General features: G+C 31.8%; 4 protein-coding genes and 1 pseudogene across 7 annotated transcripts; 3 read left to right on the top strand and 2 right to left on the bottom strand.

Annotated features, from left to right (window-relative positions):
- Positions 1-14,949: 14,949 nt before the first annotated feature.
- LOC114739577 (protein NRT1/ PTR FAMILY 7.3-like) lies at positions 14,950-20,245 on the top strand. The gene is made up of 4 exons (XM_028927662.1): positions 14,950-15,067; positions 17,959-18,176; positions 18,317-18,870; positions 19,384-20,245. The coding sequence occupies exons 1-4, from the start codon at positions 14,950-14,952 to the stop codon at positions 20,243-20,245; spliced, it is 1,752 nt and encodes a 583-aa protein (XP_028783495.1).
- A 2,638-nt stretch (positions 20,246-22,883) lies between these two features.
- Positions 22,884-29,488, top strand: LOC114739474 (ribose-phosphate pyrophosphokinase 1). 4 transcript variants are annotated; one of them, XM_028927540.1, is made up of 10 exons: positions 22,884-22,974; positions 23,071-23,302; positions 23,419-23,598; positions 24,063-24,311; positions 24,803-24,946; positions 25,597-25,764; positions 26,582-26,651; positions 26,744-26,825; positions 28,253-28,412; positions 28,856-29,202. In XM_028927540.1, the coding sequence occupies exons 2-10, from the start codon at positions 23,162-23,164 to the stop codon at positions 28,892-28,894; spliced, it is 1,233 nt and encodes a 410-aa protein (XP_028783373.1). In that variant the 5' UTR covers positions 22,884-22,974; positions 23,071-23,161; the 3' UTR covers positions 28,895-29,202. The 4 variants fall into 4 exon arrangements, with proteins under 4 accessions (XP_028783373.1, XP_028783380.1, XP_028783388.1 ...); XM_028927547.1 differs by lacking the exon at positions 28,856-29,202 and adding an exon at positions 29,412-29,488 and having other exon boundaries at positions 22,890-23,003; XM_028927555.1 differs by having other exon boundaries at positions 22,891-23,003; positions 28,907-29,202.
- Positions 29,489-35,202: 5,714 nt separating this feature from the next.
- LOC114739526 (very-long-chain aldehyde decarbonylase CER1-like) lies at positions 35,203-46,709 on the bottom strand (annotated as a pseudogene).
- A 2,898-nt stretch (positions 46,710-49,607) lies between these two features.
- LOC114739566 (very-long-chain aldehyde decarbonylase CER1-like) lies at positions 49,608-64,462 on the top strand. The gene is made up of 11 exons (XM_028927651.1): positions 49,608-49,626; positions 59,466-59,533; positions 60,090-60,304; positions 60,482-60,717; positions 61,380-61,599; positions 62,054-62,429; positions 62,522-62,629; positions 62,719-62,919; positions 63,669-63,767; positions 63,985-64,158; positions 64,289-64,462. The coding sequence occupies exons 1-11, from the start codon at positions 49,608-49,610 to the stop codon at positions 64,460-64,462; spliced, it is 1,890 nt and encodes a 629-aa protein (XP_028783484.1).
- Positions 64,463-65,429: 967 nt separating this feature from the next.
- LOC114739534 (2-alkenal reductase (NADP(+)-dependent)-like) lies at positions 65,430-68,914 on the bottom strand. The gene is made up of 5 exons (XM_028927610.1): positions 68,597-68,914; positions 67,246-67,432; positions 66,806-66,972; positions 66,578-66,660; positions 65,430-65,883 (listed from the first exon to the last, which is right to left on the bottom strand). Exons 1-5 carry the CDS (start codon positions 68,825-68,827, stop codon positions 65,508-65,510), a joined length of 1,044 nt encoding a protein of 347 aa, XP_028783443.1. The 5' UTR covers positions 68,828-68,914; the 3' UTR covers positions 65,430-65,507.
- Positions 68,915-72,089: the final 3,175 nt, after the last annotated feature.

Below are 72,089 nucleotides of genomic sequence, written 5' to 3'. Positions count from 1 at the left end.
ATTTAAAAGAGTTTTGAATAGAAATTAATTGTGAGCATTATTTGAGGAATTTTCTTGTAAATAGCTTGGTTTAAAATAATTAAAAGTAGCTATAGATAATTTTACAATTATTCTTATCTTAAGTAAGTTCTAATTTTATTTTATTTCCTTTTTCTTTTTATTATATTTTCTTTTAGTTTTTCTTCTCCATTTATTTTATCTTTATTTTCCCTTCCATTTCACTACCAGAAACAGCACTGTTTGGGGAATGAAGTTTTAGGGATTCCACAGATCAGATACACAGCGTTTTGGAGAGTTGAGGGCTTTGTGATGGATCACTATTCATCATCATCTTGACAACTGCAAAAATAGTTCTGGGGGGAGTTGGTTCTGGCTAGCGAAAGGAAAACAAGGGAGGTGTTGAACCAATGTGAGGAAGGAGAGGAGTATATCATTCTTTTGCTGGAGCTCAACGGAGACAAGCAAGGAAGAGTTGGTAGATCATCTTCTTCATCTAAAAGGCGACGTGCTAGTTCGTACAAAAGGAGGAGATAAAGAAGACTGTTCATCCTCTTCTTCCTTGGTTTTGTACGAGCTTAGCTAGGGACCGATACTGTTCAGAGGATCTTCTTCTTTGCTAGATCTGAGGAGAAATGTCGACTGGTTCTGCGGAGAGGACAACAAGCTGTAAGAGGAACTTCAAATAGTGTTTTATTTCTAATCTTTCTTCTGTTCTGTCATGAATTTTGAATATGGAATTATTGGTGCTGAGATTACTATATTTAAGATCATGAGTGGCTAATTTTCTTTTTACAGCCCAGAGGAACTATGAACTTGTTAGTGGATTGAGCTTTGTTTTTATTGAATTGAGGATGCTTAATGTTAAATTTTGGTTGCTTAATTTTGTTCTTTATTGTCCATTTGATGACTGGCCACCATTAAATGTGAATTTAAGAATTAAAGTTTTTCTTGGTAAAGGAGATTTTAATTAAAACTCTTAGATTAAGTAATATGGGATTGGATGATAATCTAATTTGTAATTAGGATAGAAATATACCTAATTACCCCACATAATTGTTGATGAGTGAGACTGAATTGTTTAGCCTCTTAGATAATTGTGTGAGACATTACATAATTAATTTAAGAGAGGATTATAAGTAGACCGACAAGCACTTATAGCTAATTGAACTCTAGATTAACAAAATTGACGTTAAGTTAATCAATTCAGTGAAACAAGGTTTAAAAAGCTAGTAAGGGATTAGTGACTCTAGGTTGTTCTTTTTAATATTTTTCTAGTTAATTTGAGAAAGCTTTGTTTTGTTTATTTTAAATTTCTTTCTACCCAATTTCATGAATTTTGATTTACTCAACTTAAATGAAAAGAAGATTTGTATTGCCTACTCACTAATTAATTGAGTTCTCTGTGGGATCGACCTTGATTACACTTGCGATGCATCTTAATATTTGGTAGCATCAATATTTTGGCACTGTTGCCGAGGAACTTAAGGCAATTAGTGATCAGAATTAGAAATCCTTTGGTAGTTCTTGCTTGAGTGTTTTCTTTAATCATTTCTTTCTTAATTTCTTTTTGTTTGTGGTTATTTGGATAGATAATTTTTCAGGTACCAATTATATGCCTGACAAATCCAAAGGTTCGAAGACACCATTGAAGACAAGGAGTCTTAAGGAAATCTTAGCTGAAACATCCCCTGAAAATCAAGAGAAGGAGGGTGTTAAAAGTGCAAAAGAAGATATGGCTGAGGATGAGAATAATCGTTTAGGTGTCAATGATTTTCTGGGAAGGCAATCTAGAGGTTATCAATCTGAGATCAAAGTACCTGAATTTCATGTAAACAACTTTGAGATTAAGCAAGCAATGCTCAAGATGATTGAATTGAATGGGCAATTTGGGGGAAACAGTAATGAAGATCCTAACTAGCACTTGATTCAATTTTTGGATGTTTGTGACTCTTTCAAGCAGAACGGTGTTCCTAAAGATGTCATTCGTCTAAGGCTTTTCCCTTATTCTCTACAAGGGAAAGCTAAAGCATAGCTTAACAATTTGGAGGAAGGGAGTGTGAAATATTGGGATGATTTGAAAGAGAAGTTCAGAGCAAGGTTCTTTCCGCATAATAAGATGGTGGATGCAAGGGCCAACCTCACAAACTTCCGCTAACAATTTGGTGAGCACTTGTACGAAACATGGGAGAGATTTAAGCTATTGGTTAAGCAGTGCCCGGGACATAATCAAGAGAAATGGGTTCTGCTTCAAATCTTTAGTAGCCGGTTAACTCCCCAGTCAAAATCTAAGATGAATGCCGTTAATAATGGTGGAATTACAAAACAACCAGTAAATCATGATTGGGGTTGTTTAGATGAGTTAGCGTCTGATTATAGTCAAAGCAATAGTGACAAAAGATTAGTGAAGTTTGCAGAGAAAGTCACTGAAGAGACTTCTTCACAGTTGGTGGCAGTGTTAGGTGCTATCAACAAGAGGTCTGATCACTTAGAAGCTCAAGTTAGGCACCTTAATAGTAGACCTGTGGGGTTCAACGCTTTATATAATTCTAGTGATTATTGAGAGGGTAGTCATACCACTGGTCAGTGCCTCATTTCTCCACAAGTACAGATGGTAAATTATGCTGGAAAATTCCATGGGAATAACCAGAACAATACATTTTCAAACACCTATAATCTGGGGTGGCATAACAATTCAAACCTCTCTTGGAAACATGGGGCAACACTTAATCAAGCCTTAACTTCTGGTGCAAAGCAAGTGATTCCTCTTGGTTTTTATCATTAGAAAAGAAATCTATTCCTATTCAAGAGTCTAAGCTTGATCTAGAGGCAATGATGAGTAAGCTTATGAGTTTGCAACTAAAGAACACTCAAGATCAAGCTAATATTAATTCCTCTATCAAGAATCTCGAAGTGCAAGTAGGACAAATTGCAAATGCAGTGAATGCATTGCAACAGAGAGTGTTGCCAAGTGATATTGTTCCTAACCCTCGTGAAGAAGAAATAAGGGAGTGTAAAGGTATGACTCTTCAAAGCAGTAAGGAATTACATGAGATTCCACAACCATTAAAGAAATCTTCTGATTCTAGTGTTCAAGTAACTCCTGAAGTCATGGTAGAGGAGGATGAAGAGGCTATGAAAGAAGACATTGTCAAACTCAATGAGGAGAAGGTTGGAAATTAATCTACAAGAAAGAGTGAAGCAAAGAAAAAGGCAACTAATAGGCCTCAAAATTGGGTGCTGCCTTTACCATTTCCTCAAAGATCTCAGAAGAAGGCATTTGGTGATCAATATAAGAAATTCTTGGAGATTTCCAAGCAGTTGCATATTAATATTCCATTCATTGAGGCTTTGGAACAGATGCCTAAATATGTTAAGTTTCTGAAGGAGATGTTAACTAAGAAGAATCACTTCATTGAGTTTGCAACTATAGCACTGACCAAAGAGATCACTAGTGTCATTAAGCCTAATGTTCCTTTCAAGTGTAAGGATCCTGGTTCCTTCACTATTCCATATTTGATGGGTGACAAGTTTTAATGTCGTGCTTTGTGTGATTTGGGGTCTGCTGTAAATCTAATGCCTCTATCTGTTTTCAAGAAGCTTCAGTTGGGGGAAGTCAATCCTACCACTGTTATCCTTCAACTAGCTGATAGAAGTCTCTCTTATCCCTATGGCATTATCAAAGATGTCTTAGTGAAAGTTGATTCTTTTATCTATCCTGTTGATTTTATTGTGCTAGACATTGAAGAGGATAAAAGACTCCATTGATTGTAGGGCGACCATTTTTGGCTAAAGTCAGAGCTTTAGTGGATGTTGAGAAAGGAGAAGTGATTCTACACTTGGTGATGAGCAAATTAAAGTCAACATGGACAAAGAAATAAAGGATTCTAAAGAAAAGAAACAGTGTGCAAAGCTTGCTGTGATAGATAAGCTCAATCAAGTTGAATTAGATTCATTCACTAGTAAAGAGCCCTTTCAAGAAACTTAGAGTTGAGAAGAAGACTGTGGAGGATGCTTACTTTGCTCAAACTGAGAGCTTTCAAACTACTTCTATATCATCTCCAAAGAGACATTGGCATTGTTTATCTCAACCTCCTTGATTTGCTGACATAGTCTAGCTAAAGACTATAAACTTAGCGCTTTCAGGAGGCAACCCTAGGGTTTAGTAGTTACTTTTCTATTTTGTTTCTTTGCTTGAGTTGTTTTGATGTTTGTTTTCATTTTGTAAGACTTTAGTATCCCCATGATGATGTGATTTATTTGAGCCACAAAGATCAAGAGCAATTCAGAGAGTGCACATTCACAAACAAAAGAGGCAATCCTTCCACTTTTACTTGATTAGCTTGATATATGATTAATTGTTTGCTGCTGGGAACTGAGTGCCGGTTATAATGTGGATTTTCATGTGATTGATGTTTGATGTTGATTATAGTTTTTACTGGTTGCACTTATCTGTTTTGCTTATTTTTAGAACTCTTGGAATTTATGATTTTCCTTGCACTTGGATATGGTTGAAACTGTCATGATTTTCAGTGGATTGCTATCTTTCTTCCACTGCTTTGATTTTGTTCCCATCTTTTAAGGGAGTGGCAGTTTCATTTTTCTCCTCACTTCTTTATTTGATTGATGTGCTTATACACATTGAGGACAATGTGTCATTTAAGTGTGGGGGTGAGGGAAACCCTTGATTTTGCACAAATTTGTCCTTAAGTTTTTAGTTTTGGGGTAAATATTTGAAAATTTCTTTGTTTTTGTGAATAGTTTGGGTTTTGATTGTGAATATTACTTAAGTTGGTTTTGATTTAAACTTGAAAGGATTGGTTTGATGAGAATTTGGTTCCATCTCTCAAGAATATTAGTAAATTGGCAAACAATTTAGTTTTGGTAAATGACTTTAGGAAATCAAAAGTTTGTGAGGATTTGAGCCTAAATTTTAATTTCTTTTAAGAGGGAGTACATTGTGATCTTATCTCTAGAACTTGTCTTGAATCTCTTTTGAGGCTTAAAATTCTTTTTGCACGCATAAAGATGATTTAGACATTCATTTTCATTCCCACTTTAGCCAAATGTCCATCCTATTTAAACTAATCCTTTGATTTACCCTTTTGAGCCTTAACCTTTTCTTGAAAGAAAATTGCATGGTTTAGATAGCCTTTGTTTAAGAAGATGTAATTTTTCTTTCAATCTCATTATTTTAGTAAGTGCTCTATAATACTTTTTGGGAAGAGTGAAGGAATTGAAAGAAAAAAGAAATTGGTCAATGCTTTGTGATTTTGTGTAACTAGGAAAAGAAAAGAGAAATAGGAAGGAAAAAAAGAGATGATTGAAAAGAAGAGTAGAAAAAAGAAATAAATAAATAAATAAAGAAAAGAGAAAAAAAAGGTACAGATAGAAAAAGAAAAAGAAAATGAAAAGAAGAAGAAAGAAAAAAAATGATAGTTAAAAAAAACAAAGGAAAAAAAATAGCAAAGAAACTAATCAGATGGGAAAAAAGAAAAAGAAGGAGAAAGAAAGACTACATATGAGTTTGGCTTCTTGAAATTCCTTCATTTTTCTTGTTTTTATTAAAAAGCTTAGCATGTACTAAAGTTTTTCTCCATTTTCCATTTTTCACTTCATTATCCTACCTTATTCATTACAACCTTTGAGAAGTCCTTTTGATTTGTGTGTGCAATTGGATGATATAGTGGAGATTGAGATGATAAACAAGCCTATAGTAGAAGGGTTGCAATAAATGGAAATGAGTGAAACACAAGCCTTTATTGTCATAAGAGATTAGTGTAAACACTTGACTAGTGAGGTAGTTCTTATTGTGATTTATCTTTACCCATTTAATTGTTTTGCTACTTATATTTTTGGAAGATGGAAAAGAGTTCTTTAAAGATTCAATTCTTGATAGTTTGAATTGTTTCTAACTTGGTGATGTTTGCTTTAAAATTATGTCTCTTTGGTTTTTCTTAGTTGTTTTATAAATAAAAATTTTGAGGACAAGATTTGAGGCAAGTGCGGGGGAATTTGATAACTCATTATTTTGAATATCATGAAAGAATATTTTGAGTGATTTTTGGGGAGTTATCAACAGGATTTTGGATGATTTAAAAGAGTTTTGAATAGAAATTAATTGTGAACATTATTTGAGGGATTTTCTTGTAAATAGCTTGGTTTTAAATAAATAAAAGTAGTTATAGATAATTTTACAATTATCCTTATCTCAAGTTAGTTTTAATTTTATTTTTTTCCTTTTTCTTTTTGTTATATTTTCTTTTAGTTTTTCTTCTCCATTTATTTTATCTTTATTTTCCCTTCCATTTCACTGCTAGAAATGGCACCATTTGGGGAATACAGTTTTGGGGATTCCACAGATCAAATATGTAGCGTTTTGGAGAGTTGAGGGCTTTGCGATGGATCACTTTTCATCATCATCTTGAAGGCCATAGAAACGGTTCTTGGGGGAGCTGGTTCTGGTTGGCAAAAGGAAAACGGGGGAGGCACCGAACTGGTGTAAGGAAGGAGAGGAGTATACCGTTCTTTTGCAGCAGCTCGACAGAGACAATCAAGAAAGAGCTGATGGATCATCTTCTTTATCTGAAAGGCGTCTTGCTGGTTCAAACAAAGAGAGGAGATAGATAAGATTGTTCATCCTTTTCTTCCTTGGCTTTGTACGAGCTTAGCTGGGGACCGACACTATTCGGAGGATCTTCTTCTTCATTGGATCTGAGGAGAAACGCTAGCTGGTTCTGCGAAGAGGATGATGAGCTGTGATAGGAACTTCGAATAGTGTTTTGTTTCTAATCTTTCTTTCGTTCTGTCATGAATTTTGAATATAGAATTATTGGTGCCGAGATGATTATATTTAAGATCATGAGTAGCTAATTTTCTTTTTACAGCCCAGAGGAACTATGAACTTATTAGTGGACTGAGCTTTGTTTTTATTGAATTGAGGGTGCTTAATGTTAAATTTTGGTTGCTTAATCTTGTTCTTTATTGTCCATTTGATGACTGGCCACCATTAAATGTGAATTTGAGAATTAAAGTTTGTCTTGATAAAAGAGATTTTAATTAAGCTCTTAGATTAAGTAATATGGGATTGGATGATAATCTAATTTGTGATTAGGATAAAAATATACCTAATTACCCCATATAATTATTGATGAGTGAGACTAAATTGTTTAGCCTCTTAGGTAATTGTATGAGACATTACATAATTAATTTAAGAGAGGGTTATAAGTAGACCGACAGGCACTTGTAGCTAATTGAACTCTAGATTAACAAAATTGATGTTAAGTTAATCAATTCAATGAAACAAGGTTTAAAAAGCTAGTAAGGGATTAGTGACTCTAGGTTGTTCTTTTTAATATTTGTCTAGTTAATTTGAGAAAGCTTTGTTTTGTTTATTTTTAATTTCTTTCTACCCAATTTCATGAATTTTGATTTACTCAACTTAAACAAAAAGAAGATTTTTATTACCTAATCACTAATTAATTGAGTTCTCTGTGGGATCGATCTTGATTTGCCACTTTCTTTTTTTTATAACCCACACACTTATGGTGCATCTTAATATTTGGTAGCATCAAAATCCTTGCTAGAACCTTTCAACCAAGTCAACAAGTTTTATTATACAATTCAAAGCTCAAACTTTTTCCTGGGAAGCTAAAGTCTAGGTGGTCTGGTCCATTCACTATGGTGAGAATTCATGGCCGCAGGGTTGTAGAGCTAGAAGGAAAAGATGAAAAGAAATTTCAAGTCAATGGTTCAAAGGTTAAAGCATTATTGGGGTAGCTCGGTTGATCGTCAAACTGTCACCTTGCCCTTATCAGAAGACTCTTAAGCAAATGAAGAATTAGGTTGAAGATTATAAACCAAGCGTTACTTGGGAGGCAACCCAAGCTTTGAACTTTTCTTTTACATTTTTTCTTGTTTTTTATTCTATTTTAGTAGTTTTATGTTTGATCTCGATTTTTGTAGGCATGAAGGATTCTTCCTAAAAGTTTAGATCCTTGAAAGAAGAATGGCTGTGTTTAAACATTACATCTAGGGAAGTACACCTAAACCTAATCTCAATAAAGTTAAACTCTACTCCTTAAGCCTTAACTGTGCCAGTATCATTGTTTCTAGATAAGCAAGTGCCTCCAATATGAATTTGAATGATATTGAGGCCTGATTGTTGTGTTGTTTTTTTATTGTTTACTTATGTTTTGTTTGTTATTATGATTATGTTTTTATGTGGTCTTATTTTCTTCTGTTTAGCGATTGTGGTCTAGTAGGTTATAAGTGTTTCTAGTTGTTTCAAGGGTTTTTATGCTGGTTTTGTAATAAGCACTATGGCGTGTTCCTTCAGGAGCCATAGTGGATTGTTTTGTTGAGGGCACCATCTCTGTAATAGGCACCACAGCTGTTACACACATACGCCGCAGCAACTTTTCTTCTTGTTGTGGATCCCGTTTCTGTAATAAGTACCGCGATGTGTATCTTCATAAGCTGCAACGGTCACTTTTGTTAACCCTATTTTAGCCTCTGTCTTAAGTGCCACAACGTACAAAATCTTTAGCTCTTTGTAATAACCACCGCAGTGTATTGCAATATGAGTTGCGGCTTTGGCCTTTTCACTAGCATCATCCTAGTTCAGTCCGAGGCACTGTGGTGTGAGATCTTAGGCGCCGTGGTGTGCTCTTGATTTCTTAAGCTTAATTTTTTTCTGTTTTCAGCTGCTGCCCATAAATATTTTCATATTTCCCTCCTTAACCCTATATATCTAGTCGATTTTTGGGTCTAATTCCTTCCTCCTAATTTAAAACCCTAACCTTTTTGTCTTTTTACTCCTTCAATTTACATATTTTCCCCTTTCCTTTATCCAACACACCCCCAGATTTATGGTTTTACTCTCTCCTTCTCCCCTTTCGATTTTACTCTCTCCTTCTCCCACTCTTTTTCATTCTCCCACTCTCTCACTGTTGACCCTATCTCCCCCTCCTTCTCTCATAGTCGTCGCCATCCTCTCCACCTCTAGTGGCACCAGCGTCCATCCTCTGGTTGATTGTCCTTCTACCTCTATCGTCTACCCATCTTTCTTTCAAAGGTATTTTCTTTCTTTCTTTCTTTTAATTTGGTTAGTTTATTTCTTTTTAAGTAGGGAAGTGTGATCTGGGGAGATGTATTGTAGTTTAGAGTGAAGTTGGACCAGTAGATAGCGGGAGTTTGATTTTTTGAGGTTGATTGTGGTTAGGTTTGGGGGTTAATGTTGAGAATGCTTTTAAAGTCAAATTTCTATAAAATACCTTCTGTATTATTTGAAAGAGAAATTGTACTACTTTCAATTGTGAAAAAGCCTATGACTTGGAACATAGATAATAGTTGTGAAGATTCTCAAATGAAACTTCGAGATTGCCCAAGTTGTGTTCTAAAATTGACACTCAATTTGAAGTGTTGTTCTTTTTGAAAATGAGTTGACTGAAATGCCAAATTGTTATCTTTCAATATGAGTACTTAGGCAGGATCTTTTGAAATTAGTTTGAATAGGAATCTACTAATGGATGCCTATCTTTGAAACCCTTTCTCAAAACTTTTATGCAACTCTGTTTGGATTAAAATTAGAGAAGTAGATTTGAGTTTCAGGGTAAGCATGAACTGATGGTGGAGTAGAGTTGAGTAATGGTGAGAGTGTGCTTTTAGGATTTCTTAAGGATTACATAGCTTCAACTTTTGATCTCAATCTTTAATCTAAGTTCAGGGGAGAGCTTTTTTTTCTTAGGATAGCTTAGTTGTCTTTCTCTTTTGTTTTGTGGTTGTGGTGTTTTGTTTACTTAGTTTTTATGTGGTGTGCTCTCTTCATTTGTGCAGGAAAACAAACAAATGGCCCCAAAAAAGAAAACCCGAGCCAACATTAGTTTCGACCCTACCACTTAGAGTTTGGACCTCCTCTATGAGAAATTAGACAGAGAGATACACCACATGAGGGCATAGATAGAGGTGTATGGAGGAGCTATTGGTTCAAATTGCTCAGAAGCTGGAAATTGAAGTACCAGATGTTGAAAACACAAGTACCAAGGCTCAGGGTGAAGAAGAGTTGAATGAGGAGGAGGATGAAGTTAAGGCTTCTAGCGGCGGTGTTAATGAAGATAAAGACATGGCCGTAGATCTACTTGATAAGGATGATACAGACTAAGGGGGTAAGTAGACAGGGGATGAGGATGACTAGCTGGGGCCATTTGTTGTTGTTGCTGCTACATGTTTATTTTGCTTCATTTTGTTGTGACTGTTGTTGCCTAGCTTTGTGTTACTTGTTTAATTGTATTGTTGAAAGGCTACTGATGGCCTGGATTGCTAGTTACTTTGGTACAGGATAATTAATTATGAACTGCAAATGTGAATGCCTATATATAAGCTAATGATAGCTTATTCTTGACAAATGATATATGTTGGTTCTATTTTGTGCATATTCTGCTAAACTGACTTGTCTAACCTGTGTGAATAGCTCATATCTGTACAAGTGCAGGTACACTAATTTTTGATCTCTCATACACTAAATCTTTTGATTTTTGTGTTTTAGCACATGAAGAAGACCTCCGTATAATTTGTTGACAGTGAGGACACTGTCCCTTTACAGTTTAGGGGATGTGGAGGTGATTTTTGAATGACATAGATCACTATAACACTTTTTGATGAGCTTGAAGCAATTTTTTTTTTGGCAAATTATGGTTGATTTGTTAGAATTTTGATGTAAAACTCGAGTTGAGCATGTTTAATGTTTTTAAATATAGATTGGACTAATGAATGATTTGTTCGAGTGCTTGTGGTCCAATGATATGAATGAGTTGTTTAGTTAGTATTCCTTGTTGAAAGTTTGGTCAATAGCAATTATGGATGATTCATTTCTCTAAAGCATGTTTCTTAGTAGTTTGAGTCAAAAATGATGCACTTGTAGAGTCATAAGTGTTTTGAATGCATTCAACTAGAGAATTAAGTGCAAATCTATTTATATGTTTGTTTTCAACTCCATGATTTTAGAAACTTGATCCAGATCTGCTCAAAGTTTATAAATCACTTTACATGATTTTAAAAAATGATCAGGGTATTCTTTCAATGCGATTGTACCTTTCAAGCTGACTCTAATGGAATATTATGTGCTTTGCACCCATTTTGGAGCTTGGAAAAACCATGAAAATTTTCATTTGAACACATAACCATTTCCTAAGCCACTTAGCTTGAAAAACCATGAACTATCTTGCTTTGAGATTAAATGAACTCATTTAATGGAGACAGTTAGTTTTGATTATGAGAAGAGGAAGTATTGATTGTGGAGTTTGACAATTGTCAGGTCAAAGAAACAAAACTAAAAAAAAAAAAAGAATTTCAACAGGGCTCGGCAATGAGAAGAGATTAAACTTGGTTTTGACTTGAGAAAGCTTCATCAATATTTGTGAACTTTGGGCTAACTTAACTTATTATTAAACACTAAATGAGAAGTTACTAATCAAGTTTTATGAAGTACAATAGTGAAAAATAACCCTAGATCCTTATTTGTTTCAAAGTCAAATTTATTTTCTTTCAAGTTTAATCTTTGTTTTCAAAGTACATTAAACAACTTTATTTAGAATAATTATTTCACTTAACCTAATCAAGGGCACAATTATAATTTTTAACTCGTTTGGTCTTAGTCTCTGTGGGAGCTATACTTTTTATACTACTTGCGACTCGTTTGCTTGCAATTAAGCTAATCGGCGAACAAAAGATTACAGTTTGCACCTTCGATATGCTCTTGTAAACATTCAGTTTGCCAATTCCAAAAAAAAAACATACAAAAGGGAAAAAAATGGCATTGATGCGTTAAAATTGAGTCAGTGAAAAAAGAAGAAGCTCATTTTTAAAAATTTTTTTAACTTTTTTAAAAAAAAAAGAGAGATATGTGTTAATATCAAAATTTGTAAGTAACATTAGTTTACTATTTGGAAACCTTGTAAAGCACTTTAAAAAATTACTTTTAAATGAATTAAGACAAAACTCATCTTACGTAATTTTTTCTAATAACATAAAATTATTTCTGAAAAGCTAATCCAAGTGCTTTCATTTAATTGACGTTGGCTATCTTTTATAGTCTGTCTAGTGTATATGCGGAAATTAAAATGGAGAGGAGAAGAAATTTTAATAAGCTTGATTTTTAAAAAAAATTGAGAAGTGGGGTTAAAAAATTTTAACTAGTTTTATTACTTTTTTATCTCACAATTTTTATTAAAATTTTATAACCCAACTTCTTCAAATTTTGTTAAAATCAAACTCATTAAAATTTATTCTCCGCTCTAATTTCTGCATACCAAACATATTTAAGAGGAACATTGCATCAAATAGTTCACAATACTCGGTACTCAAGGGAAAGTAGATTGAAGGCAAAACGCATTTTGACCCTGGCAATTATAAACAATAAACATTTGAATATGAAATAAATAATTGTATAAAGCCACAGCTGAATCGACCTTTTATTAAGGGACTGTTTGGATTACTGGAAGCACTTTTTCGCAAATTGAAACAAACTTCTCCATATATTTACTTTGTACACTATAAAGTCACTTTTAAAACTATGATTTTATTTCCATTCAAACACCCCTTAAGTCTAATAATCTTATAAATTATGTTATGATGTTATCTTTATATGTGTGTTGCCTAATAGGAATACTCCTAGTATAATAATTTAAATGAAATCTTTTATAAGTATTAACTTCTTCTAAACCAAAAAATAGTCACTTGCAGTATATAATTGAAATAAAGTCCTTAATTTGTCACTTTGGGGTTACTCTAAAAATTAACTGAATTAATGCAATATAGTGCACAATCCAGGTCATATTCACTTTGAGGAGCTGAAAACGAGATTAAATCTTAGTAAATAAATGCAAGTAAAATAAGCTATATAAAAATTAAAAAAAATAATAAAGATGAATGAAATGAAAATGAAACACGCGAGTAAATAATGATAATAATCAATCATCCAATTTAACAATGCAAGCAATCCTCACTCCAGTAGATGCGAAAGTTAAAACAATAAATTAATAATTATAATTAAGCTTTTAATCCAACAACTGAGCCACTTCAAATTGCCACAAAATATTTTTCAAAATCCTAGCTTACTAATTACAATCAAAATAGTAAAATGGGATTAAAGATGCTAAAAACCAATACTTAATTAGAACTTTTAAATCCAAAACAACAGAATTAAAGCTAGCAAGAGACAATATGATCTAAGATTCCTAACTGCCTTAAAAAATTACAATATATTAACTCCAAAATCAATACAAATGTCATAATCACAGCATTATAATTGAAATTAAAACTATAAACAGCCCAATATCAAATGCTAAACAGTAATCCAGCCACAATAATCTCCAAAAATAAGCAGATTAAACAATACAAATTTTTCAATAATCAAAATAACTATCCTAAGACCTAGGAATTGTTAAACAATTATTGAACAGGAAATTAAAGTAACTAAAATTTCCCTTTGATGATCTGAGCTCCTGTCATTGTTGTTGAATTAGAGAATTATGAAACTCTAGCCACGATTAGCCATGAAAAATGCTGCCACAGCAATCAACCACATCGAAGATGATGATGAAATTTGATGGGGAATCAGACAGAGTTCGCCGGTGGTGATCCCCTGGTCACGCCTCTGCTGATTCCAGACAGAGGAGAAGAAGAAGATGAAGACGATGGTGATGATGGAAGCTCCTGCCACGCTGTCGCTAGCCCTGGTCGTCGTCACTCTTTGCGGCGTCACTCACTAGTTCGCTATTTCTTTTCTTTTTCTTGCCGTCAACTCCCCTCTTTGCTTGCCCACGAAGAAGGTGGTGCACGGTGTGTATTAGGGCAGGGAACAAAAGCGTTTTGCTCCCTTTTTTATTATTATTTTTTTCTTTTCTTTTTTTTAATTTTTAAATCTTCCAAAAATATGCAATCAAAATTTAAGAATAAGGTAGCGTTAATTGTCCTTAAAAATTAATTATTCACAATTAAATCAAAATATGATAATCTTGCCTCTATAAAATAATAATTCAAAATAAAACATATTAAATCAATTAAGGTCAAAAGGACTAATTAAGTTGACAAAATCCATGTAAAAGATATCAAAATATAAAAATAATTGAGTTTGTCAATAATATTATGTACCTCTGACCGATCCTAAATATAAGATCTAGAGTTTATTTGTATCTGTGGTTGATAAGTATTTTATAAGCACTTTCAAATAAGTCGAGACAATTGTTTTTCACATATCCATAAATAAAAGTTGCTTACAAGTCATTCTAACAAACTCCTAATTTGTAGTCCAAATTATATTATAAATTAGATCTTATACTTAGATTTCGGAAGTAGTTGTAGTAAATCAGTATCTTGCTTAGTAATAAGTTCCTCCGCTTGGCTTCACATTCTTTTTCCTTTCTCTTTCTTTGTCCTTAATCCCGCGCACGTGATTCTGCTGATCTCCTATAGTCTCTTAGTTGTGTGTGTGTGTGTGTGTGTGTGTTTCCGGAAGCTCCTTTCTTTTATTGCATTCTTTGTCCACTCGAATATCCAGTCATCACTTCAAGTTCATCATATAGCAGGTGAAACAATCTCTTCCCCTGCTTTTTAATTTCTTGCTTCATTTCCTCTCCAATTTGACATATTTAATAATGACCCTGTCTTTTTTGATCCTGTCAAAATTAATCAAGTTATATATGAGATGATAGATAAAAATAATGGGAATAATGTCGCCAAATTTTTATAAGCAATGTGAATTTGTGACTATTTCTTTATATGATTATATGATTGATTAAAAAAGAATTAAATGATTTTTTTTAATTTTGTACGGAAAATATTGATTGCGGATTTTTGAGCGTGATAACTGATTTTTTTTTAATGCGTTACTTAAAATTTCTAAATTATGAATTTTTAATATTTATTGATAATGTTATATATTTCAGGAGACTGATGGAAGAAAAGATGAAAAAACGGGAGGATTGCCCACTTGATGGGTCCACTGACAGGCACAACTATCCTGCAGTCCGAGGAAGAACAGGAACTTGGACTGCTGGAAATCTTATCCTAGGTATATTTTATTTTCTCTTAAAATTTTTAATCTTTTAAGTTTATTTTTATTTTAATTTTAGTCTGTTTTAAATTATAGATTTTGATTTGAAGGAACTAAAATCAAAATTTATACAAAATTGAAAGACTAAAGATTATATTAATCTTTTTTAAAATAAAATTACTATGGAAATATACTTTATACTTTAGGGGAAAAACCATTCCGAATTATTGGATGGGGGGGAGATTTTTAATAAATACTCCCTCCAATCATATTTATTGAAATATTTATGACTCTTTTTTAAAATTGCCTTCTTAGCTTAAATAGTACCTTTTCCATCCCCCTCCAATGAACTACAATAGTTAAAGAGTAATTCTCAAAAGTTGCAAAAAAAATTATTTTTTTACCAGAAAAAATTATATTTAATTAATTTTAAGTAATTTCTTTAATGATATCAGAAAGTAGGTAACAAGATTTTATTTAAAAAATAAACAACTTACTTATCATATTTTGTTCAAAATATAAAAAAATATTTTCGAGGGTATATCAAGTACATTTGGTTGTATAAAAAAAAAATCAAGTACATTTGGTCATTTGTTATAACATAATAAAAAGAAAAACAAAAAAAAAGTCAATCTCATTCACCAAACCCACCACCTTCTTGAATTCTTAGTATTAGAATATTGGGAAGAAATTCTGAGATTAATAATGAATATATTACTATATAATATAAAATCTATAAATTGCGAATAAAGCAATATTCATCCTCAAACTTCATGCAATATGTATGGACAACATCTAACTATAGATTAAACTTGACGAAGTTCTTTTTTTACCTTAGTTGATTAACCCAAGAATATGGAGGGATGAAAAAATTTTAATGAATTCAATTTAAAAAATTAGAGAAGTCAGGTTGTAAAATTTTAATTAAAAAAAATATGTAACATAAAATAATAAGAAAAATTAATTAAAAATTTTTAATCTCAATTCTTCAATTTTTTAAAATAGAATTCACTAAAAAAATTTCTCCATTTTTCTCGTACGAAACAAACCCATGCAAGGAATGTAATCTCAAAATAACTTAATAAAAATTTTCAAAGCAGCAAATGACAACAAGATTGATGATACTCACTTGTCATTATTATTTTTTAGTTTTTTTTTTTTTGCCAACCTCATGCAACTTTTGTATATTATAATACACACACATAATTTGTTGTCTGACTTTTGTTATTCTTTTCTGTACTAACATTTTAATTTTTTATTTTACAAAATTAATTTTCAACATAAGATAAACAAATATTTTAGTTAAACATAGGAAATAGCATATAATACATTATAAAATTTCAAGATTTGAACCGTTAGTAGTCTTTTGTTTTTTTTTTTTTTTTGAGCTGAAAGTTAGTAGTCTTTTGTTAAAAAACCGTTTTGTAGTGAAGAACTATGCATGTATACACTCACATAATTATTAGTTTAAAGTCTTATGAGTATATGCTTTTAAGAGCTAAATTATATACTCTTCCGGTCTCAAATATAAAACCCATTTTTTAATACAACTTGCACTATAAAATAGGTCTTATATTTAGGACCGGAGGAGTATCTTATATAACTAATATGAAAAATTATATTTTTGTCGTCATAACTTCAATCAAACTGTAAATTAATTTTTATAGTTTGAAAATTTATAATTAATTCTCTGACAATGTAGATAACGTTTTGATTTATTTATTTTATAATTATGTTTTATCCTGAAATTTTCTCATATTTTTTTAGTTAATTCTTTGTAATCATTATAAAATTCAAACAAAGACATCCTCCTAAACATTATCACAGAAAGATTATCGCCCGGTCATTCCCGACTCAACCCAAATTAGTCGGTGTTCAAAGAAGAAAATTATACAAATTACATTGAAGAGATGGAGGCAAATTAAAAGTTAAAACCCACTTTGCGAGTTCTTTTTCTTTGAATCCAATATTCATAATTAATAATCCTCTAGTCATTAGTGTGGAACCTATTTGTTGAGTTGATCTTGATCCTAAATATAAGACTTATTTTTTATATTATCAGTTTTTCTTAAATTACCCATATTGATATTAAGGATGATGATTATGGTATTTAGTAGAAAACATATCATATTTTTTATCATTAACTAACTTACCTAAATTTTTTAATCTAATTAAATTAGTTAATTAGGTCTTATATTAAAGACTGAAGGAGTACTTTAATTGAAGAAATGGAATAATATCATCTTACAAAGATTATTTATTTTTACACACACAATCACCGCTTATTATAAAAATACAATCATGAATCTTGTATGAACACTGAAATCTGGTCGCACAAATATAACTTAGAACACTCTCCAACAACTACCATTTGGTAAATAAGAGAGAGAAGGGGAGAGTAGTTAGATTCACATGTTTTGGAGATCCCTCCATCTCTCTAGAAACCCTATAGTATGATAATTACTCCTTCAGTTAACATTTAGAAGTCACATTTTGATAATTACAATATTGACAAAGCAAGTTAGTTAAATAAATACAAATTCCTGATGATCATCTCTCTCATTACTATACTATGTCACCAATATTCATACCAAGGGCTTTATTAGAAAAATATATACCCTCTCCAATTCTAAACATATGAACTAGATAACTAATGTATAAATATTAAGAAAATTAGGTAAATGTCAATGGTTTTATAACCTAGTGGCATGTAAGTTCTCTAGAAAATAAGAAGTTGTGTGTTTAATTCCATTTGTAATATCATGCTGTTAGTGCTTGTATGCTCCTTTAATTTAAAGTGGAGGTCTTACCTTTAGGATAAAGTAATTCACTGAATTAGCTCCTACATTCAGGACGAGAGAAAAAGATTACTGAAATAATTGATAACGTCCAGCTGTTGTGTGAAGCAGTGAATCATGGGCTAGCCACGTTGGCATTTTATGGGGTAGCAGTGAATCTGGTGCTGTTTCTGACGAGGGTTATGGGACAAGACAACGCAGACGCAGCTAACAGCGTTAGCCAGTGGACAGGAACTGTCTACATGTGTTCTCTTGTTGGAGCCTTTCTCAGTGACTCTTACTGGGGAAGGTATACAACTTGTGTGGTCTTCCAAGCCATCTTTGTTCTTGTAAGTACTTTGGATCTCTTTTCCTTTGAACCATCTATTGGTATCTCTCTGTGTGTGTACTATATTAAGGAGAATCTTTAATTTTATTCACATAATTTTGTTCTAATAAAATTTTATATATATACACACACACATGACAGGGTTTGGGGCTACTATCACTCACATCCTACATGTTTTTACTAAAACCTAGGGGTTGTGGAGATGAACACTTTAATTGTGGATCTCATTTGCCATATCACAAAGCTTTTTTCTACCTCTCAATATACCTAATAGCCCTAGGATATGGAGGATACGAACCCAACATTGCCACGTTTGGTGCAGATCAGTTTGATGAAGGAAACCCAGAAGAAGGACACTCGAGGACAGAATTTTTCAGCTACTTCTACTTTGCTCTCAATATTGGATCGCTCTTCTCCGACACAGTATTGGGTTACTTTGAGAATGAAGCTATGTGGACTCTAGGGTTTTGGGCCTCAACAGGATCTGCTAGTCTTGCTTTGATCTTGTTCCTTTATGGCACTACGAGGTACAGGTACTTTAAACCAGGTGGAAATCCTATTCCTAGATTTTGTCAAGTCCTTGTTGCAGCAACAAGAAAATGGAAGGTCAAGGTTGTATCTGGGGAAGACAATCTTTTTGAAGTTGAAGAATGTTCTAATGAAGGAAGAAAGATATTGCACACTGGAGGATTTAGGTAAGTTGATCTCATTATTTTAGTTATTCATGAATTAAAGGTGTAAATCTGCCCTAAAAATTTTTGCTCAAGAGTAATGTTATTCCAGAAGTATCTATGGGTTCAATATCCCTTGGAAGTTCCAAGGTGTAGCAATGTTGCTTACCCCATTAACAAATTAAACTTGATCGTTAACATTTTGAATAGGGTGATGTCGCTTCATTCTAACAATTCTGGGACAACTTTAGACCAAAAAAGTTCCGAGACAATATTGCTCCTGAGTATAAACTTCTGAGACAACTTTCACACTAACCCATTATTCATCACTAGTATTTCGCACAAATATAAATATATAAACACATGCATTCACGTGCAAGCGTACATATATACACACTTCTCAAGGATATATTGATCTCATTTTTATTACAGAACTTGAAATCACCAAATTAAAGGCTTCTGATATTTGAATATATCAATGTATTTTAGCCACATTTTTATTTCCATGATCTTATTATACTTACTATATCTCATCAGATTCTTGGATAAAGCAGCGTTACCTGAAGAGTTCAGCAAGATGGGCAAAGATAACTTTAATAATCCGTGGCATCTTTGCACTGTGACTCAAGTAGAGGAAGTGAAATGCATACTAAGACTAATCCCAATTTGGCTATGCACCATATTATACTCAGTTGTTTTCACTCAAATGTCATCACTATTTGTAGAACAAGGTGCTGCAATGGACACCTACCAAATTTCATCTTTCAAAATTCCTCCAGCAAGCATGTCTATATTCAATATTCTAAGCGCCTTGGCTTTCATCTTCTTTTACCAGCAAGTTCTTAACCCTTTCATTGCCCAAACAATGAACAACAAAGGACTCACAGAGCTTCAAAGGATGGGAATAGGGCTCATCATAGCAATGATGGCCATGGTTTCAGCAGGAGTGGTAGAGCATTTGAGGTTAAAAAATGCTAGAGATGAAGAATCAAGTGCACTGAGCATCTTTTGGCAGACACCACAGTATGTACTTATAGGAGCTTCAGAGGTATTTATGTATGTTGGTCAATTAGAGTTCTTCAATGGGCAGGCACCTGATGGATTAAGGAGCTTTGGAAGTGCACTTTACATGACCTCAATGGCACTAGGAAACTATGTAAGTAGTTTGATTGTTGCTATTGTTGTGAAGATTTCTCAGAGAGGTGAGAGCCTAGGATGGATCCCTGGAAATCTTGACAAGGGACATTTGGACAAGTTCTATTTTCTTTTGGCAGTATTGGTTGTAGCAAACCTTGCAATTTACATTGCTTGTGCTAAGTGGTATGAACCTATTAAATTTGAAGAGAGGAATGAAGAAGAAGACAATAGCAAAATCATCAACTTAGAGCCTAGGGTTTAAGGATTTTGAATTGCATATGATAAGTTAGGCATTGCCCACCTTTTAAGATTAAATAATGATGTATTAAATGGAAAAAAAATTCCGTATTGAATTCGTTTATTGTATATTAGGGTGCTTTGTGTGAAATAATAGGACGCGTTGGGATCTCTATTTGGAGGGGAAAACGTGTCTAGGAAATTGTGAAATGCAAGTTGAAGAGTTATTTGGAGAGAGATGCTTTTGGCGTTTTTTCCATCTAGCTTTTGCAGCAAAAGCTTGGCGCGGTGGAAAGCTAGAAAATATTGTGATGAGCGGTGGAGACACCAATCTGCCATTACTAACATTTAATGCTAAAAAATGCTCACTTTTTACCAGAGAAAAATGATTTCAACAAGGAGTTCCAAATTTGTGCACCCATGGCTATTTTTATTTTTAAAATTTTAATTTTAAAATTATAAAATTTTTATTTTATATTCATATTTATCCATTAAATATATTTAATTAACTAAAATGAATTTTCAAAATTTTCCAAACAATAAATTTTTTATTTAGAAAATATTTAAATCAAGTTACTCATATCAATTGTGTTAACTTCTCCAATTATACATGGTATGTGTTCTATTTATTTTATGCGGGTATATAATTAAATAATAATCTTTAAGGACAAGACATATGGCCATATATGATTGAAAAATTTGACATAATAAATAACAGAACTTGATATAAGTATTGCCATTCTAATTTTAATAATTTTCTAAGAATTAACACATTGTTTACACATAATATATAAATAATTTATATAAATTATTTAATAAAATCCATGTAAATTTGTTTTTCTATTAATTATCCAAATAAGTTTTAGTTTGGCAAACTAACTTTTTTATCAAGTCAATCCAAACATAAATCATATTAAATTGAATTACTTTTATCTTACCTTATGTTTACAAAAAGCTACTGGTACTCATAGTTGTTACTTATTGCATTTTGAGGTTATGTGGGCTTTTTGCAGTGGATTGAGTTAGTTGGGACCTGATATGGTATGCCTACCTATTTATACGCATTATATGATTTGGGATTTCTAAATAGGTGTTAATTTTGGACTTGTGTTTGTGTTAGTTTAATTTATAAATGTTTTATAAGAGGTTTTCTTTGTTTTTTTACCACAATAAATATTTTTGCATTGAATTTGATTCTTTATTACCATGATAAAATGTTTCATTCTCTTTATAAAAAGTTAACCGTATAGTTTGACCTTGTTTGAAATTTGACAATATAGGCTTCAAAGTTCCCTACCAAATGTCATTGTTTAGTTTAGTATTGATACCCATATTTATATTATTTTCTTGTGAAACGTTTTATTATGTTTGGATTAGTTGTTTAGAAATGCTTTTACGAAAGGCCAAGCAAAACTCATTTCATGTACTTATTTTTTATATCATAAAATTATTTTTAAAAAACTAATCCAAACACTTCCCAAGAGGTTCCATAAATAGAGAGAGAGAGAGACCTCTTCTTTTGTTATAAAGACCAAACACTAATCTGTTTGGTTCGATGAATGATAGAAAATATAATAAAATGTAATGTGTGGGAATGTAATGTAATGCAATAGTGATTACTATAAGTTTGTTTGGGATACCATTAGGAATGGGGTAATAAAATATATCTTTTACATTTACTTAATTACAAATAAAATTAAAAAAAAAAAAAAAAGACAAAAATATCAGCTTTAAAAAAAAAAAAAAGCCTTCCTCGTGCGTCTTGTACTTCTTCCTCATCGTCAGCCAGCTGTTGGTAATCAGGGTGAAGCAGTGGAGATGGAGGAGAAGGGTCCACTCATATATCATCTACTCCAATTCGTTTAGTATAGTTCTAGCAAGGATATTTTAGGAATGAGAACACTTATTTATTATAAATAACTAACTTAACTTACTTTTTTAATCTCCTCAAATAAGTCAACTAGGTCTTATAATTAGGACCGGAGGTAGTAAAACCCAACCAAATAATTAAAACACATTTTTGCATTAGAATTATATGTAATTCTCATTCTTATCATCCAACCAAACGGGCTAAAGACTTATTTGGAGCCGTTTATATTAAGTACTTATAAACATGTTAACATAAGTTGAGATAATACTCTTATTATATACTACCTCCGGTACTTAATATAGGACCCCATTTGACTTTTTGTTTGGTTCTAATTATAAGATCCCAATCCATTTTGTCTATCATATTTATGCATTTTTTTTCAAGATAGTCCTTCTAATAATGATAGTTCTAGCCAATATACTTAATTAGCAAAGATATTTTAGGAATGACAAAACTTATTTATTACAAATAACTAACTTAATTCACTTCCTTAATCTCCTCAAATAAGTCAATTGGGTCTTATAATTAGGACCGGAAGTAGTATTTGCTTGTATTTTATAAATGATGATTTTTTTATTTCAAATACAGAAGTACTACGTTGGGGGAGTAGAAGAGTATATGAAGCTATCCGTTCTGGAAGATATTTTTTCATAGAGATTTTTCTGTGCACGTTTCTTTTTTGGAGAAAAGGATATTTGTTTGCGTTCTGTCACTTCTGTGACAGTGCATCATTCCCACATTTAACAAAACGCTGCGTTTGGTAATGAAGAAGCCAAACCGCACTTCAGTCTCATCCTCTTTCACGCCGTTCTGTGATTCTCACCGAGCATCTACTCTCCCGCCTTCATTCGCGTTCTCTCTCTCGATCGAGAGACTTTTTGCAGGTCACCGGCATTTTCATCTCTCCTTTTCTGTAAGTTTATTTCTCACTTCATCTACGTTATCCCTCTTAATCTCTCTTACGGTGCTCTGTCTCTCAGCTTGCTTCCCCTCCCTCAGTTGAGGCGTGAGGGGTTCAATATTGGCGGGCGAGTGGAGGCTTAACAGAAAAAACACTCTTAACTTGGCGCAATGGCTGTAACTTCGCCTGCAATGTCTACTTCACTTTTTCAATCAGCTTTCTGTTCCTCCTTCACTTCCCGTTCTTTTCTTACCCATAAACATTTTGCTCCGACTGATCGTTGCCCTGATGTCTCACTACGAAACAGGATCGTAAGTCACCCTTAATGCCATCTTTTTATTCAGTTCATGATTTTTCTTTTTCAATCATCCTGTTGCTTCATTTCCTTGTAGCTCCGATTGTCTTATGTTATATGTTACTTTCTCAGAGGTGTAATATTGTTGAGCCATTGAAGTTTGAGAATGGGAGGCCAATTGATGTAACACTCAATGGGGGAAATGCGATTCCCAGTTTCTTGACACCAAATCCTCGTGTTCAGGATTCAATTTATAAAAATGACACTCGACTCCGGATTTTTTCAGGCACGGCAAATCCAGCTCTTGCGCAGGTCAGCTTGATGTTTCAATCTTTTTCCCCCTTCCCTTTCTTTGGTTTGCCTCTTACTCGCACGACATGATTTGTAGCCCTGTTGAACAATTTTTTTTCCCAAAAAGTTGAGGGAGTCTCGACTTTGCCCATTTGGATAAATAACTTAAAAAGATACGATTTAAAAAATATCTTTGAGTGCTGTAAACCGGTTTAAACTTAAGTTTGTGTAATTCACAGTTAACTAATAGAAGCATCGTAAGTGCTCCCAATAAATTTATACCAACGCATGAAATGATTAATTAGTACCTGCTGAAGCTGATAAACTCTAATGATCTTCTAATAAGCCCATTCAAATGGGACCGCTTACTTTTTTAACTGCATTTGTGAACATGTTTTGGTTGATTACTTTTGAACTCTAGCTAGTATTATATGACAGACTATTTGGTATGCGAAGTGCCTAATGCATGTTTGTGTATTAAATAGGAAATTGCCTGCTACATGGGCCTGGAGCTTGGAAAAATAAAAATAAAGCGTTTTGCTGACGGTGAGATATATGTTCAGCTACAAGAGAGTGTCAGAGGATGTGACGTGTTTCTTGTGCAGCCCACATGTCCTCCTGCTAATGAGAATCTTATGGAGCTTCTTATAATGATTGATGCTTGTAGGAGGGCTTCAGCTAAAAATATTACTGCAGTCATTCCATATTTTGGATATGCTAGGGCTGATAGAAAGGTTAGTTTGTGCATTTAGAAATTTGAACTCATCCATTGTATTTTTATAACCAGAATGTTAAATTGGAAGATTCTCTTGCTCTCCATTTCTCCCCACCTAATCACATTTTGGGTTTCAATTTGACTGCTCTGTTTCTCCGGTGAAGTATTTCTTCCCTCTCGAACAAAGCTGGCTGAAGAGCTTTTATTTAGTTGATACTCTGCATGGGGATGTTTATTTCAACCTTTTTAAGATGTTCATAATGTATTTTCTATTTATAATTGAATTTGGTGGATATTCTTCTCATTTCCCTATTTCTATTTGTATGTTATACAAATTATTTTTCTGTTGTTTGGAGGACATTTAAGTTCTATCAGTTCTAAGAACGTTATTGGCATTTCTGTGGAATGTTACTGAAGGCCATGCTTACACTGATATTGGCAAAACTTCACCGAAAATATCATATATTTAATTTCAGTTTGGTTTGAACACTTTCTTAACCATTTTCTCAGACTCAAGGGCGTGAATCCATTGCTGCCAAGCTTGTAGCCAATTTAATTACAGAAGCAGGTGCCAATCGTGTCCTTGCTTGTGACCTTCATTCTGGGCAGTCTATGGGCTATTTTGATATTCCAGTGGATCATGTTTATGGACAGGTAAATACTACTTGGGTTATTTCCTGACTACAAAAGAACATGGATACTGAAAAACATGTGTGCTCTCTTGAATGTATACATACGCCCAAAACAAACATAAATATACATGCTTGACATTAATAATATACAAAGCCAAATTACTAAAACATCATAGCCTCTGTGTGGCAACTTGTTTGGGTAACTCGAAACTGACATTTGCGAAATGGAACATTAACCTAAAACTGCGTTTTGCAAATGGTAAAAATGTTACTTCTGGGAAATTGGTTTGGCAAAGTAGCAGCCCCCACTCACGCATATAAATTTTTTTCCCTTAATTTTCCTTCAGTGAGATATTCTTGCATATCTTATTACATAGAAATTTTCATCTGGCTTCTTGGTTTCTTCACATGGGTATCTGAAGGGAGTCGCTATATCTGATGTGTCGAGAGGGTAATCAGTTGTATTCATTTATATGACGTTGAGGGCTTTTACTCCTTTTCTCTGATTTTTTTAAGTTTTCTTGTTACTTCTTGTTCTCTTGCCCCTCTCTGCTGCTCTTTATTGCTATATTGAATAATTGGACTATGGACTGAGCTGAACTTGATATATCATAAAATTCCAAAGAAATTTGGTTGACTGACTAACCATATGTTCCTTTGTGCCAACAACAGCCGGTGATACTTGATTATCTAGCCAGCAAGACTATTTGCTCAGATGATTTGGTAGTTGTCTCACCAGATGTTGGTGGTGTTGCTAGAGCACGTGCTTTTGCAAAAAAACTATCTGATGCACCGTTAGCTATTGTGGATAAAAGGCGCCATGCACACAATGTTGCAGAGGTAGAATTCTGTCCTTGCTACTATATTTGTAAACCCCTGATATTTTCTTTCTTTTGGGCAAAAAGCCATTAACGGGGATATTTCATATTAAGCATAAATTATAGCATTATCTGTTTGGAGGATGCCATAACATAGCATGATATGTTTAAGTCTCACATTGAGTAGTATGTGATGGACTATGAGGTACTTAAGTGGATTGGTTTTCACCTCTAACAAAATTTTTTTTTTTTTCGTGTCCTCCCCCACTCCACTACGGTGCCCATTACATATACTTTGTTTCTTTCCATTCTTCTCCTAACATATATTGATATGTTTAAAAAGTATAACAATTATATCACTGTTTAGCTGGCTTGCTTTATCTTTGTAGATATATGAATAATTTAGAATACCTTTTGTACTCTTCTTTCCGTTTCTTTTTCTTTTTTCCCACTTTCAGTTTATATGAATTAAATTAGCAGACCAATAGGACATTTGGTGTCAGATGAACTGCAGAATTACTTGAGATGTTGGGAATTTTTTAATGATTGTACTCTTGGACATGATTGGAGCATGGTGCTAAGATAATTTCTTCTGGATATTTATGACCTGCAAGATTTTAATGTGATATATAACAGAGGTTTTTTTTTTTTTAATTTTTAAATTATTTTGATTTCTTTGCTTTTGTTTTAGGAGTTATGGATCTCCCTGCAATTTCTTTGTTTTTAAGAGATGACCGAAAGTAACATTTGTTTTTTTCCTCCCCTTGGAATTCATGATGAAGGTTCTAATTTGACACTCTTCCTTATGTCCTCTGATTAAGCTGAATCTCATCTTGCAGGTGATGAATTTGATAGGAGATGTGAAAGGAAAAGTAGCAGTTATGGTAGATGATATGATTGATACTGCTGGTGAGTTTATACTTTAGCTTTGACTATTGGGTTGAATTTCGTTAAGTTGTACTGTATTGTATATGATAATTATTTTGTTGTTGTTGTTACAGGGACTATTTCCAAGGGTGCAGCTCTATTGCATCAAGAGGGCGCAAGAGAAGTCTATGCTTGTAGTACACATGCTGTATTCAGGTATATTTATCTTCATGTTTCATATCTCATATGTATAAGCGGCAATCATATAAGAGCTTCTGCAGGTAGAGCCAATCTTCATTTTATATAATTGGTACATGTATACAGAATATATACATATATATTTTGAAGAGAATTGTCCTACTGAAAATTGGACTCTGTAATATACAGAATCCTGAATAAATGAACTATGCAAGGAAGAATATTGAGGCATGGAAATACCTCCGACAAAATTTTTCTTGCTAAAATGTCCTTCCAAACTTTGATTTGAGAGTGATAACCGAGCCTTACAGAAACAAAAGGGATCGTAAATTCATATCACTGAGAAGTGCTTCTCCAGAGTCCAGACCCCTACGAGTAGCCGTGAGTAGCACATCCATCCGTTCCGATGGAAACCATATTTACCAGGAAACATAAGTTTCTTGAGGAAAATGCCCCCGTCATTTTCCTATGAAATTAATGTTTTAGGCCACCATTTTTCCTAAACCTAAACGTCCTTTTTAGTTGGTGATCCTTTCTCATTTCTGTGATAGGACCCAAAAGTCTTTCATGATCACTCTCTAACCTTTAGCTACGTTCAATGGATCCAAAAAAACGTTATGCAGTCACCTGAAGGAAAGAAAGTACCCTTTGAATTATTCAAATGCATGGGATCCCAAAAAGATATTGTAACATTTGGGTTGCCTCCTAAATGCATGCCTAGATAAATGGCATGCCACTGAAGAACCTGCCAAACCACTGGGGAGGCAAAATATGAAGACCCTCATCAGGCTGATGCGTGATCATTTCTCAGTAGTGAGGGTATAAACTCGATGTAGAGTGGTAGTTAGAAGAAGGAAAAGAGAGAGAGAAAGAGATGGGGAGATAGGGAGAGAAGAGGCAGTAGGAGAGAAACAGAGGGATAGAGACGAGACAGATGCTCCGACTGAAATTCACATTAACCCTGAGTTCTGAGTTTCTCTTACAATTTGTTTGTAAACTCCTAATGACTCCTAACGGCTATTAACTAACTAACTAACAACTAACATATAAATTAATTCACAATTTATACATCAAAATTTCACTGCTGTGCTATGTTTCTAATTGGTGTACTTGGTTGGAGTAATACACGAATTATTATGGACTGGGTCCCGCCTCTGGATTAATGAATTTCTTGGGCCGCTTGATGTTATGTATGCTAATACCTTTTTCTTATTTGATTTCATCAACAGAGTGGATCTCTATGTACTTGTTATATTTTTACTTCGCAAATTTTTCTTAATATTGCTCAGAATTTTTGTTTTTAGAATTATTGATAATTAATGAATAAAGGATGTATGATAACAAAAGCCAAACTGCTGATCGTTTACTAAGGTTTGCGTAGTTTTCATTCTAGTTAATCGATATGAAGCGGCTATGCTTATGATGCATCATTGATGCCTGTGCAGTCCTCCTGCTATAGAAAGATTATCAAGTGGCGTGTTTCAGGAAGTTATCATAACAAATACAATCCCAGTGGCTGAGAAGAACTATTTCCCTCAATTAACAGTCTTGTCAGTAGCAAACCTTCTGGGGGAAACTATATGGCGTGTTCATGATGACTGCTCAGTAAGCATCCTGAATTGATGGAGTTTTTTTATATGATTTTTGTTTATTGCTTTCATTAATTGAAAACATCTCTACCTGTGCTTGCGTGCATGTTCATGGTATGTTTATGAGTGCATGTCTATATGTCTCTGCACGCGTGCTTCGCAATACCCGGGCATTGATGTGTGCACATGCATCTGTGTTCTTTTGGGTCGATGAGGCTAGTGTGCTTGAGTTGATGTGTTCACATGAAGTTAGGGTTGTTGAAATTATCTGTGCGCACATGAAGCTAGTGTGCTTGAGTTGATGTTTCAACTTCCGTTTGACGTTTAATTGTTAGCATTATTAGTTTAATCATGATTAATCTAGACCAATTTTAGTTCCATTGGTTTGTTGGATGGGGTTATCATAAGTAGATTTATTTCGCAACTTCCTGTTTTCCCTATAATTTCTTACTTTATCAGGGTGGAATTGAGCCTTATTCCAATTTGGGCATTGATTGATGCTCGTTCTAGCTTATGACGTTGCGGTAACTACCGAAGACTCTAGATGGAATTTGTGGAAAAAGCTGTTCTTAGTCTGTAGAGTTGTTCCGTGGGTATAAGCGGTCCTGTAGATGCGGGAAAAAAAAATTTGTAGTCTAACATTCATAATGGGAAGTCTTACGTGATTCCCTTATTTTTGGTGAATTTTAACTCTGAACAGTTTATGATACTTGGTCATATTGTTCTGTTATATTTCCATATTCTTTCGTATTTTGTTGAATCATTGTCAATTAAGCAAGGATTAATACAATTGCTGGTCTCTCAAATTTGTTCCTATTTTGATTTTGATAAAATTGGTCTCCTAAATTATTTTTTATTTAAAACATTAATCTTTATAATTTAATAAAAATCTAGATCATTTTGTTCTTTAAAGGAGCAAAATCCATAGTTTGCTTGAAAGACAAAATTTTATTGATCCTTTTAGACAAATTTTTATGTCCTATTTCCTTTTACCGTTACTCAATGTGAATCGAAAGTAAATATTCAGTATTGTTGCTGTAAACATTATTGAATGTTGAGAAATGGCATGAATGAAATGGAGAAACTATGTCTTTTAACCACGAAAGACCTTAAACCCCCCGGGGGGGATGAGCAAGCCGCAAGCTATAGGGTGCCAAGGTGAGGAAGAGCTTTCCCCCCAAGAGAGAGGTTATCGTAGGTCCTTCTCTGTGTCCCTAAAAGCCTAGGATAAATTATTATTGGTTTTTAGTTAGTATTACTTCTAATCTTTGATATAAGAATTAGTTGACTAATTTGAGTAAATTAAAAAAAAATTATTAAGTTAGTTATTTGTGACAAATATAAGTTGAATTTCTTAGAATATTTTTATTAATTATGTGTTTTAATTAGAACTATCATTTAATAAAATTTTTAACTTGTGTAATTATTATAAAGACTATTTTGAAAAAAAAGAGAATAAAAATAAAAAACAAAGTGAATTGAGATTTTATATTTAGTATCAAATTGAAATTTGAATTAGTTTTTATATTAAGAACCGGTGTAACACTTACTTTAACTATATCATAATGGTTAATTAATTAGCTGTTGAACCACTAAGCCAAGTTTGATCCTAAGACAAAAGAATATTTTTCTTAAACTCTATTAAAACTTCTAAACAGGTTGATCTGGTATCAAGAACGAGATTTTCAAAAGACTTTTTCAAATAACTCATAGAACGATATGTTCAGTGGTTCAAACATCCCATTATTTTTCTGACTTAAATATCGATGAGCTAATAATATTTGATGTCACAGTAATAGCTGAACATTTATCCACCATCATACAGTCATCAGACGTCATGGCACTTACCTGCTGGCAACATAGCCATCGCTTTCTCTTTACAGAGGTATATACAGCCTATAAATACTTTACATAATTACATATAATTATATAAAAAAAGTATAGCCTCACATGGTTATCAAAATATAACTAGAAGTAAAACATACAAAATAAACTTGATGACTAACAAATTTACTTCTCTAGCTTCCCAACTTTCTTGATTCTTAGCAAATACCATGCTCTTGCCCTTTGAGTCATTAGCCTTTGCTATGTCTTGGATAAAAGAGGTGAGATTTTAGGAATTTCAATAGTGACAGCAGTCTATCATATAATTATACAAAGCTCATAAACTCATACAAAACAAGTCATATTAACATAATCCATGATGCTCAAACATCATAAGCTTTGCAACAAATATAAACAACGATGCTAATGCATCCTGCGCGTTGTAATGTACATGGCCATGGCAATTAAATCTACATCACATACTCATAACCGAGTGTAGCTCTACGAGCTCAACGCAAAGCAAATTTCACATGCTTATACCTAAGTACACCTCTACGAGCTCAACATAAAGTAATTTTCACATACTCATGCTTAAGTATAGCTCTACAAGCTACCAATTGTTCATCACAAAACATATCTGCCCATATATTCATTAAAGAATATAAGCACTATGGCACAACAAAACTATTGCATAAGTATATGAGAGGGAAAGAATCACTACCTGAAGTCTTTTTTCTTTCTTTTTTTTTTTCCAGTTTACCTTGTCTAAATTTTTTCTTTACTGGCTTTTTTGGCAGGCTCGGGCAAATATCAAATCTTATAATTTAGATCTATATATAAATGGGTTAATGCTTAGTTCATTAAACTTTTATTATCAAAATATAACTTTTCTTGACCCATTAATGAACTCTCTTCCTTTTATTTAATAGTTGGTCATCCTGGACAATGTTTCTTACTTAAACTATTCTCTTTGGAAGGTTTTCTCCCTTATTTTAACTCATACTATTATTTTACTTAGTAACTAGTTATCTTGGTCAAAAAATATTTTATATATATATATATATATATCATATTTAAGGACAAACAAGGTGCCCTTCATCCCTCAATTATCTAATCCCATTGAAATAAATTTAATTAAAATCCAACTTCACTAATTTTGCACCCATGGTCGAGGCACACAAACAATTATACATATATAATTGCACCACTTGATTTTATCTCATTTACAAGCTAACCTATTCTCTAAGATTCCTAGGTCACTTAATTAACTTAATCCTCCTTGTAAGTTCTAAAATAACCTTCAATACAACACTTTAAAACATCAACAATCTATCCAATCATATTTTCCTAACTTATCTTCTTTGGCCACCAAACATGTACTAAATTTAATTCTAACCTCCATTATTCAACCTCTAAAGCTCCCCTCAATTCCACTCAAAATTTCAGCTTTTGTTTTTTCAAAAATGTTCTAGACAACAACAATCAAAGGTTCTGAAATTTAAGGTACCGATATACCATCCCCATAATAAAAGCCAAATGAAATGCCCCTGAAATAAAAGGTTACAATTTTCGGATAGTATAAGAGTGTCAAAATCATCCTCCAAAACATCACACAGCACCATCTAATCTTCATATATCTAAACATCACTTGCATCATACCATTCCCCTACCATATGAGCACTCTCGCTTCTTCACAAAATTTGAACAGCATCATTCATTTAATCTGGAATTTTCCAGATTTGAAATATATTCTCCAAAAATTCAAAACTCGACATGTAATCATCTGATAGCCATCTACACAACCATGACCCATCTATATTACACACTTTTAAATATTTATACTATCTTTAACATTTTCATCAGAAAACCCAACGCTATACCCATCAAAACAGGGAGCTTTAGGTTCAGCCAATACTCTTTCTTCACCATCCCTAACATGAAAGCCATGAAACAAACATCACAATACTCTGTCGTTTCTCATGCGTGACTAGTGGTTTCTTCACTTTCTATTAAATTTTCGAATAACAACTTTCCGTGAATATGAAATTTTTCAGATTTTAAGATGTTATTTTAAGCATCATAAATCAAAACCATTCAAGCCCAAAAGTCCCATTTCAATTTCTCTTCTTCTTGTTTAACCAAAAGTCCAGATTCAATAGTTCTCCCAATTCTCACATATACAAGCATTAAAATTAAATAATTTCATCAAACTAAATCCTCTCTACTTCCATAACCCGAAACCATTTAACTATGAGCGTGTATGTATATATCTACATACGTATCACTTTTCACTTCCAATCTGATTTTAGCTTCCAAACTCACTCCTCACGGCATACACACATAAACATAAGCATCTGTATGTATATCTCTCTCTCTAATCTAATTTCAGATCCACTTCAAACACACGAGTTATCATTTACACACACACACGCACGCACGCACGCACGCACAAACATACTCCCCAGAAAGAACCCCCCAAATAGACAAGAAATCCGAAGCCAAAACTTGCAGAAACCATCAACCCCTGTTAACCGTACAAGCTTTAATCTTCACCCCTCCTTACTTATTTTATCCGTTTCCCTCACTTTCTCTCACTAATTCCAAACTTCTTTCATCATCAACTTCCTATTTAGCTACCAAAAACAGAAAACAATCATGGAAGAGGGATTAGGAGGCTCACCTTGCTTGAGTAATTGGTTTGCATGTAACAAATGAACCTCCGATCACTCTCTTCTCCTTCTCCGCTTGTCCTCGGTGCCTCTCGTCTCTCTCTCTCCGATTAGGAGGCTCACTTTCTCTCACTAATTCCAAACTTCTTTCATCATCAACTTCCTATTTAGCCACCAAAAACAGAAAACAATCATGGAAGAGGGATTAGGAGGCTCACCTTGCTTGATTAATTGGTTTGCATGTAACAAATGAACCTCCGATCACTCTCTTCTCCTTCTCCGCTTGTCCTCGGTGCCTCTCGTCTCTCTCTCTCTCAGATTTCAATCGCCAAATGAAGAAAGAAGGAGCAGCTGGTTTGAATCAAATAGGAAGGCTCGAAATGTCCATTATACCCTTCAACAAGTTTTTGTCCTCACTTTCATCTTTTTATTTCTTATTTTTCTGTAATTGTAAAATAAACCCAGAAATTAATTCACAATATTTTATATGGATTTTCCTTATCCAGTAGTTTTCTTAACCCCTAAAATAATTTTTATAAAAATTTCGGATAAAAAATTAATTCCTAACTATTTTTCTTAAATTTTCCAAAAAAATAGCACTTAATTGCATAAATTAATCCTTAACACATTATAAGGATTTTATCCTTCAGTTATCATCTTCTCCACATTAAATAATTATTCTAAAATTTCCAGCTTAAATATAAATCTCTAACTATTTTTTCTTGAATTTTCTGAGAAAATAGGCTATCTTTGCTTTGAAAAAAATTAGTTTTAAAATTATTTAAGCCACTTTTGAGAAATAAACTTTTCCAAAATATTTCTAAGTCCTCAAATTTAATATTTCAGCATTTTCCCGGTCTATTTAGACCTTAAATAATTTTAAATAGATTTTTTCTTTTATGCTTATTCTAAGTCAGAAAACTTAGAGTGTTACAACCGGTCTTTAATGTAAAAGTAGATTGACATTCAATTATTTGATCCTAACTATGAAATCTCGATTTATTTTATTTTTTATATTTATTTATTTTTCAAGATAGTTTTTATAGTAGTTACACGTTATAGTTTTAGCTAATACATATTATTAGTAAATGTATTTTAAGAAAAAAGCACATATTTATTACGAATAATAACTAACTTAACTAATTTTCTTAATCTACGTAAATCAATTAACTAACTCTTCTTTTAAGGGCCAAAGGTAGTAAAATTCTTTTTTGTTTTTTTTTTTTTGGGTACAACTTTTTTGAGTTAACTGTTGCCATATGGTTTACCACCAATGAAACATTCAGCATGAAAGTTAATTGAAAATGTTTGACTATCAGTTTACGGTGAATGTGTATTGTTAAGTGCACATGAATGTCATAATTCTGATTAGTAAAATTTAGAATTACAGATTTCTTCTCTTCAGATGTCCAAGCTTTCTAAGGATCTGTTTGGTATGAGAGAAATAAAAAAAAGAAAAAGAGAAAAAATTTTAATGAGCTCTATTTTAAAAAAATTAAAAAAGTGGCGTTATAAAATTTTGATGAAATAAAAATATAAGATGAAAAAAGAAAAATTAATTAGAAAATTTTAACCCTACTTTTCTAATTTTTTAAAACAAGTTTATAAAAATTTTTCTCTTCTCCTTTCTCCTCTATTTTCCTCGTACCAAACAGACCTTAAGACATTTTCATATTTGGAAAAAAATAGCTTGCAAGCTACTTTAAGAACAAAATTTTGAATTTGAAAACTAACGACATATATTCACATCCGAAACCATTTGACTATAGAAACAATATAATAATTAGGAGTCTTAAAAAGTACTTAGATATAAACACCAAGCATCCACTTGCTATGCAAAACCACTAAACTCGTATCCTTTCCAGTTATTCGAAAGGATAATAAAGAGAGAAAAATACCCACTTGAAATTAAAATCCCCTGAGAGGAATTAACAACAGATAAATTTCTGAAAAAATGAGTTAACAACAGACAAAGTAAGAATTTATATTTGAAATATGAATGCCTTATTTACAATTGAGATTCTTAAATATGCAATTGTTTAAATTATGAGTACTTGAAATTCATTTTACAAAACATTAGAGACCTAGATGTCGTTAATTCTATTTCACGGGACCTAATTGTCATTCACCTAAATCCAAACCACATCAAGACACAAGGAGTACATGATATTTAAGAGAGAACGAAATCCCATAATACCAAGTTTCAAATTCATATTACATTATACTACCTTCATACTTGGCAGACTTAACTATAATATGTTTCTTATAAACAGATCTAGAGTTAGAAATGTTCCAACATCAGAAACCAAAAGATACGAGGTGGGCCCCACTTGTCAAGTGAAATCCCCGATTTGTCCCTTAAAGCTGCTGAAGCTGATATGATTAGTTTGATGGGTGATTGAGAGGTTGAAAGCCATGTTGAAGAGTTGCCTTCCAAACTTTGTCAGTATTGAGCATTGCATATCCACATTCATGTTCACTCCATCCTTCTAAAGCATGCACTATTCCAGCTATTCGCCATGTGCTCATTACCCTTCTTGGGAACCAGTTCTGCAAAGCATTTTAAAAAATAAAAACAAAATCAAAAACTTTTATTAGTATGCATACTAGCCCATATACATCTCATATTGGACTCTTTGTAATGCATGGGACCCACACTATCTTGCTACTTCTGAAAAAGGGTTGATACTATCGTTAATCCTTTCAATTTGATTGAAATTTTGATTTAAATTAATGAAATTTCAAATCATGATTTTTAGTCCCTAAAGTTTATTGGACTAGTTTAATGGTGTTAACTTTTAGCTAATGTCGTTAAGCATAACTACCAAAAACAAAAATTCATTGAAAGTACATGGACCAAAATCAAAATTCATTAAAAATATAAGAAACAAATGAATTTTGGTTTTAGTCTCTATACAAGCACCAGAATCAAAATTCTACCAGACAGTAAGGATACCAAATAATAATATATGCCCTTTGAAAAATAATTAAAGAGGAGGAGATCAGTGAACAAACCTCACATGAATCAACATTCTCAAGGGACAAAGGAGTTAGCATGGCTGGAGTGCAGTGGTATGAGCAATCCTTGCGATATTTGATTGGTGGGAGTTGTGAGTATGGAATGAAGGTTGTTCCTTTTGGTGCTTTTTGTTGTTCTTCTTCACTCAATCCATCTCCCACTAGCCATATCTATCCATGCGAAAAAGCCAAAAAATAAACAGAAGAAGAAGGAGAAAAAATAACAAATTAAATTTAACAATATTTTCATTTCGTCCAGAAATCAAATAGAATGTGATAATAGACTATATATATATTTATTTATTTATGTAACATTCCTATTCAAATTTTGGATTTAGTATAGTTGGTAACTTTTTTATCTAATCGGAAATATTTTTACTATTATTTTGACCTGTCACTACTTATTGTCATGTCAATTCAGACCCTAACTTAACTTCAAAGAGAAAATTATTAGTGACAAGATTAATGAAAATTAAACTCATGATGGTAACTTTTCTATCTAATCCGAAATATTTTTACTATTATTTTGACCTGTCACTACTTATTGTTATGTCAATTCAGACCCTAACTTAACTTCAAAGCGAAAATTATTAGTGACAAGATTAATGAAATTAAACTCATGAATACAATAAATCCATGGGCATGTGATTAATCACTGATTTGTAGTTGTCTCTCCAAGAGATTATTAATTCAAACAGAAGATGAAACTGAGAGGGTTCGTTGTATTAATTATTACCTTTTGAGAATAACTTTTAGAGATAACCAAATTACTTCCACATATGTTGTTGAATGAGTTTTTCAGCTTCATGTGCTCCTCCTCATGCACAGTAGCTACCTGAAATACACAAGGAGCAAAGTTTGAAGATAATCAAGTTCAAAAAAGGAAAAGATAAGATAAATTTTATTTGTAATTTTTTTTCAGTTCAATTCCTCAATTGAGAGACTTATTTGATTTAGATGGCTTGAATTTTAAATTTTTATTTTGATCTAAACTATCATTTTTGTAAAATATTCAGTGACAAGATTGCTTTGATCGTAAATTCTGTTTCCTTAAAAACCAAAAAAAATGTTAAAAGTTGAAACATATACAATCCAAATTAAATCTTAAAAATCGAAAGATAAACAACTTAATTATAACAGGATATATTGTTTAATTGAAAGTGTTTAACTTGATATCATCAGTGTTCATGATCTAAAACTTTAAGATACTCTCTCTTGCCCTAAATTTAGAAGTTAGATAATTAATTTGCAAAAATTAACAAAATTAGTTAAATTAATTATTTGAAACAATGTATATTGGTTTTCTTAAAGTATTTCATTTAATCATTTACACTGAAAACTACTCCCTTGATAAAAAATACTCCTTAATATATACGATCAATAGGGGGAGTTTAAAATATATATATATATATATATAAATTTGGGAAGCAAAATAAGTTTAGATCTTACACTTAGGATCAAAGCAAACTCCCACTATTATCTATTAGATTTAGGACTGAAGAAAAATAGTGAAGAAACTGACCTGAATACCCCTTTGGCACAGATTAAAGGCAAGGGCAGAAGCAACTTTGGTGAGTTTGCCTCTAAGTAGGACTTGAATTGTTGCCTTCGGAATATTGTGAAGAAGCACAGCAACAGCCAGACTGCTTCCATCAACCACCGTAACATTTAGCTTTGGATGCTTCTTTAGATAAAGTCCTCCATATGTGTTTAGCTCTTCTTCTTGATTCATTAAACCCAAACTTATCACTTTTGTTCCTTTCCTATCTGCTTCCACTATTGCCTCCTCTATCACTTTGTTTATAGCCACTTTTTGCCATTGCATTAAGTACTGTAAGTTCATGAATGAAATCATTTTCAACATATATATGTATATGTGTGTGTGTGTTTGATATATAAATGCAAATAAATCAACTAATTAATTAAGAGTGATAAATTTGAGTGAAATGAATATATGATAACCCTTAAGAAAGGTGAATTCTAGACTTGATGAGACCACTTCCTCCTATTTAGGACAGTGTGAGTTAGTTAGTAGTACTCCTCCGGTCCTAGATATAGGACATATTTTGTAGTATAAATTATACTACAAAATAGGTCCTATATGTAGGACCGGAGAAGTATTAATTATTAAATATCAAATAATTATTTTCTTAAAAAACATAATGGAAATAAACATACAACCTTAAATTTCTAGACCCTACAACTTTAATTTGTGAATAAGTGAAAAATATGCAATTTATTCAAAATGCTGCTCCTTATTTAAGACGATGGATTTAGACTGAATTAGTTGGTTATGTTAGATAACATATAATTTTTCCCAAAAAACTAATGAAAATAATCATACTCCTCCGTCTTTAATATAAGACCCATTTAACTAATTTGATTAGATTAAGGAAGTTAGGTAAGTTAGTTAATTATAAGAAAAGTGACATATTTTTTCTAAAACACCATAATCATCTTTCTTAATACCCCTCGCCCTCTTCTACTTGATTATCGTTGAAGGAATATCTATAGGGGTAATTTAGAGAAAATTGATAAATATGAGAAATAGGTCTTATATTTAGGACCAAAACCAATACAAGAATTGGGTCCTATATTAAGGAACGGAGGAGTACTATGTTAAATTTCAACCATATTTCCTCCAACCCTAATTATAGAGCAAAGTTAACTAACTTTAGTGTTGTTAAAAAGTGATAGTTAATATCCTTACACTTATAAAAATAAATGTGTGGCTTTCCAATTCTGCTCTCCATTAATTAAAATTAATGACCATCACAATAAAATGCTATCCAAATTTATATATCAACAATTTGTTGTAATTAAGGAGGGGTGAGATTTAAAAAAAATTAACTACCACATTTTTACCCTATATTTAAGACCAAATAGGACTTTAAATCTTCTTTCTATAATTAAGATGAAAGGGAGTTTTTCTTCAGCATTTGAATAAGCGAAAAATATGCATTTTGTTCAAAACATTAAGCATAAACTTCACAACACTTGTTTAAAGAATGAAAATAACACACACACACACTCTCTCTCTCTCTCTCTCTCTCTCTCTCACACACACACACACACACAAATTAAAACACGATTGAAATTAAATTTGGGAGCTTACTTGAATGGTGTACTTGGGGAGGACCCAAGTTTGAAGCTTGAGTCTATCAAAACGATTTCTCTCCACTGTGAAGGTACGACCGTAGACCCAAGTGAAGATCATGGACCACAACGTTAGAGGCCACATTATCTTTAGATACCACTTTGATGTGTGAGGTTGTGAGGCCAAATATGCAAATCCAAGTCGAAGATGATACACAGATTCAGGAGTTGTGAGATGTGTTAGGTGCACAACATCTGGGCATTCTTCTTTCCTCTTAAGTGCACTTTCATGTAATTCATCTGTTGATTTGTCCACAGTTCCATATATGTAATCATATAATGGCATAAACAGAGAGTAGTTCGTCCTGAACTGTGTGTGGTGCAAAGAGTGAAACCTGTTTGGAAAAAACACACAAATTAAATAATGCATAATTGTTGGTGCAAATTTGTGTTTGATAATTAAGGTATAATATCAGAGTTTTTTTATTTTTCTTTTTGAAAAAATAGACTTGTAGCTAATTATGTATGGCAAATTAAGCAGCTATCCGTTGAAGGGGGAAAAAGAAATGGGACAAACATTTACTGAACGTCAAAAGAGAGAGAGAGAGAAAAAGAGCTACTTATTATTCATTAATCATTGACAAAAATATTTATTAAACGAATATATGCCTCATAATTCTCCCAATTTATTATGATAGGTCAACTGATTTGTCAGGTTGCGTTTTTGTTTTCCTTTTTTTCTGATTTGTCTTTCATGTGTCCCAACCAAGTTGGCAATTTTTGACATTTTCTCACACAGACATCACCCGGAGAGGGGGACCGGAAATGATGTTAGTGTATTCCAAAAATTAAGGAGTGATATGGGAAAACAAAAGGTAAAGCAGATATATATCCATAAATTACATAAAGTTGTGGTGTCAATAAACTTATAACATAATGGTGTGTGTGTGTAAGCTCTTTGTAAGTGGAAAATAATGAGTTCAATCTTATTTATAATTTCATATCTTTTATGACTGTTTCTTTAATTTAAAAAAATTTAAACTACATAATAAAGTCACAGTGCTAAAAAAAAAAAAAAAAAAGCGGCCAGTAACCTTAAATTTGGTATATCATATAATTGGAGCTTTAAAATCAAAACCTAATTATTAATTCGAATATATATATCTTTTTAATTACAGAGATACACATTAACAGCATGTGATTATAAACGGGATTGAACGCATGATTATATATATTGGAAGTAGCATTAATATTCACAAAAAACTGTGAGTTTGAGGCAGCATGAAATGTGAATGCATGAAATAAGTATATATAGTTAATAATGGGATGGATTAGTTATAAGAAGACTTACGTTGGGGTGTACATGAGATATTTGAGAGGAGGAAAGACGCGAAAGAGGAAGGTGGGAACGAGCTCGAAGTTGCAGTGACCCATATTGTTCATGAAGTCAATGAAAGTCAAATAACCGGCCAACGCTGCCACCGATGCCGTTCCGGTCACCACCACCGTCATCATTGGTATGGCGAACAACAGGAAATACGATATGTGCTCCGCAAATGGGTGGATCACGGCTGTACTCCGCCGTACGTATATCATCAACCCGACAAAAACCCGCCATCAATATATATATATATATATATATCAATATAGACAAAAAAAATTACCATAAAATAAAATTGTGTAATTCCCATTTCTAATTTCTATATATTTTTCCATAAAGTGTGTTCATGAAGATTTCTACATGTGAACGAGAATTTCAGTGTGTAGTATATACTCCCTTCGTCTCACCACTTTGTGACTCCTATCTAGTAAGTTACTTTTGGTTAATTCTCACAGTTAAATAATTAAATCTGTATTAAATTGATTTTTTTTTGAGTTTATCCTTATTAAAATTTTCTCTCTATATATTCACAAGTCATTCCCACCTCTCTCTCTCTTCTCTCTTTCTAACAAGAATTAAAGAAGAGTAAAATTAAAAAAATTATTTATAACAATGGTAGAAAAAGGTGGAATAACAATAGTGGAGAAAATGACATAATTTACGTGATTGGTATTGAATTCTACTCCACCGATTCTTAATATAAAACCTATTTAACTAATTTGATTAGATTAAGAAAGTTGGGTAAATTAGTTATTTATAAACAATATGACATATTTTTCCTAAAACACCATAATCATCTTTCTTAATATCCTTCCTCTTTCTTCTATTTGATTATAGTTGAGGGAGTATCCATAGGGGTAATTTAGAAAAAAATTAATAAATATGATAAATATGTTTTATATTTAAGATAAAAATCAATTCAACAATTAGGTCTTATATTAAGAAACGAAGGAATACTACAAATATGAATAGTCTCATTAATATTCACATATAAAAGCAGGTTTTGGAGTTTTTTATTACTTTGGTATATTTTATTACAAATATGGTTTACCTCATTAATATAATATTCACAAAAGCATGTTGTAGTTTTTGTACTTCGAATTTTCAAGTAATACTTGTCATATTAATTCTTTCATTTCTCTTTTAAATTCACCTTGCACCGAAATAATACTCTATTGATTTTCTTCCACCGTGCTAGAAGGACCATGATATTAATGAAGTGTGCGCGCGCGCACCAGGATATTCATCTGTCAGCGGTTATTTTCTTTAACTTTTTTTTAAAATTTTTACTCAGCCTTTTTCAATATACATATAAAATATATATATATATATATATATATATATATATAAAATCACTTGCACGCATCTGCCACTTGATGTTTGTTTCAGGAGAGAATTTACATTAAAATTAAAATTGGAATTTGCACACCCACTCAAACGGTTCACATACATCTCGAACCCCAAAAATAACAAAGACAAATGCATGTAGCATTCTGCCTCACTGGCACAGAGCATTAAAAACTCACATGGATCCAGGAGCCTCAATTTCTCACATATATTTAAGGGATTTTGGAATACCTAATATCTTAAAATATCTTAAAATATTTTGTGGCAGATTCAATATTTTAAAATATTTTTTCAAATATATCTAATATTTTGAAATATTTTTTGCTACATCTAGCATATTAAAATATTTTTTTAGATGTATCTATCACTGCAAAAAATTTTTTGATGCACTTATAACCAAAGCAAAAAAATACTTCATGATACTTGATGTATCTGAACAAATATTTTGGAGTATTGAATGCATTTTAAACATATATTGAATTAAGAAAATAAAATGTACATATTATAAATTGAAGTTCTTGTAGTAGCTAGCCCACAATTATGTGTCCAGTATTTGAATCTTTTCTCTGATCTTAAAAATAATGGGCCCCAATAAATAATTTTGTCGCTAACTAACATGCGGCCTCTTGAGAATTACTCCAATGTACTTTCTCTAGTTTTTAAACATAGGAGCAAATTGTTATACTTGTTTTAATTTATTTTTAAATATAATATCTTAATTTATTCTATTTCTCAAATTTAAAATATTTTCATCAAACTATTCCTACGAAATGTACATAGTAAGAGAGTTTTCAAGGAAGGTACATAGTTCCAATGCAAATAATGATTGAACAGAGCCTTTTGATATTTACAATACTTTTTTTTATAAATAACTAATTTAAATAATTTTTTTATTTTTTTAAATTAATAACCTAACTTTTATGCTAATGATTGGATATGCCCAGAACGGACATATATGTGTGTGTGCGTGTGCACGCGCGCATAACAAAGACAGAAAATATCAAATTAATTGAAGAGATGAGATAAATTAAAGAAACTCACAGGTGATGGGCTCAGTGACAATGGAAGAATGATGGTGAGAATGGTACCGAGAATAGAGGAAATGATGATGAAGAGCTCTGTGAAGCCAATAATAAAGAAACTCCACTGGACCAGCATGTAATAATATTGTGATCACCACGCCATCTGTTCTCCATAAAGGTATCTGAGATGCTCCTTTCATGGTTTGGTTTGCCAAATAAAATAATATTCCACCAAATAATATTTGGTCATCCCTGCATGCAAATTAATTAATTAAATCAATAATCTCCAAATGTTTTAATTAAATAACTAGTATATTTATATGTTTTGAGGGATGAATATAGTTTAGATGGATAACTGTGCATGCTGCTCAAGTGAATTAATTTTAATGCATAACAAGAAATTCCACCTATTCTAATGCAAGAACAAAAAGGGAAAACCATATCATAGGTACCTCTACTTTCTCTCAATTTTTAATTTGGTACTTATGTGTTTTTTCCTCTTAATTAAATGTTTAATTTTATTTTTTTTAGCAACATTAGTTCTTATAACTTTGTTCTATTGGCATTTTTAGTCTCTACATAAGGATTAATGATGTTAATTGAGCAAAATTAAAGATTTAGTTAAGAATAAAAAACACATAGGTACCAAATTGAAAACTAAAAAAAATACAGGTAACTCCAATATGATTTTCCCAAACAAAAATATACACACACTTGTATTATTATTATAAGGACAATATAATATTTATCATTATGTCAAACTCTAGTCACACTTTGATATATGTGTTCAATCTTTTATATGAGTTTAGCACTAGATGATGATACTTGACATGGTTATAAGGAACTTGATATAAGGAAGTGTTTGGATAAAAACAAAACCATGGTTTCAGAAGTGCTTTTACGGATTACGAAGTAAATATGTGGAGGAGGTTACCTCATTTTGCGGAAAAGTACTTCTGAAACCACGGTTTCAGAGCATCCAAACAGGCCCTAAGTTTATTTTTCTTATTAGACAAATTGTAAATAATATAATAGTGTTATAAATTATTCATTTATACCAATGAGAATGCTACTAAAAATACCTTCATCCACGTTAGGAGAGTTATGAAACTTATTTGGTACAGTGCAAGTAGGTGAAACTATTAACTACTCAGTAAAAAGTACAACATTGCTAATTAAGAAGCTGAGCGAATTATTTAAGACCCGCTAAAATATCCAAAGGTTCCATGTCAGTGAGTAGTCCTCCTTCCCTGTAAAGGCCTCAGTAATACTAATAATTATGCCGACTATGTACGGAATATGGAAGCACGGTAATAAAAGTAGCAGTAGTATGATTCAGTTCAACCGCTTTATCTTGTCTTCAACACGTGTCTTTAATTGATTTTAGATAAAAAGGGTGTTTGGAAAGTGTGAAGTGTTTTCACGTAAATCCAAACGAAATTTTTTAATATTAATAATTTAATTTAAAATTAACGATATTTATTTTTAGTTAATATAGTTAAAAATTTTTACTTGAAATGCAAAGATACAAATTGGTTCACTTGCGTAACTTGATTCATGTGGTGGAAGGAGAGAGACTTTGGTTATCCCTCCTATTTAAATTGGACCTATCTCCACATGTCTCTCACTCTCTCTCACTCCACGTATATTTTCATGCACTTGCACCTATAGATGGTCCCTTCTACACAGATGGATTTGCCCCTCAGCCTATTATGCTGCTTCTTCCTTTTTCTTTTCTTTTTCAATTCAAAGGTGGTACTTTTTTTTTTTTTTTGACCAGCCATTCAAAGGTGGTAGTGGTACTAACCAAAGCATATAGGAGATTCGAATTCACAACCTTTTATTTATAAAAATAACTTAGGTGCTACTAAAACCACGAGGCACGTTACCATTGGCAGCTGGCTATATCTATATTTATTCAGTTTGTGTTAAACTCATTTTCTATATTATATAAGGAAACAAATTTCGATACTCATCATATTCATGAACACCCTAAACTCATTAGACCTGAATCGTTTTATTTTATTTGGATAGTTTGGATTTGATTTTGTTTATTTTATTTGTTTAAAATAATTATTTTTAGGTATAGAATCTAAAATAGAAAGAGTCTCTTAACTATCATTCTTTCAAAAAATAGTTTTTTCTATTTAAAATTAATTAATTAAAAAATTTTAAATCTAGACGTTCTTATTAAATATTGATGGTCTGATGAGCTTAGCGTGCTCATTAAGTTGATGAGCACTAAAACTGGTTCCATATTACTACCTCCGATCCGTAATATAAGACCTCATTTGACTTTTATTTTGGTTCTAAATAAGACCCTAATCCATTTTATCTCTTATATTTATCTATTTTTTTCAAAGATAGTCCTTCTAATAATGGTAATTCTAGCCAATAAATTTGATTAGCAGGGATATTTTAGAAAAGACAACACATATTATACGAATAACTAACTGACTTATTTTCTTAATCTACTTAAATTAGTCAATTAACTCTTATATTTAGGATTGGAGGTAGTATAAGATAGCTCCAACTAATTACCATAATTAAAAAGCCAAGGTTAAAGTCATTAAATTATTAAAATAGAAAATAAATTTTATCCTTATTTAATTTGATTTATATTTTGTAGTAGGGGAATGATATAATGCTAAATTCTATGCTAGTAGGTAATGCAATTGCACTAGTACTGTAAACTATTATGCTTATGATATAAGTTAAAGATGAAAGTGAAGCTAATCTAACCAGTCTCTTTCGCGATCAACTTGATCGAACTCAATGGCTTTATCAACAATCCTGGAGTTTCCTTTTGCAGTTCGATAACGAGAGAGAGTGATCCAAATCTGATTGTGAAGCATCCGCCATAGCAACAGAGGAAGAATCAGAAAGTTTGCTAAGTCCCTTTCACTTTCCTCCTTCACCATCCAACTATATGTGCTCTGAATCGCCATGGTGCCAATATCACATACTGCCAAAAAAAAATTTCAACTCAGAGATGATATATATGCATGTGTGTGTGTGTGTGAACCAATCACATAAAGACACAATCTGCTTTCTTCAACACAAAAAAATCTTAATAATGCCATGGCCCTTTCGTGGTGTATTTTGAGGGGTAGGAGAGAGAGAGAGAGAGAGAGAGCTGCAATTTTTTTTTTTTTTGCTTTCGCATCCGATGTTTGTCCTGGCCAACCCTTCAGGGACGGACCAACCCATTTGGATCTATCCAATTACAAACCAAACTAATCCGGATCGCTAATTGTAGGTACCTCGAAGGGTGGGATAACTGGCCAGGAATTTTAATACTTTCTATGCCCAAGCAGGGATCGAACCCCCACCAATTATTCTTCCTGAAGTTAGAAATGCAAAGAAGTACTGATATTTTATACTTTATAAAACACCACTGATGTACCCCATCTGGTATTTAATATAAGATCCAATTTTGTAATACAAATATATTAAATATACACTACAAAATGGATTTAATATAATTTGAAATATGAGTTCTTAGATACTGCATAGTTTGTTGAAGACATATGTCTGTGCGTGCGTGCATGTGTTTAGATTGTATAAATGAGGAGACGGTGTGAAAAATTGACAGATGAGTGTAAACTATACGATGAAACAGCTCCCTAATTAAGTTGAAAGAACAATAAATAAAATAATAGCAAATTTCTTAACACAAACATCTCTATTATTAGTGCCCTTGCTCTTTGGTGTTTCTCTCATGTTTGCATGGTAAATGAATAGAAATATATTTACATACTTGGAGGGGTGTGTGCGTTGTGTGCGTTGTGTGTGAGAGAGAGAGAGAGATATATATATATATAGAGTGAGAGAGAATGTGTGTGAGAGAGAGGAAGAAGAAGAAGCTAAGAGAATGGGATAAGGTTGAAACTAACCTTAAAGCTTCCAAGAGGCTTCCATGGCCAATCAGTGAGGATTCCAGGTCTTGAAGCCATAGTTTTTGTGTCCGTCTATGACTAGGCTTTGCTGAATCAAAAGGCAAGAGAGACACCTATATATACACACAAACAAACACACACACTCTTAGGAAGGACTTGCTTTCCTTGAGACACTTGGTGCCTGGCTAACAATTAATATACACAACTACTAACAACAAATTCATCAGATGAAGCCAGGCCAATAATTAACTCGTACGTTTTGAAATTAAAATAGATTATTTTTTTTTTTATCACCGATATTTAATAACAATAAATCACTCTTCAATATATTTCAGATCAAGCTAACCCTTTTATCGCAAAGAAGGAAAAAAACATCATATGATTTATATATATTAGCTAAAAAAGATCAATAGATTTATATTATATATATATATATATATATATATAACCAAACACACAACTCACTGATAAAGTGCTACATAATAGAATCCAAAGTATGTCACATGTGAAAAATTTATTGAGAGAGCTTTAATTTACGGTTCTTCCAGCCGTATGGTCTATAAATCTTTTAATATATTATTATTTATTTTAATTCTTTTTCTATTTTTTTTTAATAGTATAAGTAATACTTCGCATCTATAGAATTATTTTAACTTGCGTTTTTATTCTATTTTTTCCGTATTATTGAACAGTATATATATCTAGAAATATAAAAAAGACACTACCAAAAAGTCACTTAATTAGTTATCTCTGAGATTTTCTATATTCACGTAATGACCCCACATTACGTTACTATTATTAATGAAATACAAACCACAATTTTGGGTTTCTCATTTATTGGTCTCATAAAAGAACGCGTCGGCATGGGTTGGCATGCAATTACATGTTTGCATGTGGCCAATGTGGGTCAGTCATTTAATTTAGTTGAGTAGGAGATGGAATATTTTATTCGTTGAATGTGTTAAACATTAAATATTAATCATATTAAAATAATTCTACATTACTAATAGGATTAGATCTAGTAAAAAGAACTAATTTTTCTAATATGATGAACCAAGATTTAAATTTTTGTTGAAGAAGTGTTTTAAGAAAAAATTAATTCAGCATTTGAACTTCACCCCCTATTTATATTGATAACTTTACTTTTTACTTGGTTGTTTTCAAATCCACGTAAAAAAGTACATTTTTATAAACTGCAAAAGTAGTATTATAGTTGTTGGCAGAAAAAATAGTAATATAATAATTGAGGGCTTCATCCATATTTACACTGTAGTGTGGTTCATTATCTTTGAAAGATCAAAATCAGTGAAAAGAATTTTTATAATCAAAATATTAATTTGTTCTTAAAGTTATTGCCGATTATATTTATCGAAACGATTCTTTTACTGAAAATTAGTTTATATCGCTTTACTTTATTATCCAAAATTTTATAATATTTTGCATATATTTACAGCTGTATTTTTTACCCATGTCTTGATTATATTTGTTGAGCGCAATTCTTATTCGTATTATATTCTCGGAGAACATGTACTTTTCTCAACTACTATATTTAAGTTCAAAAGACAGGAAAGCAGTCCAAAAATATTTTAAACAGACAGGGATATAAATTATTAAACGATACGTTCATGTTCAACCTCGTACTTTTTTGAGATTTTAATTGAGTCCCCATCGAGCTTCTTAATTATGTCCCTATATAATAATATAACTTTTTTATTATTAACAAAAAGCCCTTTTTACACTTTTTAGCCTTTATACAAGTCCTTATGTTTAGGTTTTGTCATGTCTTTGTCATATGTTGAGCTTTTAATAATTCGGTACAAGTAAATTTAAATTGCTGCCTGAACAATTAATTCTTTCTAATCGGTTCGTCTTTTTGTGACTCGTTCATTTTTAGTTTTGGTCCAGTAAACTTTCCTAAGCCATCTTTTTCATGGTTGCAATAAAAGGAGACATAAATAGTGATTGAATTAATGGAAGAAATGAAGAAAATAATAATCTTATAATAAGCAAAAAATATTAATTTTTTTAAAAAAAAGAGACATGAATGCCATTTGTTCGAGGGTCGTACTCGTACGTGGTCCTTATATTAATGGAGCGATTATTATAAATCTGTATGAAAATGTTTTATTACAAATCTATATTTTTATTTTCTATTACTTTTGTTAATAATTTTTATTTGTTATTAATAATTAATTTAATTTAAGTAATTATTTAGTAATTTATTTGTTTTCAACATGAACATAATCTGAAGTTTAAGGGATTAAGTATAATTTAGCCTTGATATAAACATACTAGGAAAACTTTCTTTCAGTTGGGACCTGATCTGTCTCTAATTTCAATTGATCGGTAATATTAGATTTCAGATATTCCCTTTGGCCCTTAGTAATAAGGACGTATTAATTATTTTACATAAATTTAGAAAATTGGCAGGTTTCTTTTGGCTAAAACAATCTCTAATCAAGTTAAAAAATGATAATTCTTTGATAATCCTAGTAAAAAAACAAAAAGAGAAATCCTTATTTCAAATTTTAGCATACATATCTTTTTTTGTCTTTTATAGTTCGAGAGAGAGATTAAAATTGTAACAGTCATTATTTAATCTAAAAGTGAAAAAAATAAATTATTTTTTAAAATAAGTCATTTATATTTATTAAATTTTATAAAATATATCACATTAAAGACGATGAGAATATGCCTTATAAATAGAGCAAGGAGAACGAATTAGTTAAAAAAATCAAAAAATAAAAAAAAGAAAACATTTATTTTAATTTGCACTACTTATATATTCTCAATCAATTTTTAATTTAGTATCTATATATTTTTTTCCTCTTAATTAAATCCTTTAATTTTATTCTGTTAATACTGTTAACTCGTAAACCCTATCCAAGAGCTAACAGGTGCAAACAAAGACAAAGACGATATATGATGATGGTACAAATGTGTGATATACACATTATGATTGCAAGTAGCCGCAGTATGTTTCTATTTCTATCCAAAAGATGTCTTTTTTTTGTCTCCATATGTTATTGTGTGGTTTAGTGTAATTCCTAGTGGAATCACGAGAGTCTGATCTACACACACACAAATACATACATACATACATACATACATATATATATATGCTCTTGCTTCAAGCATGTGTTCTATCAATTTCTGGTTCCCAGAAGTTCATCAGAAACAATGAAGAAGACGTATTTGATGATGAGTATAATAATCCAGCTAATTAAACTACCTAGAAAATAAAATAGAAACACGACAAATCCTCCAAAAAATTAAAGTAATTCTAAATTAAGAATTTCAGAACCAGGAAAAATATTAGATATTTTTCGTGAGGTCAAACATATTATGAACCATTTGAATCGAGCTATCCCTTTCACCAGCCAAAAATATCAGTTATTGTGACGAGCATGAGCCCAATGGGAGAGCCCAATCCCAAAAGACTAGCCTATTGGGAGAGAGAGCCCATTAAACTTATAAACCCCACAACATTTGAGATTTCCCATGTGAGACTCATAACAGAGCACCCCTCTCAGAACTGACGTCCTCGGCGGCTCCACTCTACGCCACTTCACTCGGTCTTCTTCTTCCGGTCAGAACCCTTCGTAAGTAGCTCTTTCCAGTTGACCGACTCTCAATGAAAGCACCAATGTGATGAGCATAAGCCTAAGGGGGAGAGTCCAATCCCAAAAGATTAGCCTATTAAGAGAGAGAGTCCATTGAACTTATAAACCCTCACACACTTGTGAGATTCCCTAATGTGGGACTCATAACAAAGCACCCCTCTCGAGAGCCGACGTCCTCGGCAGCTTCACTCTACACAGCACTTCACTCGGTCTTCTTACCGGTCAGAACCCTCCATAGGTTGCTTATACTCATCACAGCATATGGCTTGCTTCTCAAAACTTCACAAGTCCTTTTCACCAGATGCCACAAACAAATCTTATAATTTTATTGTAATACGTAACCTTCCTTTCTTCAATTTTTTTCCCGTAGCATCCCCACTCTGCAGCCTTCACTGATTGGTTTGTTTTCAATGTCTGAACATTTTAGGTTTTGGTGATCCATTTGAAATTCTGCACAATCAACTTTCTAGAATAATTAGATACTACTACCTTTTGTTCTTCATGTAAAAACTAGTTTGACATTTAATTTGGTCATAAATATAATATTCCAATTCTATTTATCTCTCATATTTGTCCTTTTTTTTTTGTTAAAACTAGTCCTTGTAGTAGTTAGATATGTTAAACGTTAGGGTAAACAATATCCATTCATTTTGAATAACTAATTTAACTAATTTTTTTAATCTACTCAAATTATTAGTCAACTAGCTAGCTCTTATATTAAGAACTATAAATAAGATTAGGATGCATTATAAATAAAATCAGGATGCTGAATGCACTAAAAAGTAACATCAAAGTATTGAATGCACCATAGATGAGATGGGGTAAATATATGAAAAATTTCACCTTCTTAAAATATCATCATAGGGAGTGCCTCTCTGAGTTATTCCTCACTTTAAAGTTTTCTAGTTATCTCTCCTTCTTTTTTATTCTTTCTTGTGTGGTGCCACTTAATATATATGAGTAAGAATGCGAGGTTGATGCATAAGTAAAAAAAAATATTTTATTCGATTCTTATAAGAAAAACAAAATCTCTTCTTCTATTTATTTTCATTATCTCTTTTTAATAACTTTGTGACTGCATTATATATAGTTAATAGTTGGTTTGAGATTGTAAATAGCACATTAACACCGGTCTTGATATAGTATTTTACATTGAACCCAAAACGCAATCAAAACATTTTTTTTAAGAAAATATTTTAAACACATTTTAGACGGAACCAGTTTTGATGCCATTGCAATAAATAGTATCATGATACTTATAAAATCTATATCATTCAGCTACCTTTTTAATGATCATAATTTAAAATTTTTAACTAATGATTTTCAAATAAAAATGATTTTTTAAAAAAAATTATATTTATTTTGAATTATCTACCTATTAAAAAAATTTAAATAATATATTAAAAAAATTACATCTTGATCATTTATATTAAATTTGAAAAGTTGAGATTTGATGGTCATCAAGATGCTCACCACTGCGATAAGAACCAAAACTGGTTCCCATTTTAGATTGCCTTGATCTATGCCACCGGTCAAGAATATGCTAAAAATGATGTTTTATATGTGTGTGTGTGTGTATTATTTTTTGAAATTATTTTAGTTACCTTTTAGACCAGACTTAAATGTAACCCGTTTAGAAAATACATTGTTGGACAGTTAGACCGGTTAAGTAAACAACCGAAGTAGAAAATACTTATCTAGAGCTATTGTTATCTTAACTGGTCTAAAAATTTAACATTTTTCAAAGCATTCATTACTTCTAACCCCCCTTTTGAACACCTATAAAGAGCATAATGTGATATAATTTTAGCAGCCTGTTCAAATATTTTAATTGTATTATGTATAACTCTATTTAAAGTTTAAATAAAGCTAATAAAAAATTCAATATCATTTGGAGTAATTAAAAACCAAGAACAGGGCTATTCAATGTTAAATAGAATATACACACATAAATACATACGTCATTGCTAAAAAGATGATTACATCAATGAAAGTGCAACAATGATAACAAAATGTTCATATATTGATCACACCCAAAAAAAGTATTATGAAGCCAATATGGAAAAAAAAAGATCTTTAAGCTCTTCATCTTCCTTTCCTTCTCCTCCTTCGCATCATCATATGTCTTCAGAAGATGAAGACTTATGAGAAATCGGGTCAAAAACAAAGTCGATCTAAATACTAAGATGGTCAATAATCTTGTTCATCTTATATTAATCAGATTTTGGGCATTAATTGGTATATAGCCGATGATCTTTGCCTCTTTATTGGTTTCAGATTGTGTTGCGGAAGAGTGTTTGGATCTTGTCATGGTTTTTGAAAGGAAGTTTTTAGAGGTTATATATAGTTTGGATAGGGAGAGAACAAGTAGGGCTTCTGAACGATCGAAATATGAAGAGTTATCACAAGGCACTACCACAAGTAGAAGTTGTGCATACTTTCATTGACGCATAGATTCCTACAAATTATATGTCCAGATGTCCCGAAGCTTAATTAGGTCATAAATTTAATTAACAAGAAGAATATAATTGAAATAAGTTGAAGAATCTGGCGCTCATTAGGGGTTTTACCATTCCTAATTTCTTATTAGGGCCATTATTCATCTAAAAAGTACTCCTCCGGTCTTAAATATAAGACCCCTTTTGTAGTGTAAATTACACTACAAAAAGGGTCTTATATTTAGGACTGAAGGAGTATTATTTAGACCTTACTTATGAGGAACTGATCATATTTTCTAAACTGTATATGCAATGACCAGTCTAGAAAGGGTAGTCTAAATCACCTTTTTCTACTAGTGAATCTAATTCACAATTGTTTTTAAAAAAATACATACATGCGTTGTATTCTTAAAATGAGAGAGTATCCAGGGGATTTGACTTCCCTCTCCACACATTTTTTATTTTAGTTTTAAAATTTTCAGATCAAATTTTAACTATTTTATTTATTTATGTTTAATATTATGGTAATTTTATATTATTAAATATCAGCCATTGCAAATATCCAAGGAAAGGAAGGTAGAAGGAGAGTAGAATGATGAGGATAAGGTGGGAGGGGAAAATCCAAATCCTTATCTATTGTAGTCTTTTCTTCTCCCGAAAAAGTATGAGAAACTTTTATACATCCTTGATGGCCTATAAACTCTCAAATTAATTATCTAAATTAACCTTATATGGTATAGATGTCAACCTAGGTTATTTCTCTCTGTGATGAGCTTTGTTAAGATTTTGAAAATCTTTTTAATTAAAGAGAAGGAAGAAGTAAGAAAGAAAGTCGATTGATTTTTTAGGAAAATAAATTGAGAAAAAGAAGGAAAAATAATAAAAATTAAAAGAGAGTATAAAGGAATGAAGAATTTACCAAAATGATGCACTTTTCAAGGATGTTGATGCATGGCTATCACGGTTCAAGAGGATGAAGAGTTTGCATAAAAACAGTTTACTAAGTCAAAAGAAAATCTTAGATAACATCTAAGTCATGATTAACCAATTAACAATTATATCTAGAGAGCTAGCATATAATTATCTTTCAATTAATCAATTAAAAACCACTTAGCTTATGAATACAATTAAATAATTATATCTTGCTTCTTGAAGAGAGTTATATATCTAAAATCCTAAAGCATGAACTACTTGTGCCAATCAAAATAGAAATCTATAAAGATAAATACTCATAAAATCATGAGGAAACTGAAAATATACTCATTGAAAACTTCAAAACATAATTGTTCAACTAAAACACAAATTTAATAACAATCCATAGAAATAGAAATCCTAGCCTAGAAAATTCATGAAAGCAACATACTCGTGGATTGAAATATGAAAACTAAGAAACACCCTAATATAAACAGGAACTCAAGTCACGTCATCTTGTCCTTAGGAACGAAGAGGACTAGCCACACATATGGCTAGATGACACGATAATAATAAAAAGAAAATAATAAGAAGAAGACAGTGAAACAACTAGATACAAGAGGAAGCCAAGTGCACGCTTGTGTTTGTGTAATGAAGATGGCTTTGTTTCTTTCCAGGGCTCCCCTAGTCTCTCCTTATATAGCACTTAAGTTTGTCCTAATTGGATGAGAAAACCCTTGAGAATTGTATATCCTTCTTGCTTGATCGTTTTTTCTTTTACCTTGTAATCATGCTGATCTCTTGCCTTTGAGGGAAATGATTTTATTTAATATGTCTTCAATTCAAAAGATGGGATTTGAATTTGAATTCTCTTGATTTGGTGTGATCTTCGTGGCAACCAAAAAGAAAAGCTTTTGAATTTAAATGATAATGAATAAAAGGATGATATTTCAAATTTGAATAAAAATATGATGTTGGATGAACTAGAGTTAGGGTTTATGAAGAGGAAAAAGATGATAATGTGAATATTTGAAAATTTAAATGGATAATGGATATATAAATAAAATATTTATTTAAATTCAAAACACAATAAATGAATTATCTAAAAAAAATTAATTATTTAAGCTCTTTAATTTAGGGTGAAAGGCAGGAGATATTTTGACTGGATATTTTGGATAATTCCAAATTAAATAATTGGAAAATTCTCTTTTAATGCTAAGTGGCTACCACAAATATAGTTTTCAAGGTATGAGATGTTTTGTTCAACGGAATATTTCCTAGAATCAGAACAAAAATACCTTTTAAAAGAGAAATTATAAAAATGTAATAAAAAACACTTTTAAGTAATTAATTTATATAATTTTCTCAATTCAAATTATGAGTATCTATTATATTTTAAACCCTTTAAACGATATAAAATTCCTTAATTATATATAAAAATATATTATAAAATAGGGATACATCAATCCTAAATAGAAAAAATCACAATTTGAGTGATGTTTGTTGAAGCTGCAGTAGGTAACGTCAAGCTGCTGAATTAAAAGTTTTATAAATTATACAAATTAAAATTCTGCCGCCATCAGATAAGTAGATATGATATGATTAATTGTTGGCAAAAAAAGATATGATAGGATTAATTATTATTAATAGATATTAGATTGAGTAATAAGGTGCTTAATATCTTTTGATTATGATTTAAAGTTTCATATCTCATATATGAAAGAAAAATTGATTGAGACAGTTTCCTCCTAACTAAGGCATAATTTATTGTTTGATTGTTATTAGGACTTCTAACATGTCTCTTATCATAACATGTTATATTTTTGTAAAGCAATAAGTTTTTATCTAATATCTCTAGCAAACTATACAATTTTCTAGCAAAATAAACAAACTCTTTTAGCTAATGACTTTGATTGATAATGATTTTAATTTTTTTTACATAAATAATTAGTTTTAACTGAATTCCTTAGTTTTATGTATAGTTACTAATAGGTTCTTATATATAAATAATATTGGAGCGAGTAGTAAATACTTCCTCTAACCCTTTTCATAAGAGCAAAGAACTCTATTTGGTCATTAAGAGAACCTCTCGATTTCCTTTAAATTTATTTATATACATTTTTATTATTTGATATTAAAATAAATTTTTATATGATATTAAATGATTAAATCTTAACGGTTAAAAGTTGCTATAATGGTGATAATAAAGAAGTGGAAAGCAGCCAATAAGAGTTGATCTAATTAGTAAGGAGTCGGCTCATAACCCACAAATTTGTGAATTCGAATCCCACTGTAAGTGTGAGGACCTTTTTGGTAGGCAATCTATAAATACCTCTGTAAACACTTTCTGAGCCTGGAGATATGTTCTGGTCTTAGTGAACGCCTAGTACCCAACTCACTTAAACTTTATTTATATCCACACGAAAAAGGAAGTGGAAGGCAGTGGACGGTAAGAGAAGTGGAGAGGTTAGAAAATTTAGTTATCTATTAATGTATGGTTTTCAAAAATACCTTTGATAACAATAATTTTAACTATCTCTCTCATTAATTATATTGAAAAGAGAAAACTGAGGATGGCAATAGACTAGTAACTACTAACTTTAATTAAGGATATTTTTGGAATGTTATAGTAATTTTTAAAAAACTGAAGCTTTGTAACTAATTTTAATTAATGTCTTAATTAGTCCACATAATCCCATTAAAAGTCCCCATAATGAGTACTCCTCTAGTTCTATTTATAAGGAAGAGAGAGAAGACATTTTTTGGTCTTATTTATAGGGTACTGAGAGAAATTTTTTATATGGATGTACAATTTTACCTCTCATTTATTATTTCGTTGACTTTGTTTACATGAGGTATACTCCTTTGGTCCTATTTATAAGGCACTTCCAGTATGTTTCACACAGACCAAGGAAAACCTTAAACTTCATTAACTCTCATTTAAAATTTAATGACTTTCCAACTTTATCCCTATTTAATATACATTATATCTTATATAAACAAAGTCAACACAATAATAAATGAGGGGTAAAATTGTACATCCATACAAAAAATTTCTCTCAGTGCCCTATAAATAGAACCAAAAAATACCTTCTCTCTCTGCCCTATAAATAGGACCAGAGGAGTAATGTATATTAAATAAGGATAAAATTAGAAAGTTATTAAATTTTAAAATAAGAGTTAATGAAGTTTAAGGGTTTTCTTGGTCTGTGTAAAACATGCTGGAAGCCTGGAAGTGCCTTATAAATAGAATTAGAGGAGTAACAAAATATTTAATATTAAATTATATCAAAAATTTAATTACATTATTAATTATGTATATAATTAATATCCTAGACCTCGTATTGGTGATGTCTATGTTTCTCTAAATCAAAAGGAGTTGAATTGTTGAAGTGACAGGGTTGGTAGTAGATGATATTTATTTTCTCTAAACGTAGCCAACTTTTGCACGAAAGCTTGGTTATATTAATTAGTTCCAACATTTATATAATGAAATCTGAGAAAGTTTTCTGTTTTCTAACCAAGAAAGAACAAAAGCTCGTCTTTATATTGATGATCTTCTCAGACATAGCATTTAATACTTCAACAAATACAGTTAGGCCTAAGAAAAATCTTCATTGCTAGTGATAATGACATTCATGTTAGGAGAAATCAGAGGCAAAACCAAAAAATAAAAAGAATTGTTAGGAGATATCAATTAAGACTTCGGGCCCATTTGCCTATGAAAAACACCACGGCAATGTGTGGGAATAGAATTAGATAAAATAATCGCTCGACCTGGTCGCATGATATTAAAATAATTTTTAAAAATTTATTTTTTTACATTGAGAAAATACACACACAGTTGATGGACTAGAAGCAGGGCTAACTTCTTTATTTTTTAGTCAGAAATATTAGTTCAGACTTTGTTTGTCTAATTATGGTTTATTCTTTTGGCCAGAAGGTTTAATTATGGTTAAATTGGTTTTAACAAATTAGCAATGTTTTTTAATGTTCATATCAAAATAAAATTAGAAGTTTAACTAATTTCTTTAATCACCTTTAAGTGATGATGTTTTGAACAAAGTCATAAAATTCATTGTTCTAAAATTATGGCACCTACTAAGTCAATAGAAACACTTACTATTTAATAATTGAATTACTGGCAAAAAAAAGTTTGATATAATTGAATTATTCTCAGAATAATTATAATCAAATTAACATATTTCTAATTCTGTCAGCAAAAAGATAATATATTTTTAATTTAATATATATTTAAGATATTTTTTATTAATTATTATTTCTTAAAGTATATTTATTTTGTTTGATCTGATTAAAGCATATTTATTGATTCTTTATCATTTTTAATGATTTTTCACCATTTTTTACTGTTGTCAATTTTCGGAGCATTATTCCAAAACAAGTCATGATATGCTTCGCTAATTTGTCGTTTAAACCAGCTAATTTAGTCGAATTTTTATTTATTTTTCTGCCAAACATTAAGAAAAACATTGATCTTATTAATGCTTTCCAACTTTGGCTAAATTTTCTCTCCATCATAATATTTTAATAATTTAGGAAATATTAGTCACACGAGGCCAGGGGGTAGAAAATGTGAGGTGGGATGTGAATACGTAATGTATAAAAAGGTAATTTTGAAAATATTAAATGTTTCTTTTTAGCAAAAGAAAATATTGAATCTAAATCCTCAATGTTTAGTTTGAATAGCACTAAAAATTATAGTGTAGATTAGGGGTGAAAGTAGGTTAGGCTCTTATTAAGAGGGTTTTAGCGAATTGGTCAAATTTAGACTCATGCTTATTACCAAGCCTATAATAGACTAAACCTATTTTCATAAGAACTAGCCTATAAACTTACAGGTCTAACTTATTTATTTATTTTTTATATGCATTATTATATATAATATAATTTGAATCAAGCTATAATTTAGCCTTAACACTAAATTTCACATCCCATTATTTATACACAAGCTCAATCCTTTCATTTATCAACTGCTTACCTCTCCCTCTCCTCTTTGATCACTCAAGACAGCAACGCTAGGCCACTCCCTTTTTCCTTGTTTGCATCATTTGCTGAAGCATAATAATTTTTGTATGCTTATGTTACTGATATCCAAATGAAATATTATAATCTTAATAGAAAAAAATTGTTCAAGTTTTTACTGTAAAAGCAAAAAAGATAAAATTCAGTTTTACAAGCCACCTATTGTATTCGGTTCATTTTAAAAAATATATCTCTTTAGTTAATGGATGATTGGTTTAAGCTCAGGCTTTAGACCTCCGTTTTAGGCTCAAATCTATTTAGTTAAAGTCTAGCTTAGCTTACCTATTTTCATCTCCAAGTTAGGTTTTCTAATTATTCTTGGAGAGGCTATTTATGATTATCGTTGTTAAAGTTATCTAGTAGCATATGAATTACCTATAGTCTTAATTGCTTTAAATCTTCACACATGGATTAATTAGCCGATTCTTTTGTTGATTTTATTTGCAGTAGTTTTACCAAAATAATAAAATCCAGACAAAATCCACGTCATATCCAGCATTAATATATTATAGAATCTCTCCAAAGAGAGGACAGTTCTTAACTCTAGGTTAATACGAAAATAGCTAATTAAACTATTTGAGTGTGTGTGTAGAAACCTAACGTTTTGCAAGCTACCTTGTAAAAGTAGGCAGGGTATGCCCTATATGTTATGCATGTATAGTTTATAGAAAACTATATTATATTGCGGTATTTATAGGTAGTTGTACATTTATATATATTGCAATTTGGTTGTTGGGCAAATAAGTAAGGAAAGCACTATATAAATCCTTGGAATCCTTTCGCTACAATAATCACAGCTCCCAATATGGCTTCAAAACCAGGTATTCTCACGGATTGGCCTTGGAAACCTCTTGGCAGCTTCAAGGTTTACTTTCTGCTATTTCTCATTCCTTAATCTGATCCTACTCCTTCTTCGTTAATATAAAATGTGTCCTATAGAGTCACAGTAGATCTTATTACTCCTTCTTCATCTGCTTAATTCTAATCCATTAATTTAGCTCAAGAGCGAGTCGAGCTTTATTCACATGCTTTTTGAGAGTGATAAAACCAAACGAGAAAGTCACATGCATATCATATTTTCATTTTGGGTTAATATTATCTTTAATCCCTGAAATTTAGAATCATTTTGGTTTTCATCCTTAAAATTTGAAACCAATATTTTGGGTCATAAAATTTAACTTCATTTTGGGAACCAAAAATTTTTGGTCCCTGAAACAAGGTTTCAAGACCAAAACCACTCGTTTCAAATTTCGGGAACCAAAAACAAAATAATGTCAAATTTAAAGGACTAAATATAGTATATATAAATAGTGTTATTTACACTATAAACTAGCTTTTATATTTAGGACAGGAGATTGTATGTGTGTGTGTATATTGAAGCTGACAATTACTTTGTTGTCTCTTTTCTTTTCTCTCTCAAGTATATGATACTGGTGCCGTGGGTTGGCCATAGCCTGTATGCTCTAGCGTGCAGTGAGCGAAAACCATATTACTATTTGATATTCCCATTTCTTTTGCTGAGACTGCTTCACAATCAGATTTGGATCTCTGTGTCTCGTTATCTAACTGCTCAAGGCACTAACCGAATCGTTCACAGAGGCCTTGAATTCGACCAAGTTGACAGAGAAAGTAACTGGTGAGAGCATTTAACAATAAACTCATCCCTTTTTTGGCACTCTATCTTTTGCTTACTGATGTTCACTTATTTTTAGTATGCTTCTATATATATATATATATATATATATATATAGTTATTTTGAAACATATTTTAGAGTCTCAATAAATTAATGATGACGACTTAATTTGGAAGCAGGGATGACCGGATTTTACTAAATGGACTCTTGATGTACTTAGCATCTATGATACTTCCTGAGCTCTTTCATCACTTACCCTATTGGAGATCAAATGATGTGGTTATCACAGCTTTATTGCATGCTGGTCCAGTGGAGTTTCTTTATTATTGGCTTCACAGAGCTCTTCATCACCATTTCCTCTATTCTCGCTATCATTCTCACCATCATTCTTCCACTGTCACACAGCCTATAACTTGTACGATATATATTTTCATCACTCAAACTATCCATTCACATATATATATATATATAACAATGTTTTGTTCCATCATTTATTTAAGTTCTATCATTTGCATAATTGTGTATGTCTTTAATTATCTTTCCCCATATAAACAAAGAGAGTGGGTTACATTCTAGTTTAAATTATAAATCTTGATAGAATAATTTAGTTTGCTTAGCAAATAATTTATGCAAGTTGATATGCAGAGAAGCAAATCCACCATTATTCAAAGAAATTACTTGTCAATCAAAGTGGGGTTGGTCGAGGTGGTAGGTACCTTGTCCCCCTAACTAGAGGTATCGGGTTTGATCCTTTAAGAGACCCCTACCTCCTTTAAGAGACTTCAGTCAACTCAGGCTAAATTAGTCAAGCTCCTGGTCATAGGATCTGGATAGTGGTGGTTCCATTGTAATGAAGAAATGATTAATTATTCTAAATTAGTGAAGAATATTAATTCATTTGTCATATAAGGGTTGGGGCATACATGACAAACTTGGTTAAACATCTAGCCCAAGTCCGCGTTACATTAATAGTATGTTTTTCGGTAAGTTTTACATTGTAGTAATATATATATAGACACACACACACACACACATCTGAAGAATCTTCTTTCTTTGTATTGTTTTATCTTTTTACAGCTGTGATTCATCCATTTGCTGAAGTTGTAGCATATTTCGTGTTATTCTTGATCCCAATATCTGCAACAATATTCACAAGAACTATCTCCATAGCCTCCTTGTTTGGTTACATATTTTACATCGATCTCATGAACAACTTGGGTCATTGCAACTTTGAGTTCTTCCCAAAGAAGCTCTTCTCTATCTTTCCCTTGTTTAAGTACCTCTGCTACACGCCATCGTAAGTCTTTCTTTTTGGTTTTATTCTATTATTTTACATAAATATATATTTGAAAATTTAAGTGAAAAATAAAGATTACCACACTTCATTCACTTTAATTACTACTACATTCAGTCTTTAATATAAGAGCTAGAAGTTGGATATTGGATTTGGTTCTAAATAGAAGTTCTTAAGCCACTTTGTCTCCTGAATTTATAACTCATTCTTTAAAGTATTCCTATTGACTACATATATCAAAAGGTTTCCATCCAAAGGTAGTCGCAATGAAAAAGAGTATTTTAGAAAAATCAACTCATATTTATTACAAATAACTAACTTAACTAATTTTCTTAATATACTCAAATTAGTAAAGTACTTCTTATGTTTTGAACTGGAGGTTGTAGTTTATAAATTCAAGAGATTTTTGATAATTTAATTGTAGCATGTAGTGATTTTTGTAAATTTGAGGCCACAGGTTTCACTCATTGCATCACACCAAGTTTAGGACAAATTACTCTCTTTTCATGCCAATATATGACTACATTTATGGCACTGCGGATGAATCCTCAAATGATACTTATGAAATATCTTTGAAGAAGCCAAAGGACTTACCAGATGTGGTTCACTTGACCCACTTAACAACGCCCGATTCTATCTATCATCTTCCTGTGGGGTTTGCTTCTTTAGCCTCAAACCCTCAAACCTCAAAATGGTATCTTCATCTGATGTGGCCCTTCACATTTGTTCTTAACCTAATGGCTTGGATCTATAGTCGTACCTTTGTCTCAGAAAGAAACACTTTAGAAAAGCTCAATTTTCAATCATGGGTGGTACCAAGATTTACAAAACAAGTAAGTATTTGGCCTTAATTAATTCAACATGAACTTAATTTTAATCAGTTGAAAAACTTCATTGAAACGTTCTCCTTTTGTATGATATGCAGTATCTCTTAAACTGGCAGTGCACAGGACTGAACAAGATCATTGAAGAGGCAATTCTTGAGGCTAACTCACGTGGTGTTAAGGTGCTTAGTCTAGGGCTTTTGAATCAGGTTAGTTCACATCATTTTTCCTCTATTATTTTTATTATATTTTTAATTGTTTGAAATATTTAAGCCTGTAATTATATGATTAAATGCAGAAAGAAGAGCTGAATGCATATGGTGAATTATATATTCAAAAGTTTCCAAAACTAAAGGTAAAGATTGTAGACGGAAGTAGCTTAGCTGCTGCTGTTGTTGTGAATAGCATTCCCAAAGGTACAAGTCAGGTGCTTCTTCGTGGCAACTTTGATAAGGTTTTCTTCTCCATAGCCCAGTCTTTGTGTGAAGCAAATGTGCAGGTAAGCTGCATAATGGTGGGATATTTCTAATCTCGAACTTCTTTTTCCGGCCGGGAAAGAAAAATCTTAAAATGTTTTAGATAAATTACGTTAATTAAAATCAGGACTTATTTCATGATTGATCTAAATCTCTATTTAGCAAAATAATTTTGAAATGACCTGATGATGGAGAACGAGAGCAGAAAGGGGGAGAGACAAAAAGAAATGAGAAACAAAAGCACCAGATAATTTGATGAAGAGGAGAAACTTGAAGGAAAAAAGGGAATACTCAAATGTTAATTTTTACTCACTTCATAATGAAAGACATAAAATGAGATGTATTAATACCTATATATAGATACGGTGGAAATAGGACAGACGATCTGTTAGGGACTTGTGGCCTAACCTAGCTTGTTTAAAAATAAGAGTAGGTCCAAGCATCTTTAAAGCATGTTTCACTTAATAGAGCAGACTCAGGCTCTTTGAAAAGCTTATTAAACCTATCATGTTTCTAAAAAAAACCTAGGACAAGCCACAAGCCAACTTGTTACAATACAAACTTGACTTATTAAAGGTAAAGCTTGACCTAGCTTGATCTGTTTTTGCCCTAGTCAAATGTAAATATTGTGAATGATAATAATAACTATTGAAAGATAGCAATTGTTAAAGTAAATCTGTGAACAATAAAATTTAGTGACATTGTCCATTAATAAAATGTATGACAAATGCTAAATTGATTTAATTCATTCATCACCAAATTCTATTTGCAGGTAGCTATGCTATACCAAGATGAGTTTACAAAGCTTCACGCCAGACTCAACACAAAGCCCAAAGAAAGTTTTGCTGCTTCAACAACTACCAGTCTGAAGGTGAATCCATTTGGTCAAACTCAACTTAAACAAATTAATTAAATAAAATATTATAGATTCAATTTGATTATTTCTTCAGGGATAAGATTTAAGCATACTTATTTTAAATTTTTGTAAAACCTTTCAATCATAAATAACAAATGCAAAAAATAATAATAATTAAAAAAAATTTCCTCCTTTTGGAATGATTTTTAGAGGAAGTATAACATTTTTGCAGATATGGTTGGTGGGAGATGGATGGGATGAAGATGAACAGATGAAAGCACCAAAAGGCTCATTATTCATTCCATTTTCTCAATTCCCTCCAAAGAAAATCAGAAAAGATTGCTTCTACCACTATACTCCTGCAATGAGGGTCCCTCCTTCGATCAAGAACATGCATTCTTGTGAGGTTAGTACTCTATGCATATAGTTTCAAACATATAATTTAATCATGGACGCTTCAATATATTCAAAAATGCCTAATAATACTTAATGTTTTCATTTTGTATATATGAAATCTCATTTTTCAATAATTGAAGACTTGGCTGCCAAGAAGAGCAATGAGTGCTTGGCGTATAGCTGGAATAGTGCATGCCTTAGAAGGATGGAAAGTTCATGAGTGTGGCTCCACAACTTTTAGTCTTCATAAAATATGGGATGCAACTATTCGTCATGGTTTCCAACCTTTGGACGCACTCTACAAACCGACGTAAAAAGTCCTCCCTGATTAACGTAAAACGCCCTAAACCCTACAATAATGAAATGAAATAAAGACTCTCTATTTCGAGCTACTTCTAATTGTATTGTTATATTGTCATATGGTTCTCAACCTTTAGGGGGAGACTACCTTCGATTAAGTCGTCGTCGTGTTTAAGTAATCCTTTTTAATAATGTACTTGGGATATTGAATAAGTTGTCTCAAGCTTTCTCACTAAAAAAGGGTAATGACTTGAGAGTTTGAACGTGTGCTTACGTATAATCTCTGTTGAGTAATGTTATAGTGTATGCATTCTGTAATAATTCTGTAATAAAGTCAATCAATTTGTTTACCAATCCCAATTCAACTAAGCCACAAGTCCTAATTCCACAGTGGCAGCAACCAAAAAAAAATGCTAAAAAAACAATTTCAATTACTAACTTTCTCAATGTACAAAGCCAATTCTTGCCTATTGCACAAAGACATAAGCAATCATAATTAATTAAAGGATAAAAATATAAATTTGTCCTGAAAGTTTTCACTCAGGAGCATTAGACCCAAAAGTTTTTTTGGATTTAATATTATCTTGAAAATTTAAAATCGTAACAATTTTGTCTTCTGTCATTAAAAATGTTAACGGTCAATGCTACTATGTTAACAATCAATATTAGTTTTTTAACGATAGGAGCAAAGTTGCTATAATTTTAAACTTCTGGAGCAATATTAAATCCCAAAAAAACTTTCAAGTACCCAACATTTTTGGATGAAAAATTTTAGGATAATTTTGCACATCAACCATTAATTAAAATGAATTCATTAGAAAATGAGTTGGCGTGCCCAACGCATGTCGGCATCCTCAATTTCCTTTTGAGGGAATATAATTGATCCTCAATGTCAAATATCTGTAAGTTAAGAACAATAAATACTTGAGGAACCTTCTTAAACAGTAAATACAACAACACTGAAGTCTTAAACAGAGTGGGTGAGAGAGTTATGATGCTTTTTTATTTTCCCGAGAAAATCTGTGAAACTGGAAGAAAATACATATTCTCTAGTCGTGGTTAATTGGCAAGTGAAACTACTTGCTTGCCAATGTTGAGACCCCTAAACACTCTCACCAAAGCCAAAGCTCCATTCTCAAGTCCTTCAACAATGTCTTCCACACAAGAAATCTTGCCTTCTTTAATATAAGGCAAAAGGAAGTCCAAATACTTGTGATAAAGATGGTAATAATCCACCACGTTGTAACCTTGCATACGAATCCTTTTGTAAATAAGAGATGTAATGTTAGTGATTCCTTCAGGCTTATCAAGAGTGTACTGAGATATCATTCCACACACAGCGATTCGACCATGCACTTTCATGTTCACAAGAACTGCATCCAGCATTTTGCCTCCAACAAGCTCGAAATATATGTCTATGCCTTCTGGGAAGTACCTATTAGCAGCGTTATTATTGTACAAAAATATAAAATCAGCTTGGCGAAAATTCTACTCCCTCTTATTCTAAATGTAGGAGCTAGGTAGTCGATTTACAAATGTATAATTGAATTCCTTAAAATATCCCCATTTAATCATTGTATTGAAGATTACATTGGTAGCTGATGAAATCCCTTTTAGCATGTGTAATTAATAGGATTGTTTGGGAGAATTAGAAATCTGAGAAACAAAAAGTATTAAGGTCTTATATTTAGAATCAAAATAAATCTCTCAACTAACTAGCTCCTATATTTAGAATCGGAGGAGGAATAGTGTTTCATTATAAGCAAAATAACCACACTTATCAAGAAAAAGAATAAACAAAGTAACCGTAAGGTTTTAAGTTATACTCCCTCTGATCATTATTATAAGTTTCAAATAACTAATTTACCGATAATGAATAATTAGTTAAAATTACTTGAAAACAATAAACATGTTAGAATATACTTTTGTTTCTAATTATGCTCTTATAATAAATGAGCAAAAAGATGAAAGAAATTGTGTAGGAAAATTTGAAAAGAGAGAAATAATTAAGGGTAACATTGGAAAATATGCATTAAATATTAAAACAAACCCAAATTGAAGCTTATAAAAAGGACCACACTTTTTTTCTAAATTTGAAGCTTATAGGAGGGAGTATTATTGAGACATACCTTTTCAAGGCTGCGTCCAAGTCAGGTTCTTCCTTATAGTTGAAAGCATCGTCAAACCCAAATTTATTCTTCACCAAATCAACCTATATTCCAAAACCATATCATTCAAAAAATTGACGGTTTGAAGAAAGTCCCCTGTAACTTTCTTTCATTTTATTTTCTCAATGTAAGAGACATATATGATTTGGACAGTTGACTAAATAATTAATAAATCACGGAACAGAGTACCTTGTCTTGAGAGCCAACACTCCCAACAACATAACAACCACTGAGTTTTGCAAACTGCCCCACAAGTTGACCCACAGCTCCTGCAGCCGCTGAGATGAACACTCTCTCCCCTCTCTTTGGAGCACACACATTAAAGAATCCTGCATAAGCTGTTAAACCCGGCATCCCTGTTATTCACAAACAAACAAATCCATAAGAACAAATCAAATGATGGATGGCAATAATTGGGTACAGTAGCACCCAATGCTGATGTTACTTTCCCAATTGCATTCAACCTCGTAATCTTATTAATAATGCATCCAACACACTAAATCATAAATAAGATTAAGATATTAAATGTAACTGGATAACATCATAGGATACTAGATGCATCAGCAAAATAACGTCTTTAATTAGACTAATCAAGGATCATATATAATTGCACCATAATATGAATTTACCAAGGATTCCAGTGTAATAGGATAACGGCACGTCGTCATCATCAGTGTTGTGGATTTTGAACAAGGTTTCAGGTGCAGTAATGAGTGTGTACTCTTCCCATCCAGTTATGCCCCACACCAAATCACCTTCTTTAAAATCTGGGTGCTTTGAATCCACAATTTTGGCCACTCCATATCCATATAGTGGCTGCATTAATGCAAATTTCATTCGTTATATCATCACTATCACTATAAGATATAAAAAGAGTAGCCACACATACCGTTGATATGTAAAAATAAATAAATAAATAAAAACAATGTACACACTAGTGCAAAATATAATTTTTTTTTTTTAACATCCCAGTGTTAAAGACTCTTTCTGCACCAATGATATTACCAAATTGTTTTTTTTTAATTTGGGCTATGTATAGATATTTTCCTATTTGTGGCAATCTTGTTCAATATACTATCGGGCATCAAATTTGAACATCTCTCCCAATAAATATTTGAACCTTAATTCACTGCATTATAGGAGACTAACTCCTTCAATTAGATCCAATTCTGTTTGGTTTTTACCAACACGTTTGTAAATGACTGCGCTAGTGTGGATGGTAATTTTTTTTTTTTGGGGCGGGGGGAGTACAATGGATGATATTGATAAATAACGAGGTACAAAAGCATATCTGTTTGGGCTATACCGTTATAGAACTTGGGACTGACAGCTAGAGTTGGGCTTTTGGGCCCTCAACGAATCGGATTCCTAATCTGATCCAATTTTGAAGAGAAGAATGATGGAGCCCATGTGAGCTTTGACCCAAGATTCACAAATCGACACCCAAGAACATCATCACCAACCTAACCAACTAAGAGTTAATCTATTTAGTAAGAAAACGATTCATAACTCATGAAATCTTGAGTTTGACTTCTACTATTAATGTGAGGATCTTGTTGATAAGTAATTTGTAAGCGTTTTATGAGCCTGAAAGTATCTCCTGGCTCTAATAAGCCTCAGACCCAATTCACCTTTTTTTTTTTTAATTTTAAAAAATACCAACTCAACGGACCAACTTCATTTTTATTTCTTTGAATAACTAAAAAGATTGAAAAATATAATATGTCATAATCAACATCAGCATATCCCAAGCAACTAGTCTTAATTTTGTTGGAAGGATCCACTTAATTAAAAAAAAAAAAAGGATGAAACTTACTGTTTTATCGTTATCTGTTCAGATTTTAACAGCAGGAAAAATACAGCTGGGGTTAGAAAAGATCCTATTCTTTTTCCCCCTCCAACATTTACTGTTTTCCGGGAAACCAAACAGATGACAGAGAAAGTGGAAGAAAACTTAAGATCATAGAAAAAGAAACTTACAGAACCGGGAGTGAAGGACCGCAAGACGCTGAAATTATCAGCCTTTTTCATCAAGGGTCGAAGGTGAGGATCAGCAGCCAAGAAAAGGTTTTTGACCAAAACGCCCTTGCAGGAGTTTTCTTCTGGAAGCTTCAGATTGATTCTACCAGTGCAAATCACTTCCATGTCTGATTCTTTGGGGAACCCAGAAACATAGTCTTTCAATATCAGTTTCTTGTTCGTCACCTCCATGATCCCAGTTTTTTCAGATTCAATTGAACTGTGTTTCTCCCTTGTGATGATCAGAATGAAGAAGGTGATAATATATATAAAAGGTTGTTCAGTCAATGGCCTTCTTGGAAACGCATGTGGGTATAATATTATATATATTGGATCACGATAAACCGATTATGCAGTTTAGGGTGAATTTGTCTAGATTTTTACAAACTGCGGTATGCTCTAAATTGAACAGGTGTGGAAGGAATATCTAATAACTTTACCATGCGCCACACCTCATAGATTCATAGGTTGAATTTGTCTAAACATTATCGTACTTGTTCTTTTGATATTTAACCATTATATTCCATCCTGTCACTGTATAAATCGACTTTTTTTTTTTTAACTCATTAAACTTTTCTGGAATCGAATTTTTTTTCCAAATCATTAAATAGGGTTGTGAAAGAGAGGAAAAAAATATAAGAAACCACATTTAAGCATCAATTATAGGGTGAAATTGACAAATAATTGTGGATCTATAAATTTTTGTAGAAGCAACGGTATGAAAACTATTTAAAAAATAAAATAAAATGTTAAGAAAATGAATTAAAAAATAAATAAATGTATGCATGGAACATGATAATAGCAACATGGTTAATTTCTTTTTCAATAATGAAGTTGATAACTAATGAGAAATATATAGCTAAAAATAATAAATAAGAGTAATTGTAGTGAAATATCACCACATTTTAACAAGGAAGAAATTCTTCTTTTTTGTTGGAAGGACTAACAAAATGCTTCATTGTTTCGTAAAAATATTGTAGTTTATATTTGGGTTAATATAATTTTTGGTCATTCAAATTTGCTCTCATTTTAATTTTGACCCCTCAAATTTCAAATCATAGATTTTGATTCTTGAAGTTTCATTTTGTTTAAAATATTGGTCCTTATAATCCAATAAAAATTTAGACCATTTTGCCCCTTAAGGAACCAAAACTTATGATTTAAAAATTGAAGCACCAAAACCAAAATAGTCTATTTATCATATTTATCAATTTTTTCTAAATTACCCCTATGGATACTTCCTCAACTATAATCAAATAAGTGAGAGAAGAAGGATATTAAGAAAGATGATTATGTTGTTTTAAGAAAAACATGTTATATTTGTTATAATTAACTAATTTACTTAAATTTTTTAATTTAATCAAATTAATTAAAAAGATCTTATATTAAGGATCGGAGGAGTATTAACCTTTTATATTTTAAAACATATTTTAAAATAAATCTTATAAAAAGTAATAAAGAGAATATTGTTTTAAAATGGAGGAAGCAAGTACACAATGAAAGCGACTTGGTCCAGAGTCTTTATCCATGGGATTTAGAGCCTATTCATTGGCCCAAGGGTTTTGCCACGTGTCCCTTTTCTGTATGGGCCATTATTTTATTTTGGGCCTAAAATTGCAAGACACTAGCCCACAACTTTGCTAGCAAAGGCCCAAGTCGGGCCCATTCTGTAGGGTGTATATTTTCAAAGCTTTCAGCTAATATTAGTTGGTTCAGTTGATAAAAAGTCAACTTATAATTTACAAAGTCATGAATTCAAATCCCGCTACCAATGTGAGTATCTTGTTGGTGAGCAATCTGTAACTACTTCTGTAAGTGCTTTCTAAGCTTGAAAGTATGCTCTGACCTCAGTGAGCTTTGGAACTCAGCTCACCTAAAATTTTTGTATAAAACAAAAGCTTCCTAGCCCAAGACCAAACACTTATTCCAAAGAGTTGTTTTCCATTTGCTTAAGGTCACATATGGTGTTGTTTTTAAATGCAACAAAGCCTCTTGAAATATTAAAATATTAGTCAAACTCTTGACAAGATCAATATTTATAATGGTCAAAATCGAGCTCATCAAATGTAATGCACTCTTCTAGTAAGTACTGGAGAGCATGTCAGCCCGTCACAGGTTGGAGCTCATGTGGGTCTGGCTGAAAAGACCCACCTCCTGATGGGCAAACATTCAGCCAACTCCCATCATTTGAAAAAAAAGAAATTTAAATTTTTTTATATACATACTTTTAAAATTTTCAAATTAAATTACACAATTTATAGATTAAATTCTACTTAGTTTTATATTTTCATATAATTATGTAATTAAATTAATCTCAAAACTTACAAATATAAACATATAATCTATTTTTAATAGTTCTTTTATTAATATAAAAATGATAAAATAATAAAGAAAATGAAAAATCAAACTTAGAGTCGAAACCTCTAACAAAATATAAAGTTATATTTAAACTGAGTGAAAATGGTAAATTCTTTTCTTATTAAGTTATTAAAATTAAAATGAAAACTGGAATTAAAAAAGTCGGTTAGCCCACGTGTTGGGGTACTCATCCGTGATTACCTTGATGAGCAGCCAAACTGTGTCCCACAATTATAAATAATAGCTCCCAGAGAGATGGGACTTAAATGCTTTAAAACGACTCAAAAGGCGAACTTGATTGTTATTATTGTATTGTTGCCTTCACCATTTCATGATCAGCTTGATCGTTTTGACCACTGCTTTCACCTTTATCACACCAATCAAAACATCGATCCTGCCATAAAACAGAATAAGAATAATCCTAATACAAAGACCTCCAACTTGAGCAATGAAAGGAAGACGAGTTCCAAATAAAACGAAAAGAACAAAGATAAATCCCAGCAGAAACAAAAAAATGCCGCAGGAATGGTAAAAATAGCCACATAAACAAAAATCTTTTTTTTTTTTTTTTACCAGCAACATAAACAAAAATCTTAGCTGCGAAAAGACAATCACATGGTACAGGAGAATCACTAAGCCCAAAGTTGAACTATACATAGCAACAGTAAACGACATGAATATCTTGAATAATAATGGTCCATTGGCTAAAACTCCCCCCCGGGGGGTCTTTCGAGTTTCTATCAACTTATTTGCCTTAATTAAGAGGCACACCAGCACTATAAGATCACATCAGCTGAAAACTGCATGGCTAAAAAAGCTTGAAATAAGAAAAAACATGGAGTAGAGTCCAGAGACAATTTTCTTGAGGCTAAATGCAATGGAATTAGGGTTTCTCAGTAAGTATTGACCTTTATTATTGAGCCAAAGTCCAGCTTCAAACCATTCTAGTTCAGACAATTTACTCACTACCTCAACATGACCCATTTTATACGCAACGTGAATTGCAAGCAGTTTTAACAGCTGTGGACCCCACACGGGTTGTGGTTAGTTAGGAGTATGATCTATTTTATAAGTTTCAATTTGATGTTGTCTTAAT

Source organism: Neltuma alba, unplaced genomic scaffold, assembly GCF_004799145.2.
Source record: "Neltuma alba isolate B1F8T4 unplaced genomic scaffold, ASM479914v2 tig00000468_pilon, whole genome shotgun sequence".
In the NCBI taxonomy this organism is placed as follows: domain Eukaryota; kingdom Viridiplantae; phylum Streptophyta; class Magnoliopsida; order Fabales; family Fabaceae; genus Neltuma; species Neltuma alba.
Note: the sequence above shows the minus strand (reverse complement) of the source record. Positions and strands in the feature narration are given on the sequence as shown.

Excerpts from the sequence above, each read along its gene's own strand:
- LOC114739577 (XM_028927662.1), top strand. The coding sequence starts at position 14,950 with ATGGAAGAAAAGATGAAAAAACGGGAGGATTGCCCACTTGATGGGTCC. Across the intron at positions 18,177-18,316 it reads TCCAAGCCATCTTTGTTCTT|GGTTTGGGGCTACTATCACT; the intron begins GTAAGTACTTTG and ends CACACATGACAG. Across the intron at positions 18,871-19,383 it reads TTGCACACTGGAGGATTTAG|ATTCTTGGATAAAGCAGCGT; the intron begins GTAAGTTGATCT and ends ATATCTCATCAG.
- LOC114739474 (XM_028927540.1), top strand. The coding sequence starts at position 23,162 with ATGGCTGTAACTTCGCCTGCAATGTCTACTTCACTTTTTCAATCAGCT. Across the intron at positions 25,765-26,581 it reads ATGCACACAATGTTGCAGAG|GTGATGAATTTGATAGGAGA; the intron begins GTAGAATTCTGT and ends CTCATCTTGCAG. Across the intron at positions 26,826-28,252 it reads AGTACACATGCTGTATTCAG|TCCTCCTGCTATAGAAAGAT; the intron begins GTATATTTATCT and ends ATGCCTGTGCAG.
- LOC114739566 (XM_028927651.1), top strand. Across the intron at positions 61,600-62,053 it reads TACCTCTGCTACACGCCATC|GTTTCACTCATTGCATCACA; the intron begins GTAAGTCTTTCT and ends TTGAGGCCACAG. Across the intron at positions 63,768-63,984 it reads CAACAACTACCAGTCTGAAG|ATATGGTTGGTGGGAGATGG; the intron begins GTGAATCCATTT and ends ACATTTTTGCAG.
- LOC114739534 (XM_028927610.1), bottom strand. The coding sequence starts at position 68,827 with ATGGAGGTGACGAACAAGAAACTGATATTGAAAGACTATGTTTCTGGG. Across the intron at positions 66,973-67,245 it reads CTATTACACTGGAATCCTTG|GGATGCCGGGTTTAACAGCT; the intron begins GTAAATTCATAT and ends TGTGAATAACAG. Across the intron at positions 66,661-66,805 it reads GTGTTGGCTCTCAAGACAAG|GTTGATTTGGTGAAGAATAA; the intron begins GTACTCTGTTCC and ends TTTGGAATATAG.